This window comes from Lolium rigidum, chromosome 3 (genome assembly GCF_022539505.1).
Source record: "Lolium rigidum isolate FL_2022 chromosome 3, APGP_CSIRO_Lrig_0.1, whole genome shotgun sequence".
Taxonomy (NCBI): Eukaryota; Viridiplantae; Streptophyta; class Magnoliopsida; order Poales; family Poaceae; genus Lolium; species Lolium rigidum.
Genome location: NC_061510.1, coordinates 197,557,414 through 197,629,502, shown reverse-complemented (window position 1 = coordinate 197,629,502; position 72,089 = coordinate 197,557,414). Strand labels below are relative to the sequence as shown.

Genomic DNA, 72,089 nt, shown 5'->3' with positions numbered 1-72,089 from the left:
TTGTCCTAGAGAATAAGCGGGTCGAGTCGGTATAATGCCATGGAATCTTGTATCGGACTCTCTTAGCATGTCGACTGTTAAACCCATTGCTTTCATCGTGTTAGCGAATAATAGGTTCAAACCACTTCCTCCGTCCATGAATACTTTGCTCATATTGTACCCTCCGATCTGCGCCTCAAGGACAAGGGCTGCATGACCTGGTCTAGGAACGGCCTTCGGATGATCTGCCCTGCTGAAGGAGATGCTCTAATCTGACCAGTCGATGAATTCAGGTGTATCAACCATAGCGCCTTCCGCATATTTCACTTCTCGTGAGAATTTTTTGATTTCCCTCTTTGAAAAGTTGGTTTTATGGATCATGTTGACCTGCCCACATGGCTCCGGGAACACCTCGGTTGGTACATACTTTGTCTCCTTCTGCTGGCTCGTATGGTTCTGGTACATACGGTTCTGGTGGATAATTATAAGATCCTGCCCTTCTCTCCATTATGTGGACTCTTGACATGGCTTCGGCTCTGAGGTCGTCACAGAACTGCCGAATCTCCAGGAAGTGTCGACAGTTCCTTAGCAGGTGACTGCATTTTTCCCGACCATCCTTCGGATCAATGTAAGAGTGAAGGTAACATGGTGCCTCGAGCTGCTCCGTAGCCGATAGATACGGTGAGCGAGTGCGGCCCTGGATCGGTTGCGTGTCCTGGCATCCTCGTTCGAACTGATGAGGGCGAGTTGATGTACGTTCTTTCTCTTCACGGCGCGAGTCCCTTCGTCTTTTCCTTCGCCCCGTTGTGAGGTCGAAACTTCCTCGGTTGCCTTCTTGCATGTTCCTGGATGGAACTTCCAGGGTTGTTGCCGGAGTGACACCTGCCGAAGCTGAGGTCCTCGGGCCAGATGCACTTGTCCTAGGGAGGCGAAGGAAGCCTCCGGAGTCGATGATGAAGTGGACGACACCAAAAGTTGTGCTCATGCCGTCGCACGATTCTGCAGGGATCGGGTGCGGCGCTTCGGGATGTGGTACGAACTCGAAGGATCCGCAGCGCATCGAGTCTTTCGGATCTGATGGCGTTGGTGACTCGAGTAAGAACGCCGCAGATGTGACTGGTACTGCCGATGACCTGCCTTGTGCCGACAGGGTTCCCACAGATGGCGCCAATTGTCGAGGGTGCTTCTCGGCAATGCCCTCCGATAGGGGCTTAGGGTTGATGGAATCCTGTAAGCTGACACGAGACATCGGTTCACAGACAAGCGGGGAGAGCGATTTACCCAGGTTCGGGGCCCTCGATGAGGTAAAACCCTTACGTCCTGCCTGTCTGATCTTGATTATGAGAATATTGGGGTTACAATGGGGTGCCGAAGGGTTCGGCTGAGATCTCGTCGAGAGGCTAAGCGCTGCGGCGACCTAGCTCTAGACTTTTGGTGGCTAAGATTGCTAAGATTGTACGTGCCCCTCGGCAACCCCTCTCCTGGCCTTTATATAGGAGGCCAGGTCTCAAGAGATCTAACCGAGAACGACTAGGTTTATAGTAGTTCTATCTCTAAACTTTCCTTGCTCGACTCCTTCCCTATCTTGCATGTCAAGGAATCTTCCGCTGCGCCATCCAAGTGGCCCGTCTTGTCATCGAATACCTTCATGGGCCTCCAGCTAGATCGTATAGGGTAGGGCAATGTCGGTTACCCGAAGGGTAATACCCACGTCAACGTCCTTCTCCCCATTCCAGCGGGCAGCGGAAGTAGTAGATCCTCCTCGGAATCCCGACAGCACGACGGCGTGGTGGCGGTGGTGGTGGAGAACTCCGGCAGGGCTTCGCCTAAGCACTACTAGAGGTGTATGAGGAGGAGGGCGGCTAGGGTTTGGGGAGAGGGGGGCGCCGGCCTTGGTGCCTCTTTGGGGTGCGGCCAAGGTGTGGTTGAAGTGGCCGGCCCCCTCCCCTTGTCCCTCATTATATAGGTGGAACCCCAAGGGTTTGCCCAAAGTCTTCGAATAAGACCCCAATTCAAAACTGCCATATGGACGAATTTTACTTGGGGTGGGACTCTCCTCTTTCCCTTTGGTGGGGTGGCCGGCCCCCTTAGGTGGAGTCCACCTGGGACTCATCCTCCCTATGGCTGGCCGGCCAAGCTTGGTGGAGTCCCTCCGGGACTCCACCTTCCATGGTGATTTCTTCCAGACTTTTCTAGAACCTTCTAGAACCTTCCATAAATACACTGGATCATTTTCAAACTTAGAAAATGACTTCCTATATATGAATCTTATTCTCCGGACCATTTCGGACCTCCTCGTGATGTCCTGGATCCTATCCGAGACTCCGAACAAAACTTTGAACTCTATTCCATATTCCATATCTACTTAAAACGACATCAAACCTTAAGTGTGTCACCCTACGGTTCGTGAACTATGCAGACATGGTTGAGACTCTTCTCCGACCAATAACCAATAGCGGGATCTGGAGATCCATAATGGCTCCCACATATTCAACGATAACTTAGTGATCGATTGAACCATTTACATACGATACCGATTCCCTTTGTCACGCGATATTTTACTTGTCCGAGGTTTGATCATCGGTATCTCTATACCTTGTTCAACCTCGTCTCCAACAAGTACTCTTTACTCATACCGTGGCATATCATCTCTTGTGAACCATTCACATGCTTGCTAATCAGACGACATTCCACCGAGAGGGCCCAGAGTATATCTATCCGTCATCGGGATGGACAATATCCCACTCTTGATCCATATGCCTCAACTCATACTTTCCGAATACTTAATCACACCTTTATAACCACCCATTTACGCAGTGGCGTTTGATGTAATAAAAGTACCCTTCGGATATAAGTGATTTACAAGATCTCATGGTCGAAGGACTAGGTAACTATGTATCGAAAGCTTATAGCAAATTGAACTTAATGATGTGATATTATGCTACGCTTAATTGGGTGTGTCCATTACATCATTCATCTAATGATATAACCTTGTTATTAATAACATCCAATGTTCATGATCATGAAACTATGATCATCTATTAATCAACAAGCAGTTATACAAGAGGCTTACTAGGGACTCCATGTTATTTACATAACACACATGTATCAATGTTTCGGTTAATACAATTATAGCATGGTATGCAAACATTTATAATAAACATAAAGATATATAATAATGATACGTCTCAAACGTATCTATAATTTCTTATGTTCCATGCTAGTTTTATGACAATACTCACATGTTTTATACACACTTTACATCATTTATATGCATTTTCCGACACTAACCTATTAACGAGATGCCGAAGCGCCAGTTCCTGTTTTGTGCTGTTTTTGGTTTCAGAAATCCTACAAAGGAAATATTCTCGGAATTGGACGAAACACACGCCCAGGGTCTTATTTTTCCACGGAGTTTCCAGAAGACCGAAGGAGATACGAAGTGGGGCCACAAGGTGGCCACACCATAGGGCGGCGCGGCCACGGAGGGGCCCGCGCCGGCCTACTGTGTGGGCCCCTCGAGCCTCCCCCGACTCTGCCCTTCCGCCTACTTAAACTGTCCGTCGCGAAAACCCTATTACCGAGAGCCACGATACGGAAAAAGTTCCAGAGACGCCGCCGCCGCCAATCCCATCTCGGGGGATTCAGGAGATCGCCTCCGGCACCCTGCCGGAGAGGGGAACATCACCGGAGGGCTCTACATCACCATGCCCGCCTCCGGACTGATGCGTGAGTAGTTCATCCTTGGACTATGGGTCCATAGCAGTAGCTAGATGGTTGTCTTCTCCTCATTGTGCTATCATGTTAGATCTTGTGAGCTGCCTATCATGATCAAGATCATCTATTTGTAATGCTACATGTTGTGTTTGTTGGGATCCGATGAATATTGAATACTATGTCAAGTTGATTATCAATCTATCATATATGTGTTGTTTATGTTCTTGCATGCTCTCCGTTGCTAGTAGAGGCTCGGCCAAGTTGATACTTGTGACTCCAAGAGGGAGTATTTATGCTCGATAGTGGGTTCATGCCTCCATTGAATGCGGGACAGTGACAGAAAGTTCTAAGGTTGTGGATGTGCTGTTTCCACTAGGGATAAAACATAAATGCTTTGTCTAAGGATATTTGTGTTGATTACATTATGCACCATACTTAATGCAATTGTCTGTTGTTTGCAACTTAATACTGGAAGGGGTGCGGATGCTAACCCGAAGGTGGCCTTTTTAGGCATAGATGCATGCTGGATAGCGGTCTATATACTTTGTCGTAATGCCCTAATTAAATCTCATAGTAATCATCATGATATGTGTATGCATCTCTATTTGTCAATTGCCCAACTGTAATTTGTTCACCCAACATGCTATTTCTTATTGGAGAGACACCACTAGTGAACTATGGACCCCGGTCCATTCTTTTACATCTGAAATACAATCTACTGCAATCTCTGTTCTCTGTTGTTTTCTACAAGCAAACATCATTTTCCACACCATACGTTTAATCCTTTGTTTACAGCAAGCCGGTGAGATTGACAACCTCACTGTTAAGTTGGGGCAAAGTATTTTGGTTGTGTTGTGCAGGTTCCACGTTGGCGACGGAATCCCTGGTGTTGCGCCGCACTACACTCCTCCGCCAACAACCTTCACGTGGCCTTCATCTCCTATTGGTTCGATAACCTTGGTTTCTTACTGAGGGAAAACTTGCTGTTGTACGCATCACACCTTCCTCTTGGGGTTCCCAACGGACGTGTGCTTCACGCGTTATCAAGCTCTTATTCTGGCGCCGTTGCCGGGGAGATCAAGACACGCTACAAGGGGAGTCTCTCACATCCAATCTCTTTACTTTGTTATTGTCTTGCTTTACTTTATTTTCTTTTCTTTTTTGTTTATATCAAAAACACACAAAAATTAGTTGCTTTACTTTATTTCATTTGTCTTGTTTCCTTCTTATATCAAAAACACACAAAAAATAGTTACTTGCATTTACTTTATTTACCTTTTGTTTATTTCATCATGTTTCATCCTAAGTTCACTCTGAAAGATATACCGGTAGGGCAAGGGTCTATCATTGGAAGAGATAATATAGAAAAAAAATTCACCCATGTTAGTATGGTTGAAGAGTTTGAAGATAGACACTTGGTAAAAGTTGTGCCTACTTATGAAAGTGCTACTGCCTCTTTAGTACACATGTTGGAAACTAGATTCGTTAATCTTAATCCTATAATTCAACATATGTTTCTTACACTCTCTGATATGGAAAGGGGAGAAAAGAGAGATTTTGTTCTAGAGGTCCTTCTTAGAGAATTTGGTGATATAGCTAAAGAAGCTAGAAAAGTTTTTATTAAGCATAAAGAGGCTTGGCTTTTATACCGATTGTGCAAAAACACTTGAAAAAATGGACATGGATATATTAAAGTACACTAATAACGCCAATGGTGAGGGGGAGATTAAAGTACCAATACCTCATAAACTCATAGGGATGCATGAAGCTCTAGAAAATAACTATGCTTGGCTTGTTCCTGAAAATTTGTTTGATGAGGATAGTAAGCCTAAGAGCAACGAAAGAGGAGTTACTTACATAGACAAGATACAATGCATTGTTGAGAAAACTCCCAACTCTCCTGGTAATAATGTTGATGCTTCATCTCTCGATAATACTTGATTCACACTTTCTGCGCCTAGCTGAAAGGCGTTAAAAAAAAGCGCGTATGGGAGACAACCCATTATTTTACTTCTGCACTTTTGTTTTATATTTGAGTCTTGGAAGTTGTTACTACTGTAGCAACCTCTCCTTATATTTACTTTATTGCATTGTTGTGCCAAGTAAAGTCTCTAATAGTTAAGTTGATACTAGATTTGGATTGCTGCGCAGAAACAGATTTCTTTCTGTCACGAATTTAAGTAGATCTCTCTGTAGAAGATTCAAAAAAATATGCCAATTTACATGTGTGATCCTCAGATATGTACGCAACTTTCATTAGTTTTGAGCTTTTTCATCTGAGCCTGTTAAGTTCCTCTAAAAAATTCGTCTTTACGGACTGTTCTGTTTTGACAGATTCTGCCTTTTATTTCGCATTGCCTCTTTTGCTATGTTGAATGGATTTCTTTGTTCCATTAACTTTCAGTAGTTTTGGGCAATGTCCAGAAGTGTTAAGAATGATTATGTCACCTCTGAATATGTGAATTTTTGATTATGCACTAACCCTCTAATGAGTTTGTTTTAAGTTTTGTGTGGAGGAAGTTTTCAAGGATCAAGAGAGGAGGATGATACAATATGATCAAGAAGAGTGAAAAGTATAAGCTTGGGGATGCCCCCGTGGTTCATCCCTGCATATTTCAAGAAGACTCAAGCATCTAAGCTTGTGTATGCCCAAGGCATCCCCTTCTTCATCGACAACTTATCAGGTCACCTCTAGTGAAACTATATTTTTATTCCGTCACATCTTATGTGCTTTGCTTGGAGCGTCTGTTTGTTTTTATTTTGTTTTTGTTTGAATAAACTCGGATCCTAGCATTCTTTGTGTGGGAGAAAGACACGCTCCGCTGTTTCATATGAACACTGGTGTTCTTAGCGTTACTTTTAATGTTCATGGCGAATGTTGAAACTGCTTCGTTCATTGTTATTTGGTTGGAAACAGAAAATGCTTCATGTGGTAATTAGTATATTGTCTTGAATAATTTGATACTTGGCAATTGTTTTGCTCAAATCGATCATTTTTAAGCTCTTGCATCATGTACTTTGCACCTATTAATGAAGAACTACAATAGAGCTTGTTGAAATTTGGTTTGCATGATTGGTCTCTCTAAAGTCTAGATATTTTCTGGTGAAGTGTTTGAACAACAAGGAAGACAGTGTAGAGTCTTATAATGCTTGCAATATGTTCTTATGTAAGTTTTGCTATACCGGTTCATACTTGTGTTTGCTTCAAACAACCTTGCTAGCCAAAACCCTGTACTGAGAGGGAATACTTCTCGTGCATCCAAATCCTTGAGCCAAAACCTATGCCATTTGTGTCCACCATACCTACCTACTATGTGGTATTTCTATGCCATTCCAAAGTAAATTACTTGAGTGCTACCTTTAAAATTTCATTCCTTGTCTTTGCAATATATAGCTCATGGGAAAATAGCCTTAAAAACTATTGTGGTATTGAATATGTTGCTATGTATCTTATTTCTTATAAGTTGCTTGTTGAGCGGTAACCATGTTTCTGGGACGCCATCAACTATTACACCTTTGTTGAATATCATGTGAGTTGCTATGCATGTTCGTCTTGTCTGAAGTAAGGGCGATTTATCATGATCAAATGGTTTGAGTATGCATATTGTTAGAGAAGAACATTGGGCCGCTAACTAAAGCCATGTATCATGGTGGAAGTTTCAGTTTGGACACTAATCCTCAATCTCTTATGAGAATATTATCTGTTGTTGAATGCTTATGCATTAAAGAGGAGTCCATTATTTGTTTTCTATGTTATCCCGGTATGGATGTCCTTAGTTGAGATCTATCAAAAACGAGAAATCAAATGCGATTTATCTCCTTGGACCTTTGTACAGGCGGCATAGAGGTACCCCTTTGTGACACTTGGTTGAAACATATGTTATGCAATGATAATCCATGTAAATCCAAGCTAATTAGGACAAGGTGCGAGCACTATTGGTATTCCATGCATGAGGCTTGCAACTTATAAGATGTCTTATGCATAACACATATGAATTATTACTACCGTTGACAAAATTGTTTATATGTTTTCAAAATAAAAGCTCTAGCACAAAAATAGTAATCAATGCTTCCCTCTGCGAAGGGCCATTCTTTTACTTTATGTTGAGTCAGTTTACCTACTTCTTTCTATCTTAGAAGCAAACACTTGTGTCAACTGTGTGCATTGATTCCTACATACTTGCTTATTTGCATTCATCATATTACTTTGTGTTTACAATTATTCATGAGATATACATGTTGAAGTTGAAAGCAACCGCTGAAACTTATATCTTCCTTTGTGTTGCTTCAAAACTTTCTACTAAGAATTTATTGCTTTATGAGTTAACTCCTATGCAAGTCTTATTGATGCTTGTCTTGAAAGTACTATTCATGAAAAGTCTTTGCTATATGATTCAGTTGTTTAGTCATTGTCTTTACCATTGCTTCGAATCACTTCATTCATCTCATATGCTTTACAATAGTATTGATCAAGATTATGATAGCATGTCACTTCAGAAATTATCCTTGTTATCGTTTACCTACTCGAGGGTGAGTAGGAACTAAGCTTGGGGATGCTTGATACGTCTCAAACGTATCTATAATTTCTTATGTTCCATGCTATTTTTATGACAATACTCACATGTTTTATACACACTTCACATCATTTATATGCATTTTCCGGCACTAACCTATTAACGAGATGCCGAAGCGCCAGTTCCTGTTTTGTGCTGTTTGTGGTTTCAGAAATCCTACAAAGGAAATATTCTCGGAATTGGACGAAACAAACGCCCAGGGTCTTATTTTTCCACGGAGTTTCCAGAAGACCGAAGGAGATACGAAGTGGGGCCATGAGGTGGCCACACCATAGGGCGGCGCGGCCAAGGAGGGGCCCGCGCCGACCTACTGTGTGGGCCCCTCGAGCCTCCCCCGACTCTGCCCTTCCGCCTACTTAAACTCTCCGTCGCGAAAACCCTATTACCGAGAGCCACGATACGGGAAAAGTTCCAGAGACGCTGCCGCCGCCAATCCCATCTCGGGGGATTCAGGAGATCGCCTCCGGCACCCTGCCGGAGAGGGGAATCATCACCGGAGGGATCTACATCACCATGCCCGCCTCCGGACTGATGGTGAGTAGTTCATCCTTGGACTATGGGTCCATAGCAGTAGCTAGATGGTTGTCTTCTCCTCATTGTGCTATCATGTTAGATGTTGTGAGCTGCCTATCATGATCAAGATCATCTATTTGTAATGCTACATGTTGTGTTTGTTGGGATCCGATGAATATTGAATACTATGTCAAGTTGATTATCAATCTATCATATATGTGTTGTTTATGTTCTTGCATGCTCTCCGTTGCTAGTAGAGGCTCGGCCAAGTTGATACTTGTGACTCCAAGAGGGAGTATTTATGCTCGATAGTGGGTTCATGCCTCCATTGAATGCAGGACGATGACAGAAAGTTCTAAGGTTGTGGATGTGCTGTTTCCACTAGGGATAAAACATCAATGCTTTGTCTAAGGATATTTGTGTTGATTACATTACGCACCATACTTAATGCAATTGTCTGTTGTTTGCAACTTAATACTGGAAGGGGTGCGGATGCTAACCCAAAGGTGGACTTTTTAGGCATAGATGCATGCTGGATAGCGGTCTATGTACTTTGTCGTAATGCCCTAATTAAATCTCATAGTAATCATCATGATATGTGTATGCATCTCTATTTGTCAATTGCCCAACTGTAATTTGTTCACCCAACATGCTATTTCTTATTGGAGAGACACCACTAGTGAACTGTGGACCCCGGTCCATTCTTTTACATCTGAAATACAATCTATCGCAATCTCTGTTCTCTGTTGTTTTCTACAAGCAAACATCATTCTCCACACCATACGTTTAATCCTTTGTTTACAGCAAGCTGGTGAGATTGACAACCTCACTGTTAAGTTGGGGCAAAGTATTTTGGTTGTGTTGTGCAGGTTCCACGTTGGCGCCGGAATCCCTGGTGTTGCGTCGCACTACACTCCTCCGCCAACAACCTTCACGTGGCCTTCATCTCCTACTGGTTCGATAACCTTGGTTTCTTACTGAGGGAAAACTTGCTGCTGTACGCATCACACCTTCCTCTTGGGGTTCCCAACGGACGTGTGCTTCACGCGTTATCAAATAACCACTTTATTATTGCCTCTTGGGCATATCTCCAACATTAACATGGACAGATGGCAAATAATAAGCTGTGAGCTTCCTATTGATGTGTATAATCTATACCAACATAAAAAATGTGATGTTCTAATCATTAAGAAGCTGAGATAGTGCAAGATAAACAAGCAATCGAATTATTTTGTGGCTTATATAATCGAGAACGTCAGAATAAAATAACAGACTTACTACTGTCAAGTCCCATGCAACTCACCATGTTGATACACTCGTTGAAGATGTCCGATGTTGCCCTTATTTTTAAACGGAGTTTTTTGTTACTCTGCATCAAGAAACGATCAGTCATGCACATACGAGTTCCAGCATGATAAATAGTATGTATGTACTCCCTTCATCCCAGTGGTATTCATGCATTAAACACCAAAAATAGTGAGTGATGAGCTACATAATTACACTATATATGTGGCTGGAATCTCTCAAGAATGTTTGTTCATGCATATATACACACATGCCTATAGCAATACGAAAGGTACACGTACTTGAACCAGAGCAGCAGTTACTGGCCTGGCTTATGACAAACCAGATAGATACAATAGTTGTATCATTTGAAGTGCAACAAAAGCAGACCAACACGTTCTGTTACTTCCAAATTGACATGAACTACTATAATAGAAGGAACTTACTTTTGTAACAACTAATGAACCAGATAGTAGTTACAATGTCAACAACTATAGAGCAGTTAATGCAAACCAACATGCTCAATTACTTAAATTAGCCATGAACTAAATCATAGCAGCATTTTACTGCCATAGCTAGTAATAAACCGTAAAGGTATTATAATCTGAACTTTGTTGTGCAGGGAATGCTAATCAACGCGTTCAAGGACTTAAAATACGTAACATGCATCACATAGAGGGTAGTGAATGAACTGATAGCAGGCAGTTAATTTAGTAGCTCACGACGAACTAGGTACAAATAATAATGGTATTACTTGTACAGGGAATGCAGAGTAACATGTTCAGTGACTTCAATTTGGCACGAACTACGTAAAAGGAATGTGAATCAACATGTGCAATTACTTAAAATTGGCCATGAACTAAATAATTGTAGGATGTTATTGTAATAGATAGGAATGAACCAGATAGGAATTATAACACCACCATTCCTGAACTTGTAGTGAAGGGAATGAAAATAAATATGTTTCAGGACATAAATTTGTAATGAGCAACACGCAGAGGATAATTAATGTTGGAGCTAAGGATGGACCAGACACAAAATATAGTGGGATCACCTGTGAACTTGTAGAAGAGCTGAAGAGGGAATGCAAACCAATATGTTCAACATTCCATGTGTGAGTGCCATGCAAAGTAACAAAAGCGAGTTAATGTTGCAGCTTTTGAAGAACCCGATGGCACACAAATTTATTATCGAAGTAGCTAGTGTGATGAGTTTAAATAAATTTGTACTGCACGATAGCAGAGCGATAGCATGCATGAACTAATAGTAGTCAATTACTTTGTTAGCTTACGACGAAGTAGATAGAAATAACAATGGCATCACCTGTAGTACAGGGAATGCAACCCAACATGTTCAGGGAGTACAAAATTGGCATGAACAGAGTAGTAGCAGGCTATAATTTTTGTAACAACGACTGAGCAAGATAGAAGTTATAATGGCTACATCTACAGAGTAGGGAATGCAAACCAAAATGTTCAATCGCTTAAAGTTAGCAATGAACTAGAAAATAGCAGGGTGTTACTGTCATAGCTAGGAATAAACTTAAAGAGCTTTGAGACAAACAAGCATCTGAACCCAGAACATGGCGCTAAAAACAAGGGACTTACATTAGGAGAAGCACTTTGTGGGAGTCATTGCACATCTTCCTGGGGTTGATACATCCGGTGATGAAGTACACTACATGTGGTACTTGGGGTTGGAGAGACGACCATTACACTTCATGGTTACTCATCTCATCTGCAAAAACGTAACGACGCGTCATTAGCACAAACAGGTTCCCCCAATATTAAACAAGAACTTGCAGGAAACAATAGAAAGCGACAGTAGAAGAGTTTAGATAGGTGTGGATCATGCACGGTGCCGGTGAAGCAGATCTGGTTCATCCACAGCGGTGTTGGTGATCTAGATACGATGCGGTGGACAACGGATCCGGCGAAGCGGCTCCGGTGGGGTGGACGATACCACAGCTGAAGAGATTGCGGTAGACTGCTGGATGAGTATATGGTTTCGAGGTTCGGCGGGGATGATCCGGTCCGGTTGATGACGGCGTCGATGAAGCGGCTCCGGCAGACAACCGGATGAAGAGGATCGCGCGACCTCCGGTAGGCCAGGGAAGTCCAGCGGGGATGTTTCGGTGCGGTGGTCGTGGAGGTGGGAGAGAGAGGGACTTGGGAAGTTCCGGTGGGTGGTCTCAGAGCAGAGACTGAGGGAAATGAATTTTTTTCCGAGGGTTTCCGGGGCTAGGGAGGTGGTGATAAGGGATTAACTTATCAATGCCTACGGATTGTAGACTAGGGTTTAGTTGGAAGTAGAGGACAAGTAGATCTCGAAGGTTTCAGCCGGAAAAGTACTCGACTGCTATGAAAATTAGGGTTGCGTGAAAACAATGAGTCGATCCTTTATTTGTCCCTCGACTCCCCCTTATATAGGAGGCGGAGTCGAGGGTTTCGTGATGTACAAGTTACAGAGTCCGGGAGGGTTTCTGAACCGTCCCGTAATAATTACAAGTTGATATTCCTAATACAATTCTATCTTTCCAAACTATGTAAAACTTCGGGTCATGGGCCTCCCGTAAACCCCGGGTACCTTCTTCGGTAGGCCCATTGGGGATGCCTATGTCAGTAGCCCCCGAGATTTTGCTTGAATCGCAGAATCAGGGAAAATCTCCATCTTTACAATCTGCACATGATTTCTTCAACTCTACAAATAATATTTACAAAGGTATTATATATTGTACAGGGATAACGGTAATTGGGGCTGGTTCATCTGACAGATCAGGTACCAGTTAACTGCTTTTGTAGCAATCCGCCAAAACCTACTTCAAGATCACGTCCCTGGGCATGATCTCGGGATACTGGCATAATTCGACATGTCCCGCTTAAGGTCTTACCAGATGCCGAATTCCAGTCATGTTTTATCGGGTACCTAACGCGTCCGTTAGGATTTTTCTTCGTATCTGTTGATACGGAAAAAGTAGCAAAGCGCCGTCAGAGGCGGTGCCACGCCACACAGGACAGATCCCGGGGACTTACCTTCGCAGAGTTTTGCGGCATTCAGAGATTATTTCGCGACTGAGGCGCTCTGAGAATATATTGTCGAGTGCTTTTTCCGGCTGCTGGAGTAGCACATTTATTCGAGTCAACGGATGACTTATATTTTTTTTTACTTATCCTCTCGATGGGAGTATATGAAGAGTTATTTTAATAACTCGAAATATGCTCACCAGGACTTACTAAATTTCATCGGGCACGCGAACAGCGTTCCCGATGGAAGTAGCCCCCGAGGCTACAGCCAAGTGCCTGCACTTGGTTGTAGGCTCACCTTTTTAGCATCTTTGCCTCTATATTGTCATTTTTCATGCTCCTGTTCATATTTATCGGGTGCGCGAACAGCGCTCCCGATGGGAATAGCCCCCGAGGCTCCAGTCGAGGATTTATACTTGGCTGTAGACTCCAATTTTTCTCTGTCGCTATATTTTGAAATGTCCCCTTCCGAACCATCTCCATCAAACTTCCCGAAACTTTTTTATAAAGTAGCCCCCGAGCATTTGAACAAAAACTTGTATTTGGTCAAAGGCTCTCGAGATTACTAGTTGTCTTTCACTGTCGCTACTTTTCATAAAATCACAGCCGAGATTTTCATTGGTAAGGTGACATCAGTGCTGACGATAGCCACGACAACTATATCGGGAAGACGCGAGAGCTATCCCTTCACTGACCTGCGGGCCCGAAATCTGCGACCCTTTGACACGTTACGCAAGTGGGGGACACACGTCCTCCGCTTTTTCTGGCACGCGCGCTGTAGCGCCTGTCCAGTTCCATCATGGTAAAAATACCGTTTTACCCCTTGATCCACGTGTAAAGCATCAAGTCCATTCGTAGATCATCCAACAATGCGACGTTTTGACTGAACCCGCTATAAATAGCCATCGTCTTCCTCCGTCAATCCCCTTCGCTGCGCCGCACCGAAATCCTCTCTGCCAAAATCTCCTTAGCAACCACAAAAGCTCCAGCGCCCACGCAATCACCTACTTCCTCCACGCCATTGTTGATGCCACCGTGGCCAAGACTCACGAGGCACAGCACTCCCGAAGCAAGAATGGCGACGCCAGATCTGGCGAACACGGAGTGGGAGAGATCCCAGATCTCCGCGCAGGACATCAACCTGCTGAAGAAGCTCGGGCTAAGCAAGAAGAAGGATGCGCTGCGCTTCCCCAGCGAGGAGAGCTACCCCACGCCTCCCATGGAATATCGGGTTAGCTTTGTCGACCATCTTATTCGCGGCATCTCTGCTCCTATCCATGATTTTCTCCGTGGACTTCTTTTCGTGTACGGATTGCAGCTCCATCACCTTACTCCCAACTCTATTCCCCACGTTTCTATTTTCATCACTCTTTGCGAATGCTTCCTTGGAGTCCAACCGAATTGGGCTCTGTGGAAGCGCATCTTCTACCTCCGCCGTAATGGCTCCCCCAACATTACCTATAATATAGGTGGTGTTGTTATTTGCGTTCGCCCTGATGTCGAGTATTTTGACGTCAAATTCCCTGACTCGGTTCAAGGGTGGCGCAAAAAATGGTTGTATGTCCGCGAGGAATGCGCCGACTCGCTGGAATACAACATCCTTCCTTTTGACGGTAGCGCATCTATTCTTCGTCGCCGATCCTGGGACGCAGAAGCTACCGAAGAAGAAAAAACGTCGACAGAAGCACTGATGACCCGTATCCATGAGCTCCAAAATACCCGCGGTAAAGAACTGTCGGGTATCAAATCACAGGATACTTCCTTAGGATCAGGGTGCAGCCTCTGCAAGCCCGCAAGAATCCCCTCTGGATGTATGTTGGCGACGAAGACGTGGATCACCTCTCGAAAGATCTCTCAGTGAAGGACCTGGAAAGGCTTGTCCGAAAAATTTCCTCTCTGAGGAAAAAGGATGCCATTCCAACCTCATGTCGCGTGAAACCGTATAGCAGCACCAACACTCTCCCCAAGGTGAACTATTTTTGTCCTTTCGAAGTTTAGCATTTATCGACAACTATTTTGTGCTTAATTCCTTATTGTCGATATATCTTTTTTTTGTCTTGCAGAAACACCAATTCCTATCTTCTCTTCCTCCCCTTCCTGAAGGCGGGGAAGTCGAGGAACGGACCGTCGTCACTGACGACAATCAGGGTACTTCTCTCCCTGAGAGTGAAGTTGCGGGTTCCCACAAATCCGCGGCTTCCTCTGAAAAAGAAGTTGAAACCGAGGCTTCCGAGTCTTCGCGTTCGCTCCCTTCAGCTGCTTCCCCGAAGAATAAGAGGAAGAGGGAGGAGCTCCAAGATTCCAGCACCTCTAAAGCGGGGAAATCTCCTGTCGAGGAGACTTCTCCGGAGAAAGAGGGGAAAGCCTTCAACCCTTATGCAGATGCTCTTGTTAGCTCGTAAGTTCATGTCGCCTTTTTTGCTATATTTGCTTTTTCTGCTTATCCTCATACTATCTTTTGACACAATAGTGGCGACGAGGAAGAGGACCCCATTGTTAATGTAACTGCTCACACGAGCACGTCACATACCTTGGTGCTTTCCGATACTCGCCCTGCTACCGAAGAAACCTCGCCTCCCCAGCGAGATATAGGGGACTTGACTCCTCCCGGTAGCCCCCTTACCTCTTCTCCGAAGAGAGCAAGGACTGAACCTGTCGAAGGATCAAACCTTCTGCCCGGGAGTTCATCGACTTCTGCTCTGGATGATGTAAGTGTCTTTACCACCTATTTTTACTGTTGTCGAACTTCTCTTCTTCTGGCTTTCTTATCCCTTTTTTGTTTTCTCAGCCTCTGATGCAACAGTTTATTCGTCTTGGTACTCAATTTGTTGGGTACCGCGACCATGCGAATAGTTTGAAAGGTACTTCTCTTATCTCTTTCTTGTCGAATAATTTTTTCTTCATTACCTTGCTGTAACTTTTGTTACCATATTTTACCAGAGGCTCTCACCAAAGCCAATAAGAGTGCCGATGATCTTGCTCTTGAGCTGGCCAAGAGCGAAAAAGCCCGTGAGAAAGCGGAGCTAGAATCTGCTTCAGCTGAGAGTCTTCGAAAGAGACTCCATGACGCTGAAAATGCTTTGAGTGAGCACACATCCCAACAGCTCGCTCGTGAAGCTGGTATCGCCGCTCGCTTGGAGTCGCAAAATCGACGCTTTGTCAGTAAGTACTCATCACTTTCCTCGCATTCCCTTTAATTTTTTGCGTATGCTCGTCAGTAATCTGGAACTTGCTTCAGCAGGGAAAGCGAGCCAAGAATATCAACTTGAAAAGCCCGAAGATGATCGCCTCCTCGACGCCCTTTCTCTCCTCGAAATTTATGGGGACGAAGTGCGCCAGAGCGTCTCTGATGCCAAGACAACATTTTCGCGGCTTTTCCCCTACTTCTTCCCGAAGACATATGAGCCCAACACTTTTGCTGCGCTTGCTAAGCGCTTCATTCCGAAGGAAGATCTTGGGCTAGCTCTTCGGCAAGAAAACCTCAAGATTGGCGTTGAAGGCACCATTGCATTGGTTGCCGAGAGCCAACAGAGCGTCGACTGGGCGAAGGTTGGTGACGTGAAGAATATGGAGACGAAGAAGTGGCAGTCAATGATCAAGGCTGCCAAGCCAAGCTCGAAGATAATCCTCTCCTTCCTCGGATACAAACCAACACCTTCCTCCAGTTCCGCCAAACCGGAGGTCAAGTAGATCGCCATGCCTATCTTTTTTCTCTTTTTTCTTTCTTTTGACGACTGTCGCCATAGATGTACCTTGCGACAGCGTATGGTTGGTTCACTAGGACCCAACCTTTTGTAAGAACCATGTAAATATATTGAAAATCAATGGAAGTCTATTTTATGTGATGATTGATGTCGAAATTTTCTTTCCAGTTGGTATTTGACAACTATACTTCAACTCCTCGTCCCTCCGATGCTTTGCCTGCTTCTTCCTTCTCGAAGAAATCTTCCGCTGATAATGTCAACAAGGATTCTTCGAGTGCTGACCCAGGTCAAGATTTGAATGACCTACGGCAACAGCTTCAGGCGATGAAGAAACAAACACTTATAGTAATGGAGCAGTCGCGAAAGTCATCCGAGAAAGAGAAACAAGCACTCCAGCAAGCCCAGGAAGCCATAACTTTAAAAGAAGCTGTTGTCGCTGAAGCTACCCAACCTACCTCTCGAGAAAATTTTATGCTTGAATTGATGACTGAAGCAAGCCTGGAAATGGCGGGTATACTTCTCAAGCTTAAACTTCCTCTGTTGTTTGCTTGTTTTCTGTCTCTAATTGGTGTGCTGTCGTCAAATAGGTCCCTTTTTGGACGCCGCTTCCGAAGATCAACGGGTTGACACAAGATCAAATTTCCTTGTTAATCTGGCACTAGACCATGGCTCCCTTTTTTGGGCTACACCTGAGCGTACCCGGCACATCGTCAGGTTTCAAGATCATGCGTGTCAGGTTCGTGAGTTCCTTGAGTTTTGTACCAAAACGTTGTCCATGGTCTACAACTCCATGTTCCCTCGAAATATTCAGCCTAAGACCCTTCCTGAGCTGATGACCAAGTTTAAGGACTCGCACCGAATCCATGGTTTTGTAAGGGATCAACTAGTAGCTGGTGCCAGATTTGCCCTTATCATGCTTCAGATCTGCCACTCAAAACTGGATATGACCAAGGTGGTTGAAACTGTCCATACCAAGCTGAGGCTACGGCGGAGAGGTGTCGACAAAATCGATGCGGTGGTTACACCAGTGGCTGAAGAAATAATTGGTGACCTTCTTCGAATGGATCCCGACTTTTTTGCAGATGGCCATTATGCCGATTTTCTGGGTGCTTCTGCCGAAGAAGACAGAATAAACATTGATGATCTGTTAGGTTGGGACTAAATCTATTTCTTCGGTAGACAGCTTATTTTGTCGAAAGAACCTGTAACTTGCTATATATATATATTGTGAGACAAAGATATGTATTTTTCTTTTCCCTAGCCCCCGAGTGTTTCGGTGGCTAATGTCTTTATTTTTATTGTGTTTGCGAGGTTTGTTAAACCAAGGCAAATAATTTTTATTGAGTGTATATTGTATTTGCGGGTACGAGCCCCCGAGCCTGTCGAAGAAAAAAGATGTATATCTCCAATATCTTTATTATATTGCAGCACCGCGAGTCCGCCTCATTAAAAACCTTCCAGCCCCACTCGGTGCCCTGAAAGGAAAAGAGTGCGTCTGAAAACTCGCGGGCGTTTCAGTACATTGTATGTTTACATATATGTCTCGACTTAGGCATAGAAACGCCTAAGTTGCGCCACGTTCCAGGGATTTGGCTCGGCAAACCCGGTCTTCTTGTCCATTATCCTGTATGCTCCTCCCTCGATCACCTCGGTGACGATGTAAGGGCCTAGCCATGGCGACTCGAGCTTTTCATGGCTGTCTTGCGTGAGCCGAAGAACTAAATCGCCAACCTGGAAAGATCTTGGCCGCAATCGTCGACTGTGATAATTTTTCATATCTTGTTGATATTTGGCGACTCTTGACAATACTTTGTCTCGAGCTTCGTCGAGTGCATCCATATCATCTTCCAGTGCCTTTCTTGAGGTTTCTTCATCAAATTCCGCCATTCTTGGAGAATTGTGTTCTATTTCAATCAGCAGCACCGCCTCAGCTCCATGAACCAGGAGAAACGGGGTTTCCTGTGTTGCTGTGTTGGGTGTTGTTCGTATGCTCCGTAGCACGCTAGGTAATTCCTCTAGCCAAGTGTGCCGAGCTTTTTCAAATGGTCCTAACAGGCGCTTCTTGATGCCGTTGCAGATGACACCGTTTGCTTTCTCGACTTGACCATTGGTTTGCGGATGCGCAACTGACGCAAAATGTAGCTTGATACCTACTTCTGCACAATAAGCCTTAAATTCCTTGCTCTTGATGAACTTGACCGCTGATGTTGCATCTGGCGAATTTATTGGTTTTGCTTCGACCCACTTGGTGAACTTGTCGACAGCTACAAGCATATACTCGTATCCTCCTGGCCACGCCTTGTGCAATTTACCCACCATATCAAGACCCCACTGGGCAAAGGGCCACGACAAAGGTATTGGCATCAGTTCTGGTACCGGAGAATGAGGTTTTGCGGCAAACCTTTGACACGCATCACAGGTACGCACTATGTCCTTTGCATCCTCAATGGCTGTTAGCCAATAAAACCCTGCTCTGAAAACTTTTGCCGCAATAACTCGACTGCTTGCATGATGTGCGCATACTCCCTCGTGCACATATTTTAAAAGCACTCGACCTTCTTCAGCTGTGATGCACCGCTGCAAGACTCCCGATATACTTTTCTTATAAAGCTCGCCCTTAACCATAGTAAAAGCTTTGGACCGTCGAATAATTCGCCTTGCTTTCACTGGATCTTCGGGTATTTGCTGCCTTGAGATATATGCAATATAAGCCTGCATCCACGGTACTTTTACTACCATTACCTCGTGTGATTCTTCCTCATCTCCAGATGCACCTGCCTCGAGGGCTGTCGAAGCCCCGAACCTTTCTCGACCTTTTCTTTTTTCTTTTGGCTTTTTCCTTGCCTTAGTCGACCTTTCACTTATCTCTTCCCAAAATACTCCGGGTGGTATTGCTAGACACTATGACCCGATATTTGCCAGAACATCGGCTTCGTCATTACTGAGCCTACTAACATGATTTACTTCACACCCGTCGAAAAGCTTCTCGAGTTCATCGTATAACTCCTTGTATGCTATCATGCTATCATTGACTGTGTCGCATTGATTCATCACTTGTTGAGCCACCAGCTGGGAGTCGCCGTATATTTTTAATCGGGTCGCACCACAAGCCTTCGCCATCTTCATCCCATGTATTAGCGCTTCATACTCTTCCACATTGTTAGATGCGTTGGGAAACATCATCCGTAGTACATACTTTAACTTATCTCCTTGGGGTGAAACCAGTATCACGCCTGCTCCCGCTCCTTCTAACCTCTTGGACCCGTCGAAATTCATGGTCCAGGTTCTCGATAAATAAGGAGGTCCCGTGTTTTGCGGTTCCATCCACTCTGCAACAAAGTCTAGTAAGATCTGCGACTTGATCGCTTTTCTTTTTTCATATGTGATGTCCCGAGGGGAAAGCTCTATTCCCCAAAGGGAGACACGACCCGTAGCTTCCGGGTTATTCAGTATATTTGACAATGGTGCCTCGTTGACCACTATTATCGGATGTGCCGAAAAATAGTGTCGTAACTTTCTTGCTGTTGTAAATACTCCGTATGCTAAATTCTGATAATGCGGGTACCTCTGTTTTGAAGGCGATAAAACTTCGCTAATGAAATATACCGGCCTTTGTACTCCATGGAGCTTCCCTTCTTCCTCTCGCTCAACCACGAGTGTCGTGCTGACCACCTGAGGTGTGGCCGCAATGTATAACAGGAGAGGTTCCTTTTCCTTGGGTGCCACCAGTATTGGAGGTGTCGAGATTGTGCGCTTGAGATCCTCGAAAGCTCTGTCTGCTTCTTCATTCCACTCGAACTTTTCTCCTTGCTTGATCAAGGCGTAAAATGGCAATGCCCTTTCGCCTAGCCTGGCGACGAATCTGCTCAAAGCTGCGACTCGTCCAGTTAGTTGTTGTATCTCTTTTAACTTTGTTGGCTTCCGCATCGTCACGATAGCCTGAATTTTCTCCGGGTTAGCCTTGATGACCCACAAGTATAAGGGATCGCAACAGTCTTCGCGGGAAGTAAAACCCAATTTATTGATTCGACACAAGGGGAGACAAAGAATACTTGAAAGCCTTAACAGCGGAGTTGTCAATTCAGCTGCAACTGGAAACAGACTTGCTCGCAAGAGTTTATCAGTAGTAACAGTTTTATAGCAGTAGCAGTAGTGAAATAACAGCAGCAGAGTAACAAAGACAGCAGTAGTGATTATAGTAAATAGCAGGATTAAAATACTGTAGACACAGGGATAGATGAACGGGCGTTGCATGGATGAGAGAAACTCATGTAACAATCAAAGCAGGGGCATTTGCAGATAATAATAAAATGGTATCCAAGTACTAATCAATCAATAGGCATGTGTTCCATATTTAGTCGTACGTGCTCGCAATGAGAAACTTGCACAACATCTTTTGTCCTACCAGCCGGTGGCAGCCGGGCCTCTAGGGAATCTATCGGATATTAAGGTACTCCTTTTAATAGAGTACCGGAGCAAAGCATTAACACTCCGTGAACACATGTGATCCTCACATCACCGCCTTCCCCTCCGGTTGTCCCAATTTCGTCACTTTGGGGCCTCGGGTTCCGGACAGCAACATGTGTATACAACTTGCGAGTAAGATCATAAACAACGAATATCTTCATGAATCAATAACATGTTCAGATCTGAGATCATGGCACTCGGGCCCTAGTGACAAGCATTAAGCATAACAAGTTGCAACAATATCATAAAAGTAACATCTACGGATACTAGGCACCATGCCCTAACAATCTTATGACTATTACATGACCAATCTCATCCAATCCCTACCATCCCCTTCAGCCTACAGCGGGAGAATTACTCACACATGGATGGGGGAAACATGGCTGGTCGATGGAGAGGCGTCGGTGATGATGGCGGTGATGATCTCCTCCAATTCCCCATCCCGGCGAGGTGCCAGAACGGAGTTTCTGGTCCCGAGACGGAGTTTCGCGATGGTGGCGGCGTACTGGATGGTTTCTGGCGACTTCGACTCTCCCCCGTGCGTTTTTAGGTCGAAGGCAATAAGTAGTCCGAAGGAGGGCGTCGGGGGCCAGCCGAGGCCGCCACACACTAGGGCCGCGCGCCCCCCTCCTGGGCCGCGCCGGCCTAGCGTGTGGGGCCCTCGGGCCCCCACCCGGCTTGCCCTTCTGGCTCCGCCAATATTCTGGGAAAATAGGACCTTCTGCATAAATTCCGAGGATTTTCCCGAAAGTTGGATTTCTGCACAAAAACGAGACACCAGAGCAGTTCTGCTGAAAACAGCGTTAGTCCGTGTTAGTTGTATCCAAAATACACAAATTAGAGGCAAAACAATAGCAAAAGTGTTCGGGAAAGTGGATACGTTTTGGACGTATCAACTCCCCCAAGCTTAGCTTATTGCTTGTCCTCAAGCAATTCAGTTAACAACTGAGTGCGATAAAAGAACTTTCACGAACACATTTGCTCATATGATGTAAATATTCTCATGATATGGCAAGTACTTAAGCAATTCACAATAAGATACATGCAAATAAAATCATCTAATAGTTATATCAAATCATGGAAAAGGTACCAACAAATTAATAATAAGCATCATGAATCATGTCTATTAGCAGGATTGCAATGTTCATCAAAGGATATGATAAAGTGGTATCTCGCTTGCCCGTATTTGTACAGAAAAACATAAATGCTTGGGCACCTTTGAGGTTCATGAGAAGACTGGAAGTAAATATTATCAAAGATAAAAGCATCAAAGTTATACCACAATTAATCACATTTTGGGACAAGCATATTATACTAAGAATGACAGTTGTGCTCTCAAGAAAGTGCTCAAAGAAAGGATGGAGACTCAATGTAAAAGTAAAAGATTGTCCCTTCGCAGAGGGAAGCAGGGATTAACATGTGCTAGAGCTTTTCATTTTTCTAAAGACAGGAGTAAAACTATTTTGAGAGGTGTTGGTTGTTGTCAACGAATGGTAATGGGTACTCTAACTACCTCATCAACCGGACTTCCAAGAGCGGCTCCCATGAAATTTTATTTTTGGGTGGCACTCCTTCCAACCTTGCTTTCACAAACCATGGCTAACCGAATCCTCGGGTGCCTGCCAACAATCTCATACCATGGAGGAGTGTCTATTTATAAATTTATGAAGGTTAATTAATTGGGGCTGGGAACCCCGTTGCCAGCTCTTTTTGCAAAATTATTAGATAAGCGGATGTGCCACTAGTCCATTGATGAAAGTCCGTCCGGAGTAAATGACAAGATTGAAAGATAAACACCACGTACTTCCTCATGAGCTATAAAACATTAACACAAATTGAGAAGCTTTTTGAAGGTTTTAAAGGTAGCACATGAGAATTTACTTGGAATGGTTTGAAATGCCATGCGTAGGTATTTATGGTGGACACTCTGGAATAACTTGGTTTTCAGGGGTTTGGAAGCACGAGCAGTGTTCCCGCTCAGTACAAATGAAGGCTAGCAATAGACTGGGAAGCGACAATCAAGAGAGCAGTAACTGTCATAAGCATGCTTGCGGCAAAATAAATTAACAGAGGCATAAAAGTGATACAAGAACTCTGAGGAAAAATAAATCATCGAGGATTAATTGACTTTTGGTCAGTCATATGCATGCGTGAGCATGTGCCAAGTCGATTCAAGTGAATTATTCAGAGGAGGATACCACAATATCATACCTATCTATGAATAAAACAATGCAAGCAAATATTTATGACATACTACTCATATTAATAAATTGGAACTAGTCATGAGAGAAAATGAACTACTAGACTTTCTTAAATGACATATACCTCGCATGAACCAACTAAGCATGCTCACATGCATGAGTATATGTACAAAAATGAAAACAAATAGAGTTCATACCAGCCTCTCACCACAGTCGGATTGTTGTAGATCGTCATTATTGATTTTTCACTTGTGTAGCTTGAATAATATGGAATGGAAGCACGCTCCAGCCACCGAAAACCATTGAACTCCATAATGAACTTTACAAAACCAAAGAAGAACAGCAAATATTTTTGGTGTTTTCGAATTAGAAACAAGAACCAAAGGAAACAAGCAAACAAAGCAAAATCTTTTTGGATTTTCTTATAGCAAACCAACGATAGCAAATAAAGCAAGATGAAAGCAAGAAACTGTTGCGGCGGGCAGCGACTGGCAACACCGTAGAGCCGGGAACAACTCAGGGCTGCGGCTGGCCCCAGTCCCTCAGAGCGACGGCCCGCAAAGCCTTCTGGTCACACGTCCGATGTTGTCGCAAGGGCGTGCCACCTGACCTATACCTGGTCAGGAAGGTGTTGGATGATGCCTCGCTTAGTTTCCTGCATGGCATACACGTAAACATTAAATACGAGCCTCGATCGGCTCTCAGGTTATCCTGTGAATCGGCTCAAAGAGCCGATCCACCCATGATTCGTACAAGGTGTCCGAATATATGGTGGTCCTGCTTGATCAAGATAAAGCTAATGCGATCTACGACGATTTAGGGTTTTCACCGCATAATCGGATCATCCTACTCACGATTGGGCCTCGCGCTCGCGTACGGTGATCGTGAGCCGATCCTAGACGAGGGCCTAAAAACCAACACGAGGTTGATCCCCGGAACATCCTGTCTAGGGCTAGCAAACTACACCCTACATGCCGCTGGATCCTCCAACCCTTTGTAAGGCCTAACTATTGCGGATATTAAACTAATCCTTGAAGAACAAGGAGCAACCGTAACGGATCGGATCTACTAAACAATGATCAAGCGGGTGCCGCCCCTACACCTAAGATAGGTGTAAGGGCGGCTAGATGTATAAGGGTTGCACTACGACGAGCATATGATACGAAGAACAATGCTAACCCTAACACATCTAAGATAACTACGTTGCTCGCCATCAAAAAGGCTTCGGACACGAGCAACGCATGAACAACGTAAATAAGCTTATGCTGCCTAGATCGCAAGATGCGATCTAGGCAGCATGGTGCTTACCGGAAGAAACCCTCGAGACGAAGGAGTTGGCGATGCGCCGAGATTGGTTTGTGTTGAACGTTGGTTGTTTATTCCATAAACCCTAGATACATTTTTATAGTCCAGGGGACTTTCTAATTCAGGCGTGCACCTAACCGTGCACGGGTAAAACTCTAACTCCTAACCGACACGTATCCTACTATGGTACAGATACACGGGCAAACTAGCCCAAACTTGGTACACAAGGCCGATTCATGTATTTCTTCTATGTATATAATCTTCAAGCCCATCTTGATCGCGGCCCACCTCTGACTCGGTCAAATTCTGGTGATAACACATGCCCCCCTGGTTTTGGAAATGACATTTCCAAAATCATTACGCTTTTCTTTCGTCGGGTCATGTCGTGGCAGAGCAGAACCGCTGCAGTATCCTTCATCACGATGCCTTGCCTCTTCCACTTCTCCGCGTGGCCTGCGAATAAGTTTTTTTTTTAGGCACCACTTCCTCGGAAACTGCTGTGGCATTGAATCTCCACCATATCCCCTTTTATTTAACTGTTCCAAACAGTTTGCTTCTCCTTCATCCTCCTCGCATTAGCACCCAAAAAACCCTCCTGCGCCACCATGTCTTCCTCCTCCTCTTCCTCTTCCGGTCTCTCCTATGGGTCTTCCTCCTCCCGCGAGACGCCGGAAGACATCCGCGCACCAGAAGAATGGGACCAGGAGGACCACGCCTCCTCCATCTGGTCCGAGGACGACCGAGTCCTTGACCAGCGGGGATGAAGATCTCCGAGTTCCTCGCCGACGGGGAGCTGGAATCGAAAGCGAGGATGACCGAGTTCCCCGGGACGGCTGCCCCTCCTCCGAAGAAGAGGAAGAAGAAGACGATGACGACGACTCCCTCGAGGGCTACCCGCCGGCGAAACGCCTCCGCATGTGGTGGGACGACGACAGCATCGATGATGAAGAGGAGGATGAAGCTCCCGTAGAGGGCTACGGGAGCAGCGACGAGGAGCTCATCGGCAGCAGTGCTGATGAGCGCTCCGAGGATGACGACGAGGGCAGCGACGGCCCGTAGACTAGGATCTACTAGTGTAGGCCTAGTAATAGTAGATTGGTCAACAGACCCTTCTTTTGTTCTTCATTCTTTGAGCAATCGGCTCTTTCTTTGGAAGAAATCCCGTTCGTTAATGAAGAAGTTTCCCAAATTTGATTTTGCCGACTTCTTTTAAGCCGATTCTCAATGAGCCGATGGCAACGCATCGGTTTCTCATAATCCGTCCTTCATCTCTTTGACGTCAGAGTGGTCGTGAACTTGGTCAATGTTCAATAAGCCGATGTCAGCGCACCAGGCCCTCATGATCTATCCTTCATCCTTTCGATCAATGAGTTTGAGTTCTGCCGGATCACCACCCTTGACGAAAATCGCGACGTAGGACTAGCCGATGGCCACCCAATCGGCTTTCAAAAACAGAGCATCCACCAGGCTAGCTGCCCCCCGAGTCTCAATCAAGGCGAAACAGAGACGAGGGCACGCCATTCAGACAAATGGACCTGGGCTCGATCATGTCCGAGAGAACTACCATGCAGAGCCAGCCAGAGCCGATCACCCCTTTATCCTTGTGTTTGTAGATCCTGTGTCATTGTGCTAGAGTCGATGGCCATGCATCGGCTTTGTCCCTCAGCTCTAAAGTCGATGCCTGTGCATCGGCTGTACATTTGCGAGAAACTGTGTGAATTTTTTTTTTACAGGCCGATTTTTCTATCGGCCCCCAATGTTTCACTGCACATGTATCGCACATGTTCATCTGATTAGGTGCCCCCCGAGCCGATTCTGCCAGGTAACTGCTGAAATCGGCTCTTTGATCAGCCAAGGCACTCTATGCGAACGTCGGCTTGATTAGGACCAGTGTGGACTTCTTCTAGCTCATTAGCCGACGTAACCCCATTGCCCATTAGATTGGAGTTGAACCCAAGCAGAATGGATGGTGAGGATAATTTTTTGGCCGATCGCTGGAATCGGCCTCCCTGTTGCTTGCTCGATGAAGGTTTTTGCAACGTTCCTCCATACATCCTTGGGGCCGATCTCCTGGATCGGCATCGCCACGTTCGTCCATCGATGTTGTGTTTGCTACACGGTCAGGCCGGTGGATAAAACCAGCCTAACCCCGTTCTTTGTCACGTCGATGCGCTCGCGATCGTCCAAATTGATGCCCGAGAGTGGCTCTTGGCCCGATGTCTCCCAAACGTTCATGCCGGCCGTCGAAATCTCGGCTGAATCATCCGCGTGGACGACTTCTACTTCATCTCCATCCCATCGTATTAGGCACTGGTGCATTGTGGATGGAATGCAACGATTGGCGTGGATCCAATCTCTCCCTAGTAGGACAGCATAGGAGCTCTTGCTTGTCGACGATAAAGAACGTCGTAGGGACGGTTTTCCTTCCTACGGTCGGATCCACATTCAGAACACCTTGTGCGTCAGATGCTTGGCCGTTGAAATCGCTCAGTGTCACATTGGTCTTGATCAGATCCGAGCTAGAGCGTCCCAACCGACGTAGCATGGAGTATGGCATAATGTTAACTGCCGCTCCGGTGTCCACCAACATTTTGCTGACAGGCTGCCCATTGATGTAACCTCGCAAGTACAGGGCCTTCAGATGCCTGTAGCTTCTCTCTCGTGGCTTCTCAAAGATGACCGGCCGTGGGCCGCAGTCCAGTTGTGCCACAGGTGCTTCGTCTAATCCTGGAGCGCAAAACTCCGTCGGAAGGATGAAGACCATGTTTGTGCCAGCCGATGTCTCATCATCGGCTTTCTTTTGTCTGGGGCGCCACTCTTTCCTTTGTGGCCGACCTTCTTCGTCCAGGGTTCGCTGAATTTTGGCGGCCAGATCAGGCCGTGCCTTCCTCAACGTGTGCAGGTATAACCTTTCAGCTTCTTCCAACCCACGTAGATGCTGAACCCTTCGTTTCTGGGAACGGCTGAGCCCATCGGGGCACCACCTTGGCCGATGATACTTGTCTTCTTCTTCATCATCGTCCTCTAGTTCCTCGAGATCTTCCACCCGAGCGGACTCAGCATGCTTGTTCCGAGGCGGGAGAGGCCCTAGACGTTTGAACACGGACACGTTAGCTGCATCCTTCTTCTTTTGTTTGCATTACGGGCGGTTGCCGATTGTAGGCAATCGGCTCATTCCTGAATCCCAGCGAGTGTACGAAGAAGGGGCAGTCCCAGTGCCTATCCACATCGTCTTGCTCCCTCGACTTTTCCTTGGCGTGGCGCTCATATCGCTCCTCGTCGTGATCATGCCGACGACGTCTCCTGTCGCCCCTAGCCAGACGATCTTTTTCATCATCGTCATTGTATCGTCGGTGTTGGTCATACTGACTCACATACTTGTTGAGGAGGTGATCAGAGAGAGGTCGCTGATATCTTACGTTCTTCACTTCTCCCTCTGTGATGTAGCGCTTGCCGTCGTGGCGGAGCCGATCGCGTGGAGCGGCTTCCTCTGTGTCTTTGCTATGAGAGCAGCTGCCCTCATCTCCGTCCTTACCGCAGTGGTGCCCGGGTCCCACCATGTTGATATTGCACGAGAAATCTGGCTGGCACCCTCCATGGTAAGTATACTCCACCATGTTAACGGCGGGGAAGGGGTGTGTGTCGACCTTCATGGCGTACTTGGTTGAAAATTAGCCGCCCTTTTTCTATCGCCATTTGGATCTGCTGACGCCACACCCTGCAGTCGTTAGTGGTGTGGGTGAACGTGTTATGCCACTTGCAGTATGGCTTTCCGTTCAGCTCCTGCACCGTGTGGATCTTGTGGCCTTCGGGTACTTTTAGCTGCTTCTCCGTGAGTAAGAGGTCGAAAATCTGCTCAGCTTTGGTCATGTCGAAGTCGAACCCTTTTGGAGGGCCTTGTGGCTTAACCCACTTGCAGGACACGGGGCCTGCCGCCCGAGTCCATTCAGCCACTGCTACCTCTCGATCTCCCGCAGCACCTTCATCCTCGTCCGCCTCAACCAGGACCACCGCACGCTTGAATTTGTCCCGGTAAACATCCGGGTGGCGCTGTTCATATGCCGACAGCTTCGCACCATGTGCGCCAATGAAGGGTAGTCCGCTTGGGAGGCCACGTCCTTGATCGATGATGAGAGACCCACCACCGCCAACTCGACCGCTTCTTTTTCACTTACGTGAACCGAATAGCATCGGTTCCTAATGGTCCTGAAGCGCTGGATGTATTCTGACACTGTTTCCCCGCGCTTCTGTCGTACCTGTGCTAGATCGGCAATACCAGCCTCGGAAGCCTCTGAGTGATACTGTATGTGGAATTGCTCTTCCAACTGCTTCCAAGTCCGGATCGGGTTCGGTGGCAGCGATGTGTACCACCCGAAAGCCGATCCTGTGAGGGACTCGTGCGAAGAACCTCACACGCAGCTCGTCCGATGCTGAGATCGTGCCCAGCTGTGCCAAATATCGGCTCACATGCTCGATGGAGTTGGAACCATCTCGATCCACTAAACTTTGTAAAGTCGGGGAGCCGATATTTGGGTGGTAGCGGGATCAATTCGTACTCGTTGGGGTACGGCTTGGTATAGCCGAATGTCTTCCTTTTCGGCATCATGCCGAACCGATCTTTCAGAATTGTACAAATCTGATCCGCGGTGATGGCTGAAGGTGTCGAACCCTGAAGATTCGCCGGGGTGGCATACTTAGCCAGCCATGCTTGCTTTTCCAGTTCCGAGCCAAGCCGTAGGAGCTGAGCTGCGGAGGTTTGTCGGAGTGGCGTATTTAGCTAGCCACGTCTGCTTCTCAAGATCTGCTCCTGACGTTCCTCCTGCTGTTCCAGAAGTCCCTGCCGTCGCAACCTGGCTCGAGAGTGCCCAGTTGCTGAAGTCTGGCACGTATGCGCACGCGTATCCGTGCGGGATCTCCTTGGGCGCCTCATGTAGGAATTGGTAGTCACTAGGGTCACCACCAATCTTGTAGACGACGTATGCCGATGAGTTCGGCACTTCCGGTGCTGCCAATGCGCATGGCAACGGTGGACGGGACTGGAGCGGCACCTCTCCTTGATAGGTCCCGAGAGCTGGTCCTGGCAGAGGGTACTGATGGCTCATGATTTCCTGGATCACGCGCAGAGCGACACGCTCCAAAGTGTTCACCAGGCTCTCAGAGTGGCGGTGCAGCGAATGAGCCACCATGAAGTTGATCTCCTGACGCAGCGACCTGGTGCGTTCTTCTGACGGGGCGGACGGGTCCACTCCATCAAGCGCGCCTTCAGGTGAGAACCCCTTCCACCTGATGCCGTGGGAGCGGGTTCTCTGGAAAGAGCCGATGAGGTCGGCTTCGAGGACTGCTTTGATCTCATCATGCTTCTTCTTGAGCTCGTCAGTCAGATCCTCGTACTTGACCGTAGTGCTTTCCGCCATCTCGGATGTAGATGGCGATGCGGTGGATGTCGAAGATTGTCCCACCGAGCGTGCCAGAATGTGTTGCGGTCAGAAACCCACCGGCGGGCAGCGACTAGCAACACCGTAGAGCCGGGAACAACTCAGGGCTGCGGATGGCCCCAGTCCCTCAGAGCGACGGCCCGCAAAGCCTTCTGGTCACACGTCCGATGCTGTCGCAAGGGCGTGCCACCTGACCTATACCCGGTCGGGAAGGTGTTGGATGATGCCTCGCTTAGTTTCCTGCATGGCATACACGTAAACATTAAATACGAGCCTCGATCGGCTCTCGGGTTATCTCGTGAATCGGCTCAAAGAGCCGATCCACCCATGATTCGTACAAGGTGTCCGAATATATGGTGGTCCTGCTTGATCAAGATAAAGCTAATGCGATCTACGACGATTTAGGGTTTTCACCGCATAATCGGATCATCCTACTCACGATTGGGCCTCGCGCTCGCGTACGGTGATCGTGAGCCGATCCTAGACAGGGCCTAAAAACCAACACGAGGTTGATCCCCGGAACATCCTGTCTAGGGCTAGCAAACTACACCCTACACGCCGCTGGATCCTCCAACCCTTTGTAAGGCCTAACTATTGCGGATATTAAACTAATCCTTGAAGAACAAGGAGCAACCGTAACGGATCGGATCTACTAAACAATGATCAAGCGGGTGCCGCCCCTACACCTAAGATAGGTGTAAGGGCGGCTAGATGTATAAGGGTTGCACTACGATAGCATATGATACGAAGAACAATGCTAACCCTAACACATCTAAGATAACTACGTTGCTCGCCATCAAAAAGGCTTCAGCACGAGCAACGCATGAACAACGTAAATAAGCTTATGCTGCCTAGATCGCAAGATGCGATCTAGGCAGCATGGTGCTTACCGGAAGAAACCCTCGAGACGAAGGAGTTGGCGATGCGCCGAGATTGGTTTGTGTTGAACGTTGGTTGTTTATTCCATAAACCCTAGATACATTTTTATAGTCCAGGGGACTTTCTAATTCAGGCGTGCACCTAACCGTGCACGGGTAAAACTCTAACTCCTAACCGACACGTATCCTACTATGGTACAGATACACGGGCAAACTAGCCCAAACTTGGTACACAAGGCCGATTCATGTATTTCTTCTATGTATATAATCTTCAAGCCCATCTTGATCGCGGCCCACCTCTGACTCGGTCAAATTCTGGTGATAACAGAAACCAAGATAACAAACGGTAAAGAGAAACAACAGAAATATTTTTGGTCTTTTTATGTTTTAGGAAAGAAACAAAGCAAAACAAAAGAATGAAAACTAGAAGAAACACAGAAAAGCAGGATGGCAGAAATCTGCCAAAACCTGATAGTAGTACAGAAATCGATTTTTACAAAAATCTTCCGTTGCTCAGTTCGAAAAGTGTTCAACTAATGAAAGTTAGATAACAACCTGGGGAACATGCACAAAAATTTGCAACTCAAAATAACGTTCTGGCTGTGCGCACGAATTTTTTTAGTAACAGTCCAGAATCTGTTTTCAGGCAGCACTTCCCCAAATATCATCTCCCTCTCATTAGAAAACCACTCAAAGAAACTAAACAAGTATATACAAGTATCCAGCAACCATAATATGCAAAGAATGAGTGATGCCGGTATACCTCCCCCAAGCTTAGGCTTTTGGCCTAAGTGGAGATCAATCCAATGGTGCCCATGAAGTAGCACCTTCGTAGTACGACGAAGATGGATCATATTCCGGGTATGTGCTGGAAGAAGCACCCGGATACATGACGGTGTAGTCATAAGAGGGCTCGGCGTCCCTCGGAGTCATGCTGCTGGTGGAAGCCTTGTATCTTCAATTGCTCATCCACCTCCTCCTTAGAGCGCGACCATGGTTTCCTGTCAATACTGAACAAATCTGGCTGCGGCAAAAGGATTTCCCTCTCTTCCCCGTCAGCAAACAATATTCTATAGACAATATTATCTAAACTAGAGTCGGCCGTAACAAATTGGTGACTCTTCATAGCAGCAATATCGAGCCTCATAGGAGTTATTTTTACATCAGTAGGGTCAAGAGGAAGCTCTAAATATGTTAAAACGCGTGAAGCAATAATTCCTCCAAATATAGGCCCCTTGTTAGACAAGCGGCGAGCAACAAGAGCACCAAGATGATAAGGCGTGTCCCCAGTGAGTGCAGCAATTAAGAAACCAAGGTGATATCTAGATATGTTACTGGTGTTCTCCCTACCAAGAATGCTAGTACCGATGTAATAAGCAAAATACTTAATGGCGGGGAGTTGAATGTTTCTTATCTTGCCACGCTGAATGGTGCGACAATCATCATTGGTGATCCCTCCATAGAGCTCCAGCAATTCCTTGGGGTTATCCTCGATCTTCCTTGTGGTACCTACAGGGGCAATACCCAGTGCAGCACAAAAAATTTCCAACTTCATAGTAATAGGTTTACCATAGATCTTGAATGAAACTGTCGGGCGAAAGTGCTTATTGTTGAACTTGAAGCTCCCCACAAAGATTTTAGTGAGCGTGTAGTATTGATCACTCTCATCTCCCACATAGGCGGTTAAGCCTGCCTTACCGACAAGGGTCAAGAAATCATCCAACAAACCTGCATTTCTCAAAAAGTCATAACATGGGAAGGATGAAGCATTAGGGACTCCATTGTCCTCTTCGGGTGCGAAGCTTGGTGCGATGAGGTCCTCATTATAGGATTGCCTGAATCAGGTGGATGACCTCGAGGGCCTCCCCGTGCTTGTTGTCTCTATTTCAAACACATCTCCAAAGTTACAATTATCCATCTTCCTTTTCTGAAATTTTTCAACAAACATTATAAAATTTGATTTGGTGACATATAATTGAGGGAAACTACAATAGGAACTTGCTAGAGTACTAATCATGCATCAAAACTAGTTTCTACCACTTAGAACAAGCATGCAAGCTCACTAAACATGTTACCTACAGCAGCAAAATATTCAAGATATACTCCACTAAACAAAATTCTATTTGGATAATCGGAGGAGTCACATACCGGAGAGCAAATGTGCCAAATTTCAGACAGAAATCTGGGCTGAGCAAAGAGATCGAGAAATCTGGAACTCTTGAGCAAAAACGCGAGTGAGAGGAACCTGGTGCGAGTTTTTTCGGGAGAGAGAAGAGAGTGGGAGGAAGAGATGATGAAGTGGGGCAAGGAGGGGCCCACATGCCATGGTGGCGCGCCCCCCTTGCTGGCCGCGCCGGCCTGTGGGGTGCCACCCTGGGGTGCCCCACTGGTCATCCCCAGGTGTTCCCAGGTGCCTCGTCGAAAAATAGGACCAATGGTATAATTTTTGTGAATTTTTGAAAACTTTGAAAAATGCACATTTCTAGGTGTTAAATTTATTATTACTGGACAGAAAAAGATTTTTAAATCTCTAATTAACTAAAGAACTTTGCAAAACAAAAGTGCTACAGCAAGTAGATCAAGTGGAGGAAGAAAGAAATGTTGTTTAGCTCTTCTATGCATATAAAATGTACTTGTTAACAAGGTTGATCAAGTCTTGCCACCAGATAATTTTACATGTCATAAGAAGAAATAAACCTCAAATCAATCATATTACCTTATATTGTATTGATATGGATCCAATCATAATAGTTTGATATCCTTCTTTGGGATCATATATAGGACAATCAATAACTCCCACTTTGACGGTTCTTGAACTGGAAATTGTATTAACTCCACATATTTTACCAGTCTTCTTGGGAAAATAGACAGTATGTTCCTTGTCATCAACATTAAAAGTGACTTTTCCTTTATTGCAATCAATAACAGCCCCTGCGGTGTTGAGAAAAGGTCTCCCAAGAATAATGGACATATTATCATCTTCAGGCATTTCCAACACAACAAAATCAGTTAATATCAAGCAGTTATTAGTAACTTGAACAGGAACATCCTCACATATACCAACAGAATAGCAGTAGATTTATCAGCCATTTGCAAAGATATATCAGTTGGTATCAACTTATCTAAATAAAGTCTCTTATAAAGAGAAAAAGGCATCACACTAACTCCCGCTCCCAAATCACATAGAGCAGTTCTAACATAATTATTCTTAATTGAACAAGGAATAGTTGGAATACCTGGGTCGCCAAGCTTCTTTGGAACCTTACCATTAAAAGAGTAATTAGCAAGCATAGTGGAAATCTCCTCATTAGGAATTTTCCTTTTGTTAGACACAATATCTTTCATATACTTTGAATAAGGAGGCAATTTAATAGCATCAGTCAAAGGGATTTGCAAGAATAAAGGTTTCATCCAATCACAGAATTTATTATAGTGCTCTTCTTCCTTTGATTTTAGTTTCTTAGCAGGAAAAGGCATTTGCTTTTGAACCCAAGGTTCCCTTTCACTACCATGTTTCTTAGCAATAAAATCTTCTTTAGTATACTTCTTATTTTTAGCACGCTTTTCAGGTTCTTCTTCAACCTCTTCTTTATCAGAAGCATCATTCTTATCATTATCTTTATCATGTTCATTACCACTTTCAGTTTCAGCATCAGAAATAGAAATACTATTAGGATCATTAACATGCTTAGAGGATTCTACAACAGTTTTATGTTTCTTTTTCTTTTTCTTAGATGGAGCACTAGTTTCAGTTCGTTGAGAATCTTGTTCAACTCTTTTGGGATGCCCTTCAGGATATAGAGGATCCTGGGTAGAAACACCGCCTCTAGTTGTTACTTCATAAGCATGTTTTTCTTTAGAATTATTTTCCAACAAGTCATTTTGCACTTTAGTGAGTTGATCAATTTGAGTTTGAACCATATGAAAGTGTTTAACAAGCATCTTAACATCATTGGAGGTTCTCTCCACAATACCATGCAATTCACTAATAGCTTGAGAATTTTCCATTAAATGATTCTCTATTCTCATATTGAAATTTTCTTGCTTAACAATATAATTATCAAATTCATCTAAGCATTGTGCAGGAGGTTTTGAATACGGAATATCTTCTCTAGTAAAGGGTTCAAGAGAGTGTACCTCAATCATGGATGAAGGGGGAGTGATCTTACATGAATCTTCTATGGGAGGTAAATTCTTCACATCTTCAGATTTAATACCCTTCTCCTTAAGAGACTTCTTAGCTTCCCTCATATCTTCATCATTTAATTTAATCATACCCCTCTTCTTCAGTATCGGTGTTGGGGTTGGTTCAGGTGTAGTCCAATCATCATGATTCCGGCCTATTTTAGCCAATAATTCTTCAGCGTCGTCTGGGGTTGGCACAGGGATGGATGAACGGGCGTTGCATGGATGAGAGAAACTCATGTAACAATCAAAGCAGGGGCATTTGCAGATAATAATAAAACGGTATCCAAGTACTAATCAATCAATAGGCATGTGTTCCATATTTAGTCGTACGTGCTCGCAATGAGAAACTTGCACAACATCTTTTGTCCTACCAGCCGGTGGCAGCCGGGCCTCTAGGGAATCTATCGGATATTAAGGTACTCCTTTTAATAGAGTACCGGAGCAAAGCATTAACACTCCGTGAACACATGTGATCCTCACATCACCGCCTTCCCCTCCGGTTGTCCCAATTTCTGTCACTTTGGGGCCTCGAGTTCCGGACAGCAACATGTGTATACAACTTGCAGGTAAGATCATAAACAACGAATATCTTCATGAATCAATAACATGTTCAGATCTGAGATCATGGCACTCGGGCCCTAGTGACAAGCATTAAGCATAACAAGTTGCAACAATATCATAAAAGTAACATCTACGGATACTAGGCACCATGCCCTAACAATCTTATGACTATTACATGACCAATCTCATCCAATCCCTACCATCCCCTTCAGCCTACAGCGGGGGAATTACTCACACATGGATGGGGGAAACATGGCTGGTCGATGGAGAGGCGTCGGTGATGATGGCGGTGATGATCTCCTCCAATTCCCCGTCCCGGCGAGGTGCCAGAACGGAGTTTCTGGTCCCGAGACGGAGTTTCGCGATGGTGGCGGCGTACTGGATGGTTTCGGCGACTTCGACTCTCCCCCGTGCGTTTTTAGGTCGAAGGCAATAAGTAGTCCAAAGGAGGGCGTCGGGGGCCAGCCGAGGCCGCCACACAATAGGGCCGCGCGCCCCCCTCCTGGGCCGCGCCGGCCTAGCGTGTGGGGCCCTCGGCCCCCCACCTAGCTTGCCCTTCTGGCTCCGCCAATATTCTGGGAAAATAGGACCTTCCGCATAAATTCCGAGGATTTTCCTGAAAGTTGGATTTCTGCACAAAAACGAGACACTAGAGCAGTTCTGCTGAAAACAGCGTTAGTCCCTGTTAGTTGTATCCAAAATACACAAATTAGAGGCAAAACAATAGCAAAAGTGTTCGGGAAAGTGGATACGTTTTGGACGTATCAAGCCTCGATTCCTCTTGCTGACACCAGGAACCCGAGAAGTTCTCCTGTCGGGACGCCGAAAGAGCACTTTGTCGGGTTTAGCTTGAGGCAGAATTTGTCGAGGTTATCGAAAGTTTCTCTGAGATCGTCGATCAATGTTGATCCTTCCTTTGTCGTTATGACGACATCGTCAATGTATACTTGAACGTTTTTGCCAATCTGCGTGGCCAAGCACTTCTGCATCATCCGTTGGTATGTTGCACCCGTGTTTTTCAACCCGAAAGGCATTGTTCTGTAACAGAATACGCCATAGGGGGTAATGAAAGCTGTTTTGACTTCATCTTCTTCCTTCAGTCGAATCTGGTTGTAACCAGAATATGCGTCCGAGAAGGAAAGACGTTCACAACCTGCCGTGGAGTAGATAATTTGATCGATCCTTGGGAGGGGAAAGTGATCCTTTGGACAATGTTTATTTAGACACGTGAAGTCGACGCACATGCGAAGGACCTATGTGTTTTTCTTCGGGACCAGCACTGGGTTCGCTACCCAGGTGGCTTCTGTGTATCTCTTTAATGAACCCAGCTTCTCCGAGTCGATTGATTTCCGACGACGATAGCTTTGCGGTTTGGTTCCGAAAAATGGCGCGGAGGTTGTCCGATTGGCCTAGCCAATGGATCCAAATTTAGGGGTGCTCGGCAAGTTCCCCGGGTACTCCCGGCATGTCGACTGGACACCATGCGAAGATTTCCCGGCGCTCACGGAGGAACTCGACGAGCGCGCTTTCCTATGCGAGGTCCATGTTTGTGGCGATAGCTGTCGTCTTTTTGGGATCTGTCGGGTGTATCTGCACTTCCTTCGAGTTCTTGGTAGTATCAAAGGTTGGTTCCTTAAGCGGCCTCCCGACGTCTGGCAACACGTCGTAGTCTGTTGTCAGCTTTGACGCCATATACTCTGCTTGCATCCCGAAAGTTTCCGATAGGCGATGGAAATCCTTGTTGCACTTATCCGCTAGCGCAAAACTGCCTTTCACCGTAATTGGTCCCTTGCGTCCAGGGAGCCTCCACAACAAATATGTGTAGTGGGGTACTGCCATGAATCTGACATACGCGGGTCGTCCCAATAAAGCATGTTACTGAGATGGAAAATCCACGACTTCAAATTCCAGCCTCTCGATCCTGTAATTCTCTCGGGTTCCAAACTGAACGTCGAGATTGATCTTCCCTAATGGGTAACTTGGCTTGTCTGGTGTGATACCATGGAAACGTGTATCCGTTGGTTTTAAGTTCGCCAAGGATATATTCATCTTCCTCAATGTATCTGCGTACATAAGGTTTAGACTGCTGCCGCCATCTATAAATACTCTCGACACGTCGAATCCTGCGATCACTGCTGGTAAGATTAAGGCTGATTGCCCTGGTCGAGGAACTTGCTGCGGGTGATCCGCTATGGTGAAGCCAATATCCTGTCCCGACCAATTTAGATATTCTATTGTTGGTGGAGGCATCTTCTCTGCCATAAAAACTTGTCGCGAAATCACTTTCTGAGCTCTGTTGGATGGCCTGGCCTTCTGAATCATCGAGACCGCGTCGTTGGTGTCGATATATGGAGGCGGGTGTAGTGCTTCCGCTATTCTAAGCTGGTGCCGATTTTCGTCCTTAATTGCGGGAGGAGGCGGAAGGTGAACCTCGCTCCTTGGTCCCTGAGGGTATCTATTTGCTGCATGTGCGTTGGCATGCCCTGCAAATCTGTTTAACGCCTGAAAAGTTCGGCAATCTTTCTGCAAGTGCCATGACTGCCTCTTTCCATTGTTGTCGAGGTAAAAGTGCATTTGGCATGGCCCGTTCATCATATCTTCGGGAGATATGTACGGCCTCTGGAACCTTGGACCATTATTTTTCCTATTTGGACGGGGACCATCTCGCTGCTCGCCGCTCTCTTGATAATCATCTCGATTGTTTCCTTCATTAGTTCCGCAGAAGCCGGCCGATATTTGGCCGGGACCGTTTTGATCTGAATACTGGCGAGAAAAACGTCGTCTATTTTGGAAGTTTCTGTTACGATCCTCCTCGGGCGACCTATGTCGCTTGTTGTTGATAGCATCCTCTCAATCTACCCAACGATTAGCTATCTCCATGAGTGCCGCTATTGTCTTTGGATTAGTCCTTCCGAGGTCCTCGATGAAGTCCTTCCTTCGGATCCCACCAACAAAACAATCTATCGCTCTCTCGTCGGATACATTTCTGCCGAGTTTTTGATAATATTCCACCTCTGTATGTACGCCCTCATCAACTCGTCATACTTCTGTCGACAGGCTCTCAACTCTTCTATTGACGCAAGTTTCTTGCACATGGACAAGAAATTCTTTACGAACAGGTCCTCGAAGGTTTCCCAACTGTCGATAGATCCAGGTGGTAACTTCTTGATCCATGATCGAGCTGCGCCACTTAGATACACCTGGATGCTTTGCATAGTTGTCGCCTTAGTTCCACCCGTCAGCTTTACTGTCTCCAGGTAATCAATCAACCAATCCTCGGGATCTTGCAATCCGTCGAACTTTTTATAACTATCAGGCAACTTGAAATCTGACGGTACTCTTTGCGGACTCGTCGAGTGAAACAGGGGAGTCCACACAGATCTTCGTCATCTACTTCAGGTGATTTCCGATGTTCTCTCCTTTCTTGTCGCGCCATGTCAACCCGTGTCTGCGCCACTGTGTCTCTAGCCGACGTTCTTGGGGGTGGTTGGACTGCCCCTGCAGGTCGTGGACTATTTTTCCTTGCGGCACCTTCAGGAGGTGTGCTTGTACTTGCAAACGCCGTCCCCATGACTCCGACTCCTGCCAAAGCCATGTTATACAATGCCTCTCTTGGATCTCCTGCAGGTGGCCTGTTCGCCAGTATAAAGGCCTGTGTCACCATATATCCTGCTTCCGGGGTTTTTGGGATAATGTTCCCTCTTGTGTCGATCGACATGAAGGACATGTCGAGGTTTTGGATTAAATTCTCCATGTCGGCCTCAGGTATATTTTGCAACCGAGATCTTGCTCTATTTCGAGCTGCTCTATGACTATCTCCTGAAGTACCTGATTGTCGGCTCAACTCCGCCCTTCGCCTGCTTGACTCGGCAGCTGTCTCCCTTCTTCTATTCAGGTCAGCTGTCTGTTTTTCTAATTCTCGTCCAACACGGGCGAGTTTGTATTGGTATGCTTGCAATTCTTCCGCTGTAGCAGTTGTGCTCATTGGTTCCGTACCGTCCATGGCTCTTGCGGCTCTATCCCATGCTGCTTGTTGGAGTTGAATCCTTAGGCGCGGTGTAGGCCCGACATATTTAGTTCCTAAACCTCGTCTGTGATCAGCGGGATCGACATATGGATTTCCCGCATCGTCGAAAGCCTCTGATGTCTCTGGCTCTGCTCGGCTTGCCTCCTCAATGGCATATACTTGGTGATGTGTGGAAGCTTGATTGTCGTTGATATTGGTGACACTGCCATATAGATCGGCGAAAACCTCACGAATAGAAGTAGATCTGTCGATGAAATCGAAAGCGTCGACGCTATCGGAGTCTCTGCTTATATTTGGGTCCGCAGACGACCCGACGGATATGTTGCTGAAGATCTTGATGAGTTCACCGCTTGATGCAAGCTTGGTTGAGATTGCCGACGAAATCTCTTCATCGCCAGACTCGAACGATGAAACCGATCCCGATGAAGCGGAACCAGCTGCATCCGATCTCGCCGAATCCGATCTCGCGAGACGATGAGATCCTTCCCTCCCGACGCGGAAGTGGAACTTTCCGAACGCCATGTCCATGGGCTCCTCCAGATACGCATATGCATCCATACGGGAGGGTGGGTGAGGAACAAAATCGACTAGAGTGGTTTCGATCTGTTTACCTCGATCCATCGCGTTGCTTGCTACCGAAGATGTTGATGATGTCGAACGTGTCATCGAGATCAGAACCTTGTCGCCTCTAATTCCCACAGACGGCGCCAATTGATAAGGGATTAACTTATCAATGCCTACGGATTGTAGACTAGGGTTTAGTTGGAAGTAGAGGACAAGTAGATCTCGAAGGTTTCAGCTGGAAAAGTACTCGACTGCTATGAAAATTAGGGTTGCGTGAAAACAATGAGTCGATCCTTTCTTTGTCCCTCGACTCCCCCTTATATAGGAGGCGGAGTCGAGGCTTTCGTGATGTAGAAGTTACAGAGTCCGGGAGGGTTTCTGAACCGTCCCGTAATAATTACAAGTTGATATTCCTAATACAATTCTATCTTTCCAAACTATGTAAAACTTCGGGTCGTGGGCCTCCAGTAAACCCCGGGTACCTTCTTCGGCAGGCCCATTGGGGATGCCTATGTCAGGTGCTGATCAAAAAAATGATGGGCAGACCCCAACACCAACCGACTTTGCTGTCATCTCCACAAGGGTAGAATGGAAATTTGAAAGCGTGTGAAACATTTGTATTTTGTGGGCGGGAAGTTTTGCCGCTATGAGATTTTGAATTTGGCTAAGGGTCCAAGTATAATGATAAAAAATTGTGAGACCGTACTAGTATCTCTGTTCAAGGCCGAGTGCAAAATCAAATCATCATCACGTTAAATATCGGTTACTATCATCATGATCTATCTTCTTATCCCATTGAAAAACACGTCTAAAATATTTTAGGATTGGTAGGAGATTTTGCCGCCCGACTGAGATTTAATTTTGAATATGGCTATGGTCCAAGTAATATAATATAATACTAATATAAAGACGATACACCTGGTTAAGTACTAATTTCTCTACTCCGGCAGTTAAGGCCAGCAGTCACATCAAGCCATCATCATTATAAACAAAATCAGTTACTCCCATGTTGTCCAAACTACAATTCAAAAACTCTTCTGAAATATATGGGATTTAATTGGCTGAAGGTTTTGCTATTGCCGCTGGGTACGAGCGGCAGTGCCGCTGGGGATGAGTGACACTTCTGCTGCCTAGGGCGGCAGTGCCATTGGGTTGCGACGGCAGTGCCGCTGGGACCTTCCTCCTCGCTTGCCTCCCTCTCCTCCCTCGCGCATCCGTGGAATGTCTTCATGTCCACCATCTTGTGTAGCTCCTCTTTTTCCCGTGCAATGCTTAAATCTCCCTCATACCTGACCATACATAGATTCAATGACTTAGGTAGTATAAAGTTCTCAACATGTATATCAACGGTATCATTTAGGAGTGAATTCACATGTTGTTCTAGTAGCTTCGCCGGAGCCCTTTTAATGGGTTCAATCCTGATTTGGTTGGACTTGACCTTTACAGCAACATCTTGATTATCATGTAATGACGGAGGATGTAGTTCATTAGGGATGTCCTCATCAGGCATTATCTTAGTATATAATTTTGTGGAAGAGATGTTCTCTTAGTATTTTCTTTTGTAGGATGACTGGAAGAGATGATCTCTTACGGTCTTAGCGTATAGCTGTGTCAGATGATCTCCTAATAGGAGACGTCAAGAGAATATGACATAGCTGTCGTTTGAATGAACTGAGGAGCTTATTTGCTATTTTTGAGAATTTTATCTTTAAACATCTCAACGAGGACCCCCATGCAATACTTGACTCACTCACATCTTAAATCTTCACTTGACACCAAGGGTTTGATTGGGAGACACCTGGCCCAGCTGTGTGTAGATTTTGTTGAATAACGTGTGTTTCAGTTGTAACCTCTACCTCCTATTCTGTCGGTAGGACTGCTTCCACCTCCCTGTAATGCGCCACTCTCTCTGTTCTGCAATGACTGTACATAGGCTCCAGAGCCCTTTGTGCTCCATACGACAATACAACAACGACTCTTGTCTGTCTTCTTGGTATGAGGGCCTTGCGCTCATGGCCTTCCCTTCTTCTTCCTCGTCTCCGGTAGAAAACCTTGACACCGACCCACACACATCCCAGCCCTTCTCCACCATGCCCCGCGCTCCACCCACGCCTCTCCATGGCGATCCCCTAACCCAAGATCCCCTCAATCTCAACGGCCTCTCCCAATCCCTTCCCATCTACCCAACTGCCGCCATGGCCACAACCCACCAAAACCTCCCGGCGATCCAATTCCCCTCAACCCTCAACCCACCCTCCCACCCGATCCTTGGGCTACACATTCACAACCACATAAAATTTCAAGTCAACGCCGCCGCGCAGAACTTCACCAAATGGCGCCAGATCATGGTCCTCCTGCTCACCATGTACAAGTGCCTAGACCACATCACCGAGGGTGCCGCCCCTCCCGTGCCGAACGACGACTGGACGGCCATTGATATACATCTCTCTGGTTCATGGCGACGCTCACCGATGACCTGTACCGCCTGGTCCAGGGCACCGATGGCCGCGCCTGCTCCACCTGGACGCGCCTCAACCGCTTCTTCCTCAACAACATGACAGTGCGGTACACCTACCTCAGCAAGGCCTTCCGGAACACACCTCAAGGTGATATGCCCATCTTCACCTATGCCACGAAGCTACAGGCCGTTGCTGATGACCTGGCCGCCAATGGCCGCCCGGTCGACGACGCCGACCTCACGATGCAGTTCCTCGACGGTGTCGGTAAAAAGTTCCGCCTCCAAGATGAGATCTTGAAAGGATCGGAGACGCCGCTCTCCTTCTCCGACGCCTGCTCGCGCATCCAACTCGCCGAGATCGACGACGCATCCAAACAAGTCACTGAAAAGCGCGCAGGACCTGGCTGTTCACGGTGGTGGCCGTGGCCAGCCCAGCGGTCACACCACGCCACCGCGTCCCGCCGGCGTCGACCCAACCTACATCAGCCACAACTACAAAGCGAAGAACCTCATCCCAGGGTTCGTGCACGCCAACCAAGCCTTTGGGCTGGGTGCCTCCTCTTCGAGCGGCACCTCCTGGCGTGGGCGTGGTCGTGGCGCTCCCGGTGGTCTCGATGATCCATCTGGCGGGCACGGCGGTGGCCAAACCCCTTGGCTAGGTTACTTCGCTCCCATGGGCACCGAGTACACTCCCCCACGCCACCTGTGGATGCCGGCCAACTCCAACAGCGTGCTCGGACCGCGCCCAGGCCCCCAGACACAGGCATACCCGGTGCTGCAATCACCGGCCCCATCGGCGCCACTGTAATAGTTCTCCAACGCCCTTGCCACACCATGCGCCCTCGTGGGACCAGCAGGCCATGTTCAACCACGGCGCCAACTACGGTTCAGCGTTCCCTGCATATGGTGGCGATTGGATCATGGACTCGGGCGCCACCTCGCATGTCACCGGCAACCTAGGTACTCTCACCACCTCTCATTCCCCATTAGAGCATGATTCTCAACATATCATTGTGGGCAATGTTTCTCTTCTTCCTGTTGTAGCTACCGGTACAGCTCATCTCGCACCCCACCCTTTCCACCTCAACAATGTCCTTGTGTCACCCAACATAGTCACAAATCTCATCAGCACTCGTTCTTTTGTTCGAGATAATTTTTGTAGTGTTGAATTTTACCCGTTTGGCTTCTCTGTGAAGGATCTAGCAACTCGGGAACCAATCATGAGGTCCAATAGCTTGGGGGACCTTTACCCCTTCCACGGCGACCAAGACGGCTCGGCACCTTCGGCTCTCTCCGTCACCTCCGACCTGTGGCACAAACGCCTTGGTCACCCAAGCTCATCTGCCATGTCTTATGTTCCCTTAGATTTCCTTTCTTCATGTAATAAGAGTTCTAGATCCAACCCCATTTGTGATGCGTGCCAATTGGGCAAGAATACTAAACTGCCGTTTTTCATTTCTCACTCTCGTGCGACTATGCCTTTCGATTTAATTCACTGTGTCTTATGGACCTCACCCATTGTTAGTTGCTCCGGCTACAAATACTACCTCATAGTTCTCGATGATTTCTCACACTACTCATGGGCCTTCCCTCTCCATGCAAAATCAGAAACATGCGATACCTTACTTTGATTCATCACTTTTGTCGCTACCCAATTCTGCACCATGATCCGCTGCATGCAATGCGACAATGGCAGTGAATTCTTAACCACAACACTCCGCGGGTTCTTTTCCTCCCATGGCATTTCCCTCCGCCTCTTATGTCCGTATACCTCTCCCCAGAACGGTCGCATTGAACACATGATCCGCACCACAAACGATGTCGTTCGCACACTTTTGTTCCAAGCCAAACTTCCGCTTTCCTTTTGGGTTGAGGCATTACATATAGCAAAAACCATCTACTCAACATCAGACCATCTCGAGCCATCACCAACCTCACCCCACACTTCCTCCTGTTTGGTGTTCAGCCCACGTACGACCATCTACGAATGTTCGGATGCCTTTGCTATCCCAACCTATCCTCCACCACCGATCATAAACTCTCACCACGCACCACCAAATGTGTCCTTGGTCTCCCTCGTGAGCACAAAGGGTACCGCTCTTTCGACTTGTCCACTCGCAAAGTCATCCTTTCACGCCATGTCGTTTTTGATGAAAATTCGTTCCCCTACCACTCCGGTTCGTCCCCTGGCACACCTGACCTTGCACCAGCCACAGCCGCATCTGATCCAGCACCTACCACCCATATCCCACTCGGATCCTATCCCCAATCATTGGACCGGTCCCCCGCCCCACCTCCACCCACTCCCATCTCGCCACCTCGCTCCCTGACCCCACCACTACCGGCTCGCCCGCACGCGGAACGGTCCCTGACCGCACCCCCCTCGGCTGACGCGCCTGGCTCCACCTGCCCGCCCACTCTGCGCGGTCCCGCGGGATCTACCTCGCCTGCCGCGCCCGATTATTCCCCCTGCCCCGCCAGATCTCCCTCGTCTGCCGGGCCAGGACATTCTCTCTGCCCCGGACCCGCCTGCATGCACACGCCCACCCAATCCCACCGCGCCAGCACGCCACGCTCTCCCGCCCAAATTGATTTCGGTAGATGCACCCAATAATACACACAACATGTTAACTAGAGGAAAATCAGGATTTTTCATGCCCAAGCAACAGTTTGGTCTCTCCACCTCACATACCATTTCTCCACTCCCCTCCTCCTACCGTGCAGCTCTCAAAGACACCAATTGGCACAATGCTATGTTAGAAGAATATAATGCTCTTATTCGGAATGACACATGGTGTTTAGTGCCTTGCCATGCAGGTGTCAATGTGGTGACCGGGAAATGGATCTTTCGCCACAAGCTGAACCCTGATGGATCTCTCGCTCGTTATAAAGCAAGATGGGTGGTCCGTGGTTTTACTCAGCAAGCTGGCGTGGATTATGGCGAAACTTTTAGCCCTGTGGTGAAACCAGCTACTATACGGGTGGTTCTCAGCATTGCAACGTCCAAGTCCTAGCCCATACATCAACTTGACGTAAAAAATGCATTTCTTCATGGAGAATTGGCTGAGACAGTGTACTGCAATTAACCTTCAGGCTTTGCGGATTCCACACATCCCACTCATGTTTGTCGCCTCAAGAAGTCCCTCTATGGCCTCAAACAGGCCCCCCGCACCTGGTTTCTCCGGTTCACCACATTTCTTCACACACTTGGATTTGTTCCCTCCAAATGTGACACCTCCCTCTTCATATTGTGCACACCCACCTCCACTGCATACCTCCTTCTATATGTCGATGACATCATCCTTACTGCCAGCACCACCACCCTCCTTCGCTCACTCATCACCTCACTGCATCAGGAGTTTGCCATGAGCGACCTTGGGGATATCCACCATTTCTTGGGTGTTACTATACATCGCACATCTCATGGCCTTTTCCTGTCACAACATCCTTGGAATTGCTTGAACGAGCCAACATGATCAACTGCCATCCCATTGCAACACCTGTGGACACCAAGTCCAAACTCTCTGCGCAAGATGGCCGTAAAGTTGCAGACCCTTCTCATTATAGGAGCATTGCTGGCGCTCTCCAATACCTCACCTTGACACGCCCGGATCTCTCCTATGCGGTTCAGCAGATTTGTCTCTTCATGCATGATCCCCGAGAATCCCATTTGCAGCTGGTTAAAAGGATATTGCGGTATGTCAAAGGTTCAGCTCATCTTGGCCTTCAGTTGCATGTACATTCATCCCGTGAGCTTGTTGGCTACTATGACGCCGATTGGGCGGGGTGCCCCGACACCAGAAAGTCCACTTCTGGCTTTGGCGTGTTCTTGAGCTCCAATCTTGTGTCATGGTCCTCCAAACGGCAGCATACCGTGTCGCGCTCCAGTGCCGAAGCCGAGTATCGCGCCGTCGCCAACTGTGTTGCAGAAACGGAGTGGCTCTGTCAGCTTCTGATCGAGCTTCAACAACCACCTCCTTCATCGACGGTGGTGTACTATGATAACATATCCGCCACTTACCTGTCCAGCAACCCGGTGCAGCACCACAGAACCAAGCACGTCGAGATTGACCTACATTTTGTGCGGGACAGGGTCGCCCTTGGTGAGGCACGCGTGCTCCATGTACCTACGCCCCGTTTCGACTTGGGGGGGGGGGGGGGGGTTGAATAACGTGTGTTTCAGTTGTAACCTCTACCTCCTATTCTGTCGGTAGGACTACTTCCACCTCCCTGTAATGCGCCACTCTCTCTGTTCTGCATAGACTGTACTTAGGCTCCAGAGCCCTTTGTGCTCCATACGACAATACAACGACTCTTGTCTGTCTTCTGATTTGTCTTCAGAAGTGTTTTCGCCATATAATAATTTTGTTGGCTTGCATTTATTACATGATCTAGTTTCACTTTGAGCCGGCTATTTGGTACCATATGACACTTTGGAGTGGATGATCGCATGAGAACAAATCGTGCGACGCAGGGATTCAATGGAAAATGGGCTGAAAACTTCACCACATTGTGCGTAAGGTTACCACTCGTGCAACTATATTATAGTACAAATTTACAGGAATCGGCTCTTAATCTCTGAGCGGAACCAAATACTGGGCAATTTGGGAGCAAACAAAGGCAATGATGTCCCCGAAAAAAAAGGACCACAGTATTCTCCGACCTTCTCAATCTGTAGCGAGCGGTAGTTCATTCTTCATAACTGACTCAGCAGGATTCTGCTCAGCCCATACCGCTGCATCCTGGTACCCAAGCTCGTACAATTTGTCCAGAACTTCATCTTCAGCAGGTTCCAGAGCCCAGTTGAACAGCTGGAATTCGCTCAAGAGCATTATAATGGTTAGTTTTAGACCATACCCCATGGGCAGTTGCAAGAACTTGCACTAATGTGAATTTCTGCTACCTGTCGGGGAGTAGCTCTGTTCTCTGGATTGCAGTCTGGACTAATACCAATGCCTTGCAGTCCTAGTCTGCTAGCTGGGAAAGCACAGATGCGAACCTACAGCAATAGATATACCGGTCAATAATGAGCATCTTAAAACAAACAGTCAGCACTGCACTTGGTACAGATCATGTGCAATGAAACTAGACTATGTGGGCGGAGTGCTACATTATACTGGTTGCGCCATTGGACATTGCATTGCGCTAAGAGTAATGGACAAAAGCCCCGGCTCGCAAGTCAGGAAGAATATCAGGCCAACTTATGCCTTGCTCTGTCATATGTCGAAGGAGAAGCGCTTGGTTAAGCACAAAATATAGATACTATTTCAGTGAAGTATATGGGTATGTTCAGTACAAACAAAGCATAAACAAGTGTACTTCAGAATGAATATGCAAAGAACCATTGGCATGGAAGACACATGTTGCAGAATCATTTTGAATGGCAAATTATCAAACGGTAGCAGAGATGCCTTCATCCTTGGGAGATGCACATCTCATGGCCTTTTCCTTGCAGCATAATCAAAAAGCCTCTAGATGACTCCACGGGCGATCCTTCCGAGCCACCCGACGCGGAGGACCTCGCGCTGCCGGCCCACCCTGACTTCATGGATGTGTACATGCCGCCGGTTGACATGGAGAACTTTGCGCACTATAGTTTCGCCTTCGTCGACCCAGAGAGCCCGAACAATGGCGCGCTGGTGCGTGGTGCCCTCCTCACCTACGTCCACCGCGAGCATGAAGCGCGCATGGCCACCTCCGCATATGGTGCCCACCTGATCGCCTTCCGCACTCCTCAGAGCCGCCTCCGTGCGACCCTGGAGGGACCGTTCCCCTTCCAGGAGCATACGGTCTGGTTTGAGCACCACGAACACGCGGAGAATCGCTCGCGTTTTGAGCACCGAGGGTTCGTCTCGCTGTCGTTGGTGGGCTACCCCATCGAGAACTGGAACCGGAGGCACATTCAGTGCGCCGTCAGCGGGTCCTCCAACCCATCGCAAATCGAAGAATTCTGCCTCACCGGCGCCGAGTTTACTGCGGTGTTCATCATGGGGAAGTACGATGACTACCACGCCATTCCCGACGAGCTCCACGTGAAGAGGCACGACGGTGTGATCACCTTTGTCGATGTGTTCCGCGTTCGATGCTGGGACATTGGCAAAACTTCCGACGACGACCCGCCTCACTCGCCGCAGTACAGTGGTGGCGCTTGGGGCCTTGGCGCCGGCGCCGGCGGCGGAGGAGGCCCTGGAGGCGGCCCCGGCGGCAATGGGGCTGGACCTGCAAGTGGTGGCAGGTCAGCTGGCGCGGGACCAAGCAGAGGCACTCCCTTCGAGCCGGGGTCCCTCTCCAGGTCGGCTCGCCAACGCGGTGCCCGTCGTGCGCCGGGATCCTTCGCGGCCCTAGTGCCTGCTCGCGGATCCGACGCCGCCCCCGCTGCCAACGGCGACGAGCTCCCCTGCGACCTCGCAGACGCACCCGGCACCACGCCGTTCGCGATGATCACGCCGGTTCCGTCTGCGATGGAGGCGGAGTAGAAGACATCTACAATTGTGAAGTTAACTAACTTAGTCGGAACTACTGCTATACACTAGTCATCCCTACCGGCACCACGCCGTTCGCGATGATCACGCCGGGAGGCATCACCAAACCAGCCCAGCTGCATGTCGCGGTCTCTCCAGGTTTCTTCCACCTCTTGGTTGTGGGCCCTGCTGGTGAGCTGGGCTTCTTCCGTATCCGGCGGAACTATGGGCCGCAAGGGATGGTCGTTGGGCCGCAAGGCCTGCTGCACGTGAACCTGCTAACAAGCTCGATGGGACTCATCGCCACGGCGATGAAAATCGCGGGGCGCCCAACCGCGCTCTCCACGAACTTCTTCGCCGAGGCAGTGATCACACTCTCGTGGGCTCGTCCTCGCCAAGCATCTGCCCCCGTACCTCAAGGAGCGCTGCCCCATGGTCTTGCCGCCGGCGCCTCGCATGCCCATCGGCGGTCCCATCCGCCGTGGCCGCCGCACTGCGGCTACCCGCTTCGGCCCTCTCCAGGCTCCCCAAGACGAAGCTGACGACGAGACGGGGCCAAGGCGCAGCAGAAGGATCAGGGACGGAGCCGTTGGCGGATACCAGGACATGACGACCAAAGCGCGTAGGCTGGAAGGAGCTCCCCCGGCGAAGGGGATGAGCGACACGCCTGTGCCGTTCCTGCCCGCTGAAATGCTTCGAAGCCTGGCCCGTGGTTGCAACCTGCCTGAAGACGCGCTGAGCCGCCTGGCGGCGGCCTCCCCGGTGATCGCGGACGTGGACTGATGTAGCCTCCTCGGCTACTGCAACCGCTCCGGGCGCCCGCTCGGCGTTCACGCCGACATTTTTGCTCCACCGGTGCCTGGATCATTACCGCCACTCGCCTCTATGTCGTGTGCTCTACGACTACCCCGCTTATATGTGTGCTGTGTTTGCGTAGGCAGTGTCGTCTTGGGGGACGACGATAAGTGCACCGTAGTTTAGCCCTCTATTTTAGATATGTCTCCCTCGGTGTTGTGCCTGCAAGAAACCAAGCTGACGGCGCCCTCTAGTTTCAAACTTCGCTCCTTCCTGCCGCGCTCGCTCTGCCCACGAGCTCGTGGACGCCGTCGGCGCCTCGGGCGGAATCCTGACCGCATGGGATAGCTCTCGCTGGACCCTCGTCTCGCGTCACGCTGGCTGGTTCTGTCTCACCACAGAGCAGCGGTCCGCTGCCGATGATCGCCAGTTCTTCGTCACCAACGTCTACGGCCCCTGCGACGACACCGCGTGAGACGACTTCTTCCTCGAGCTGCGCGGCCTCGTGACCGTGTGTCGCGGTCCCTGGATGATCGCGGGCGACTTCAACATTGTGCGATGGCCTGACGACCGCAGCAATGCGGCCTTCGACGCCGGCCTCGCCTCAGCCTTCAACTCCATCATCGACGAGCTGCTGCTGCAGGAGCTCCCGCTCCTCGACCGCAGATTTACCTAGTCCAACATGCGCGACCAGCCCACCCTTGTGCGGCTGGACCGAGCCTTCATCAACCTGGAGTGGTCTGCTATGCTTTGCAACACCACCCTTGGCTCCACGGTGCGCGCAACCTCTGATCATGTCCCGCTCGTCGTGTCGGCGACGTCGAAAATCCCTATACCATCGGTCTTGCGATACGACAAAGGCTGGGCGCTCGGTGCAGGGTATTGTTCCCTGGTTGCCCACGTTTGGGGCCGCCGCTGCAACCAATTGGCCGACCCCGCCGCACGTCTGGCCAAGAAGCTCAAGTGGGTAATCAAAAAAGTGGGCGCGCGTGCAGAAGAAACCCAATGATGTCATTGCTGCATGTCGTGCGGCCATCCAACTCCTGGATCGGCTCGAGGAGTGCCGTTGGCTGTCGGCGGCCGAAACGCTGTTGTGATCGTTGGTGAAAGAACAACTCTCGCGTCACCTAAAGTCCAAGTCCCTCTACTGGTGTCAGCGATACTCCATCCGATACTGCCGGCTGGGTGACGAAAACACTCGGTTTTTCCATGCATGTGCCTCCGCTCGCCTCCACAAAGACACCATTCACGTCCTCCACGATCGGGGCCTGCCTGTCTACAACCATCAGCAGAAAGAGCCCGTCCTCACCGGGTACTACTCCGTGCTCATGGGCTCGCACGTGCAGACATCCTTCGACTTTGACGTCAAGTCCATGTACACGCCCATGCCAGCCTTGGCGGCACTGGAGCTGCCTTTCTCCATTGATGAAGCGCACGCACGGACGGACGCCTCCCCTGGGCAGACGGTTTCAGCCCTAGTTTCTTCAAACGTTTCTGGCCAGTTATCAGACAGGACATGTGTGATCTGCTTGCAACCTTTCATTCTGGAGCCACCAACCTACAACCCCTCAACCAGGCGTACATGGCTCTGCTGCCCAAACGGGATGATGTGGTTACTGCTGATGGTTTTAGGCCGATCTCGCTGCAAGGAACAGCTGTGAAAATTCTCTGTAAGATGCTCACTCGAAGGATCCAACCACTGATTCCCTCGCTGGTGTCCATTGATCAGTCTGCCTTCATCCGCAGAAGGAACATTACTGATAACTTCGCGTATGCTGCGGAGCTGGTCCAGTGCTGCCACAAACGCCGTGCGCCAACGATTGTCTTGAAGCTGGATTTCCGGAAGGCGTTCGATTCTGTGGACTGGGGAGCCCTTGATCGCATTCTTAGGGCTCAAGGTTTCGGCGATTTATGGTGCAGCTGGATACGCGCTATTTTGGAATCTGGCCGCACCGCTATCCTCCTGAACGGCGTGCCGGGGCGGTGGTTCGACTGCAAGCAGGACTGCACCAGGGCGACGCCCTGTCGCCATATCTGTTCATCATCGTGGCCGACATCCTCCAGGAGCTCATTGGGGGGACACCTGTCCCTGCCGGCTGCTCCACCCGCTCGTTGATGACCTATCTTGTCCGGTAATCCAGTACGCTGACGGCACCCTCCTGCTCTGCGCGCGTATGAAGACCAAATTATCCGTGCCAAGGAGCTCCTCGACTCTTTCTCGGGTGCAACCGGCTTACAGATAAACTTCCCAGAAGTCCGCCTTCGTGCCTATCCATGTCCCTGATGGCCGCGCCGCCACGATGCTTGCGTCCTTGATTGGGTGCTCACCTGCGGCCTTCCCTCAAACCTACCTTGGCTTGCCACTCATGACGCGCAAGCTTCGTGTTCAGAATCTCCAGCATCTTGTTGTGAAGATTGAGAAACGAGCGCCGGGCTGGAAGAGCTCCCACCTGAACCTTGGATCTCGCTTAACCCTTACCGACGCCATCCTGTCTGCCCTGCCCACTTTTGCCATGAGTGTTATCCCGATGCCGGTGACAACAATTGACCACATGGACAGGCCGCGGCGAGGCATGCTGTGGAAGGGGAAATCGTCGTGCTCGGGCGGTGACTGTCAAGTGGCTTGGCACGATGTTTGCCGCTTTCGTGCTGAGAGTGGGCTGGGTGTACGTGACCTCCACTGTCACAATGTCAGCCTCCTTCTAAAATTTATCGACAAGCTGATCCGTGACGACGACACGCCCTGGACACGGTGGGTTCGCCGCTGGTATGGCGTGAGCGGCATCTCCAACCCGCCATCGCCGACAGACACTCCAGCTTGGCATGGGTTCAAGCGGTTGTTCGCCGTTTACCGTGGGCTCACCAACGTCAGGGTGCGCAATGGCGTGACCACCTCGTTCTGGTTCGACAAATGGCACGCCGCGGGCCCCTATTCTCTTGCGTCCCCGCCCTGTTGACCCACTGCACGGACCCGGCGCTCACCGTCGCCGACGCCCTCCGTCATGCTCGACTCGCTCTCCCTCTGCAGGACCGGCTCACCGTCACGGCGCAAAGACAGTTGGGCGCCCTGGAGGCCTCCCTCCGGCATGCTGCCCTGGCCGAGGAGGCAGACTCGAGCCTGCTCCCGGGGGAAACCAACTTCACCGCGGCAACTGCATATCACGTCATCCACTCCTCGGGCGTGGGCATGCCGCTGACGGAAACCAACTGGGAGAATTTCGCTCCTCTGAAAGTCCGGATGTTTTTCTGGATTGCTCGGCACGGGAACACCAGGACGCGCTCGCTCCTTCATCGACATGGGTGCCTGCCCTCCCCCCGCTGTCCCTTCTGCAACAAGGACGAAGACCAGCTCCACCTCTTCTCCAGGTGTGCACGCTTGTCGCCGCTGTTCGCCGCCGTCGGAGCACCTGCCGTGGCCGTGGCGGACGACCTGGAGGGCGTATGCGCTGCGATCGCCGGCCCGCTCGAAGCTCACGCCCCCCTCGTCCGAAATTCGCTGGTGCTCTTGCTGCTCTGGATTATTTGGAAGAGTAGAACTCTATGGTCTTCGATGGTGTCCAGATGCGCACTCGGTGCATGCTCGCCATGCTGGCGGAACACTGCGAACTCTGGCTTCTGCAGCTGCGTGGTAATGCCCTGTGACACTCTGTAGATGAGTGGCTGCTGCAGCTGCGGGGTAATGCCCTGTGACGCGTGTGTGTTTGTTAACCTCTCTTCCCACCCCTTTTGTACCTCCTGCTCAGTTACCCTGTACCCCCCAGCGGCCTAGCCGTTTTCACGATGAATAAAAGTGAGAAAGGACTTCAGGTGGGGGCTTTTGCCTCCCAACGTTGAGTTGTCAAAAAAAAAGCCTCTAGATAATTATATATCATGCAGAACTCTAGATTCCAAATTTATAGCATGCAAGCCACTCTAATAGTGCTTGTGATCACAATAATGTTGCAGGAACAGAAAAAAGTAGTTGTGGATATACTGTTTCGGAAGCAGAAGTGGGTGGCATAAACAATGTAAGCCCCCCATCAATGCACAGCCTGTTACGGAAGAAAGTTGCAGGCCTGGGAGCTAAATATCTGAAACAAGAACAAACAAAGCATCCCTTTATTAAGAAAAATATAACAAAATACGTAAGTACAGTGTTAGGAAAGGTTAGCATGGGTCTTACCCAGGAATAAAAGAGGATGTAATAACTGCATTAATCACATCTTCTTTGGAGTCAAATTGGTCAACCAGTAAGCCCGTAGGCCTCCAGGACAACTGAGTAATAGCAACTGTACGAGAAGAATATCAGTTTCCTTAAAATGCCAAAGTTACAAATGGTAAAAAATGCACATAGGAAGTATGGAGATGCGACACTAGTATAATATGAAGCTTTACCACGGATCCTTCCGTTGCACCTGATGTGCAGGTCATCTGGGAGAAACTTCTCCAGAACATTCTTGAGTACAGCCTGCACACACACAGGATTACATGGTGAAACATGTCAAATTCAACCAGCTAATTCAGGTAAGAACTAGTGCTCAGATGTCAGATCCTTTGAACATTAACATATTTTTCTAAGGACGTATAACAAGATAGCAGGTTAGAGGTTACTCATCACCATTTTGTGTCACTACTTTACTTGAAGAGGAAAACATGAATTTAATCTTGAATTATTATAGTAAAACACCAACTGACTGGCATTCAATAAAATGCAACGACCTATAATAGTACAGCACATCCCCAACGGAGTTGGAAAATTAGTCATGAATAAACCATCACTCACATAGTGTTGGTATAATTAACCCATTCAGGGACTCAAGAGTAGGCATTTGGCACCCAATGATAAATGACAAATATAATTTGAAGAGCGAAAAAATTTAATAGCTAAGTACTCCCTCCGTCCCAAAATATAAGGCGCCCAAGGATCAGTCAAAAGTCAAATCTTACTAACTTTGACTAAATATTTAGAAAAAATATCTACATCTATAATATTGAATGGGCACATTAAAAAATATTTTATGGTGAATCTATAGATATTGATTCAGTGTTATAATTGTTCATGTTTTTGTCTATAAAACTTGGTCAAACTTAGAAAAGGTTGACTTTTGACTAATCCTTAGACGCCTTATATTTTAAGGACGGAGGGAGTACAATTTTTATATTAATTATTTTTTATAAATCAGCAACCCAAGGAAATACTTAAAGGTTAAAGGAATGCACGCAGCAAACAGATGCACCACAATAGATATGCCCCAAGCATGTCGTTTGTGCCACATTCCATAGAAGTCACCAAAATACATGATAACTCATGGTCATACCCTACACTGCTGATGCTTATGAATCTAATTTGACAGTATCTTAATATTTTTAATATTTTAATATCTAATTCCTATTGTTGCATTTAGCAGATAAAAATCATAAAACAGAACAATGGAAGAGTTTCAGTTTGTTAAGAAAAATGCGCAAATCACTAATTTGGAGGAAATAATTCAGTATGAGCATTCTTCTGGATCATTTGCTTCCTTACCTTACCTTAACCACACAAGATTCAGTATACTATACATACATTTTGCAAAAAAATATAATAAACAGAAAACATACCTCAAGGCGAAATGCAGTCCCTTTACTCCGGCAGTTCTCAGCTAGAATCTTGGTCACCTGCAGAGCCTCTTGCATTGTGTTCCCGGATGCAATCACTGCACAGATTATGGCACCAGCTGATGAGCCAGCTAACGGAGTTCTTTCCTAATGCATGTGCGGAAAAGGTGGAAAAAATTATAAGAAGGTTTCTACAATAAAGACACAAACACATAAGTGATGAATCACACAAATATATGACTTGCCATCCAGAAATATGGCATGCCCTACCACCAAGGTTTTTAGTATCAAGATACTAAGTGGTATCGTTTTTCCATCAACAGATCCGTATCATAGAATCATATCATAGTATCACGATACAATGAGATATCTATTTTTCCAAAATATAATCGACTTGTGTATTAAATAAAATAGTTACCTAGCACATTTTTCTAGGAAAACATAGTGGCATGTCATATTGTTCTTGTAAGGGAGTGGTATATCATATTCTAGACTTGGAGCATGCATTCCAACACCACAAGATGGATGGATAGGTGGAAAATAATATGTTTAGTCTACAACAGGAAACCACTGAAGTGATTACCTGCTTATAAGGTACAATGATGTCAGCATGTTAAGTAATTCTTTGATTAGTTTTAACTGATGTGTGGTATCGCTTGTTGTAGAAGTATCAGGATACAATCGATTCAAGGCATGGTATTGCACCAACCGGATTGGGATACACAGTGTGATATGTATTGTTTCAATTCGGTAAGATCTTAGTTTCGTAAGATACAAGAATCTGTATCACGATACTAACAACCATGCCTACCACCTCGTACTACAAAGCAGGATGAGATCAAGAAACAAGCAAGGCAGTCTGTAACCAATAAAGGCGCTCAATTTCGTGTAGACTAGGTACAGTGGCAGAAATCACAATTCTGCCGAGCAATCTAGCAATACATGATGATGTATGCTGGTGAGGTGGGGATAAGGATGCATACTGTGATGTAGCCTTTCTCGAGGAGGTACTGCGCGGCGCCGATGTGGTAAGGGAAGAGAAGCCCGGCGGCTGAGAAGCTGAACCCGGGGCTCGCCGTCGCCAGCTCCCGCCTCTGCCTCTGCCGCTCTGCCTCCACGTCCTCCGGTCGCTGCTCCCATATCACCCCCTCTCTGTCCTCCACCTCCTCCACCGGCGCCGTCCCCCTGCCCGCGCGGACGAACATCGCAGTCATACCCAAGAACAGCTCTCCGGTTCTCACTGCGAACGACTTCTTATCCTCCGGGGCCGGCGGAGGCGGCGATGGTTCGGGGTCGCGGCGCGCGGCGGCGCGGGCGAGGAGGAGGCGGAAGCGCGACGCCCGTGCGGAGGCGCAGGCGGAGGCCGATGGAAGAGATGGAGATGTAGAGGGTGGCGAGGGTTTGGGCGTGGGCCCAGAGGCGGAGGAGGAGGAGGAGGAGGAGAGGAGGGCAGCCATGAGGTCTCGTCGCCGGCCGACGAGAAGGCCGCGTGCTCTCGCCCGGAGCATACGGTGCTGCGTAAGCTCGGATTCTACTACTACTACTATGTCGTTTTGTGCGGTGGAAATCCTAGCACGGAGTAGATTTTTCTTAGATGAGATTTGTTTTTGTTTTCACGTAGGAAAACGCTTTGGAACCCCCGGGGGATAGCGCGCTTCGCTTCCTCCGGCTCCTACAGTCGACGCGTGTCCCTCCACACGTATGGAGGCAGCGGGTGGGCGCACGAAGGCCTTATCTCTTCCTAGCAATTCTCATCTTCCTCCTCCGTTCGTTCCCCTTTTTCTTTCTTTCGCGTCTGCATATCCTCCTCTCCAACAAAGTCCACCTGCCACCGCCTCATCCCGAAGCTCGCCTGCCTCGCCGACCGTCTCCTGGTCGGAGCTCGCCCGGAGCTCGCCCGCATCCCCGCAAGGTAGCTGTTGCCTCTCCCACACTCAGGGTCTGCGTGCTCCATGTCCGATCTTACCAGGCGTCGTGACAGCTTCTCGAGGTCGTCGCCACCATGAAATCTGCTCCAGAGGCAGGCGCAGGTATTGGCGTTGCTGCCAGGGGTGGGCAGTGCTGCTAGAAGGGGCAGTCGGCCTTGCTACATGAGGCGGCCAGACTTGCTGCAAGTTGGCCGCTGGCGTGGCGCGGCGGCGTTGCTACAGTAGCCTGCCGGTGTTGCTACAATGGCGCGGCGGCGTTGCTACTAGCGGCCGCCGGCCTTTCTACACTGGCACGTCGGCGTTGCTCCAATGGCCCGCCGGTGTTGCTACAATGTCGCGGCAGCGTTGCTGCTAGCGGACGCCGGCCTTGCTACAATGGCGCGGCGGCGTTGCTACCAGCAGATGCCGGCCTTGCTACAACCGCCACACGCTGCTGTTGCATCGACGACGCACGCCGGCTTCTCCGGCGGCGGCCGTGGACGACGGAGGAGCAAAACCGGTGTGCCCGGATGGGGGAGGTGGAGCAGCAAGGAGGGTTGCTGCATCAATGACGGCACCACGTGCTTCTCCGGCGACGGCACGGCGGGGTTCTACGGCGACGCTATAGAGCGCTGGTAGGGGTGCCGCCGATGCAGGCGACAGGAGTCTCCGGGGGATGACGCTGTCAGCCGTTCTTTCTTTTATTTTCTTGGTTAGTGCGGGGAACGTTGACCCGAGTGGATGGCTGATCACCCCATCGAACGGCTGCGGACCTGGGGGATCGGGCGATTTGATCCCCCGGGGGACGCTCAGCACGCTCCTTTCACGTATAGTCTCAGTTAATTCGGAAACCACGATATATGTTGGTTACGGGGCATAAAAGAACTGCTCGGACATACCCATAGCCATACGCCATACGGCGTGGGATTCAAGGACCATCTTTGCACCATGGTGCACAAGAGCTATGATTTCAAGTGGGATGGGATATTCCATCAATCCCGTGTCCCATCCCACCCCGTTAATCCCATTCATCCCTTTAACAAATCTCGTTAGTCCCGTACGGGCTGAGTGGGACGAGCCCAACTGGCCCAGCGACAGCCCACACCTCCCTCTCAGACCACCACTGTGGTTGACGCCTTGACAACACGAATCTCCCGAAGTCTCGAGGAAACCCTCCACTGCCGCCGATATCCAGGTCTGCGCGCCGCCGCCGCCGTATCCAGGTCTGAGCGCCGCCGCCGCCGTATCCAGGTCTGCGCCGCCGTCGTCTGCGAATTTGCCGGCGCCGCCGCCACCCCGGGCCCGTCCTCCTCCGCCGCCAGAATCTGGGGATCCCGCCCCTGGAGCTCTTCCCCCTTCCCCCTTCCCCACGGTCCAGGCCGACGGCCCGTCCTCGCCTGAACTCGCCCCTGCTCCCTCCAAAGCGCTCGTTGTATGATTGTCTTTCCCGATCAGTTTTCTATTGGGACAAGTGGGATATGCCATAGGAGCCCTATTGGTTTTTACGTTGATGGGATAACAGGGAGGTGGGGCAGCGGGATAACAGGGATGTGAGAGAGTGGGAGGCGGGCGTCCCATACCCATCCCACCTGAAATCCTAACAAGAGCACATCACCCATTTCATTATGGCGCGCGCTGAGCGTTCTCGGCGGATCTGATTTCAGATCCCCGAATCGGTAGCCGTTGGATGGAAGCTTTAACAGCCGTTGGATGCGCGAAGCCGTACCCGTCCCCGCTTTTGCTACTATGCATGCACGTGTAGCAAAAACTTATCCGATTGTAGCAACAAATCGAATCAGCACGTCCTTCGATCGGAGAGAGGGTGGAGCTCCCGCGACGCCGCCGTCGCCGGTGCATGACAAGCCGACGCCAAGCAAAGCAAAGCAGAGCGCGTCGATGGCGCACCTGCTGAGATCCGTCCTCTACCCAAACGGAGAACCTAATCGTGTTTCACAGGTTGGATCGACCTCCTCATCAAATCCAGATATGTGTTGTCGTTTTCCGGCAGGATCCTCGAGCGGTGGCGCCGAAGTTCCGTTGGCACAACCAAATCGAGCAACCTACAAAAATCCTCCTGTGTTTTCAGTCATGACCCGGAGATTGAAGAACCAGCTCCATCGGTGAGTGAAAGCAATTTCTGCGAATTTTTTCAATCTAGTTGCTACTTTGATTTGATTTGCTATGACACTCAGATGCTCATATGCAGTGTTAGATTTGCTACAACTGATAGTTTTGCTAATTCTAGTGCTACATTTCCTAATGCTAGCGATAGAAGATGGTGTTGCTCCTGGATTGTTGAGAAATTGTGCTGCAGTTTGCTAACAATCGCTATAGATGGTGCTGCTTTAGGACAAACTGTGATTAGACTTGAATGTTGCTACACTTGCTACACATAGTATTAGAGATGAAAAAAGTTTAGCATTGTACAATCCATTGCAGTGTGCATGAATCAGTTGCTGCTCATAGAATCAGTTGGTGCTACATTTTAGTATGCATGAATAAGTTGATGCTACATTGTGTAGCAAAACTAGGGTTAGCTTAAATACCGTGAATCAGTTGATACTACATTGTAGTAAGCATTTGCTACATAAGTAATTTTTTTGATTCAAATACATTTTTACTCCATTGCGTAGACAAATAACTTGAACAACATTTTCACACATGCAGGGTTTTGTTGCTGACAGCATCTTGATGGGTTTTGATCTGAACAATGCTGCACCAGAAACAAATTCTGCACCAAAAATCAGTGCTGCTGGAAAATTTGTACCAGGATCTCAAAGTGCGGCAACTGGTTCTGCTACAAGTGTAGCTCAGGAATATGAAAAAGAGATATTGTCCAGCCTATGGTGCCATATGTTGGCCTAACTTTTGATGATATTGAAGAAGCAAGAGAAGTGTACAATAATTATGCATACAAACTAGGTTTTGGTACACACATTGGCAATACAAAGGACAGCACAGCGCGACAAGCGCCAAAAGGTACAATTCCGAGCACAGTGTTTGAATGTGTTCATGCTGGCAAACCTTCTGATGGAAGAGCTAAAACTACTAGAAGCAAGTTAGAAGGTTCTGTGTAGCAATGGATATGAGCAGCTTCAGTGCACATAAATTAAAAGGGGAAGCCAGCAACGGAGCAGATGGATGTAAAAGACACAAGGCAGCGAAACATAGTGCTGCGACATGACTGCAAGGCACACATGGTAGTTGGGATGCGTGGAGGATTTGGGACAGTCACGGTTTTCCATGCAGAGCACACACCCCATGGTGTCAACGGTTGGGAGAAGATGGTTCTACCGATCACACAGGAAGGTCCCATAAGAAGATTTCTAGTTGCTGCAAACACTTCACAACCAAAACATTCCTACATCAAAAATAATGGGAGCCCTAGCAGATGTATGTGGTGGTGATGTGAGAGGGCTGCCATATGTCAACAGGGATGTATCAAACATCCGCACAATGCTACGAGAAGCTGTGATGCTGCGAGATGTTAGCCTGACAGTTGAGTACTTTGAGAGTTGAGTACTTTGAGAGTTGTACTGCGAAATGGTCATTCAGGAAAGCATGTCGCGAGCAACTCGCTGGCATTGCCTCCACGGGCAACGCATACAGTGCTAGCACTACCAGTAAACGTGCTCCCACTGTCTCACGAAAGAAGTCGCAAAATATGTCCAGATAAATACGAATTTTGACAAAATTAAGATATCACTTAAGGAACAAAGAAAATACAAAATTTAAGGTGCAAAATTCGAACAGTATATTCATAAAGTGAAAAGCACGTGAAGCTGACTCGTATATATGATAAGGCGCAACGACATGGAGGAACTAGGACCTTAGATGTCAATATATCTGGTGAGGGCTGAAGCTTCTGGCCATATGAGGGATCTAGAACATCATCTTCGTCATGGGGCACATATGCCGATATCCTTTTGCGGCCCAGTGGAACGTTGGTGCCACCTGTTGGTGTGCTTTCGAACCTCAAACACTTCAAAGAAACACACCAATGCATTGGTCAAACAAGCTAGCTTTATTATAATTAAAATGCAATCGGAATCAAACAAAATATTTTTAAGGCACGTAAATATGGAGTACTCCACCAGTACGTTTCTTGGATGGAATGTTGTAATGTTTGGTACTGCTGGGCTAGTAAGAAGTGCTCTGAAGTGTATAATTGGATTGTACTAGACCTTTCCATCAGTTCGAACTTTCGGTTGCCTTTGCTAGTACTATTAGTAGATACATCCATTTTTTGTCAAATCTCAGACAACTTTCATGGGACACAGCGAATAGATGAAGATTGACATGAAGAACATCACAGCACATACAAATATATAACGAGGAACGACAAGATGGAGGAACTTTGACCTAAGCTACTCTGCTAGCAACCAACTCCAGTGGACGAGAATGTACAAGTTCGCTAGGACCGCTACAGCTCAGGGTGTTCTTTAATAAGTTGAGATCTAAGATAATAACCACAAACGCGACAATGCATAGGATGTGTGTGAGTGCGTGATTAACAAAATGAAGGAAACAATGAAATGCAAGTAATGAACCAACGTCGTGAGATCCATCACATAGTTTAGCGACCAACTAGCTAATTCATATCAGTCGACCAAACAAATGCGATATCAATAAATAATCGAATAGAATTTCAGCGAAAGGGGAACTATACCAATGGTGGACCGCTGGGCGTCGTCATCGCCAGCTAAAAATATAACGTGTGCGAAGGGAGAAGGGATTGTAGTAGGCCGGTAGGCGGAGGCGCCGAGGGAAACAATGTTTCCGGCGAACGGGAGCGAGAAGAAGCATACGAGCGCTGGTGGATGTCCGGATCTAGGGTTCGTAGAACTGGGGAAACTGGTCGGGTTTACAAGTCACTACAGTACCCTCGACTCAGGCAGAAGAGGCATTTCAAAATTCGAAATTTTGACCAGGCGGAAAATTGGGCTACTCAAACAAGACTCGTGGGCAGAAGGGGCATTTCGATATTCGAAATTTCACCAGGCGGCAATTTAGGCTACCCAAATTTTGGAAATTTTCGGATAGGTGGGTAGCTGGGTCTGCAATCAGCGGGGTCTGGGCCTGAGATAAGTGGGCCCATAGTAAGTTGGGCCTCGCCTCCAAAAGCTCCTCCGCCTCTTTAATTTTTTGACATCTGCAGAGACCTCGAAGGGCTTGTATTCCGGATTCCACATGACATCCTCGCCAGCGCCGGTGACGAAGCCACTTGGAACTGAAAGGAAGGTCAGCGCCGCCGCAAGCTTGTCTAAACTTTGCTTCTGCAAGTTAGAGGATCCGGTTCCACCAGTGTAACGTACAAGCTGCCATAGCTTTGTTCTACCACTTTATGTTTCGGGGGCAAAAAACTACCACATTTTGCTGAGATTTTCGCAAAATGCACTAAACAGGTTCTAAATAGGAATTCTGCAAGCAAGTCCCTGAACCAAAATTATGTTGCAACGCACATATCTGAACCAAACTTGAATGATTCTGAGAATTGAGCAAAGAAGAGTGCGGTTCAGTTTAGCAAAGACAACAAACAAGATGCAGAGCACGTACCTTTGGACCACCAACACCACCGTCGACCATCTATCAGCCTCCTTCCAGTAGTACTCACCAGTAACAGTAGCCTAGGTGTCGCCCTCCTTCTAGATGGCACCATCTGTCGGTGGTTCGAGGAAGACGGTGCAGCCGGGGACGGCTGAGGCAACGACGGTGTTGCGCGTCCACCTGCGCCTAGAGGATGCGCACGTGCTCCTCCATGATCACGTTGGGATCCAGCACTTGCCGCCAGCCGATTGGCTCCGCCATTGCTGCTCTCTCCTCCTCCGATGCCAGGATGCAGTACAGTACACAGCCGCCATCGAACTCCGACGAGGTGGGCTATCGGTCCTCCTCCCCTAGCCAACCCACGTACACGTTGCCTCGCCATGGATGCCGGCCATCCTTCCCGCGGCCACGCCACAGTCGTCTGGTCCCCCTCCTCTCCGCTGCCCGAAGGTCGAGGGCCTGGCCTCCCTCGACCACCAGCCCCGTCACCATGCTCCGACCATCGATCTCGCCGGCCTGGAGGACAACGCCGACGTGGGACTCTGCCGTCACCACGGGCGCCACCGAAGGTAGCCGCCGCATTCCCCCGCCGCTGGCCTACTGCTCTACTCGTACGCGTGGGTAGCTGCTCTGTCCTCCTCTCCCTGCAGACCTTCTTGCTTGGCGGCTACGAGACCGCACCCACGCCGTCCAGGAGAGGCGCGAAAACAGCGTCTGCCACGTCGTACGATTCCGAGACTCCAGCTGAGAGACCAGAACCACGCCGTCGCCATTACGAGGGGCAACGCAGGCAAGGGAGCCCGGTGGCGCCGGCGGTGGGGGCATCTGGCGACGGCGGTGCCAGGCCAAGGACAGAGACGTGGGATGGAGGTGGGGAAGAGGAAGAGAGCTTTTCAAAAAATCCCAAAATTTACAACCTACTGTTCAATTTTGAATTACTTTCAATAAATCAGCATAAAATCATTTAAATGCGCGAAACTAGCTACAAGTCATTAAAATTCTTAATAGTTTGCAATTGCCACTGAAATGTGGCCTACTTTACGTAAAAATGTAGAGGTACCATTTGGAACAGTATTTTCTGTATCTCATTCACAAAATAAACCTACTTCGTCATTTAGAAAATGAAAATTGATTTTATTTATACCAAAAAGTTGAAAATTCTAGTTTGCAACATTGTTGGGAATGTCAAGATGCAGCACCATGCGCAATTCAGGCACGTTATAGCAAGCTATGCCACAAATATGGTCATAACTATGTCATTTGGCTTGAAAGCTATGAATCTTCGTACACGATAGTCCGTTTAGTGAGTAAATATGTTTCTTATTACCCTAATAGAGGTTTCTTATTTTCACTATCAACTAGTACACATATTAGCACTCCATGCGAAAGAATTTCATTTTTTTCAGGTTTTCTTCATTTTTTTAATTATTTCAAAACGGGGTCAAAATGGTCGACATGATTATTCATAGAAAGAGGTTGAATATTTCAGCACTATCATCGGTTTCTCTATGTAATAAGTAATATGTATCTAAATAAAAAAAATCGGGACTTGTAGGACCAAGTTATAACACACCTATAGTGCTAATTTGAATTACTTTCAATAAATCGGCAAAAAGTCAATTAAATGCGCGAAACTAGCTACGAATCATTAAAATTCGTAATAGTTGGCAATTGTCACTGAAATGTGGCCTACTTTACATGAAAATGTAGAGGTGCCTTTTGGAACCACATTTTTTGTATCTCATTCACAAAATAAACCTACTCCGTCATTTAGAAAATGAAAAATGATTTTCTTTATACCAAAAAGTTGAAAATTCTAGTTTGCAACATTGTTGGGAATGTCAAGATGCACCACCATGCGCAATTCGGGCACGTTATAGCAAGCTATGCCACAAATATGGCAATAACTATGTCATTTGGCTTGAAAGCTATGAATCTTCGTACACGATAGTCCGTTCAGTGAGTAAAATATGTTTCTTGTTACCCTATTAGAGGTTTCTTATTTTCACTGTCAACTAGTACACATATTAGCACACCATGCGAAAGGATTTTATTTTTTCAGGTTTTCTTCATTTTCTTTTAATTATTTCAAAACCGGGTCAAAATGGTCGACATGATTATTCATAGAAAGGGGTTGAATATTTCAGCACTATCATCGGTTTCTCTATGTAATAAGTAATATGTATCTAAATAAGATTTTTCGGGACTTGTAGGACCAAGTTATAACACACCTATAGTTGTATTTTGAATTACTTTCAATAAATCGGCATAAAGTCATTTAAATGCGCGAAACTAGCTACGAATCATTAAAATCCGTGATAGTTGGCAATTGCCACTGAAATGTGGCCTACTTTACCTGAAAATTGTAGAGGTGCCTTTTGGAACTGTATTTTTGTATCTCATTCACAAAATAAACCTACTCCGTCATTTAGAAAATAAAAATTGATTTTTTATACCAAAAAGTTGAAAATTCTAGTTTGCAACATTGTTGGGAATATCAAGATGCACCACCATGCGCAATTCGGGCACATTATAGCAAGCTATGCCACAAATATTGATGGGGCCTAAGGCCACGTGGGTTGCCCGATCTCACGAATTGACCAAGAACAAGAGGGGGTGAGGGATGAACACGAAGAACACGGCGAAGAACACGACGAACGCACGCAACACAACCCGATACAATTCCGGTTTACTCCCGATAGCCCGAACCACTATCACGATAGAATCCCTCAAGGAGAGACACGAGGTAGAATCCCGGAGAGAAAGACCGATATATGATCTATGGAGTCACACGTGTGAGAGACCGCGGTAGAATCACAAGTGCGAAAGATAAATCATATAAGGAGTGCCTTGATACAACTCATAGATTTGTGTCTAAGAGAGGAGGGGGTTTCCCTAATCCCGGAGGGATGGTGGAGGCATAAGCCAAGTTCTCACTCAAGTTATGTCTAACCTCATGAAGGGGGAGGTGGGAGCCTATATAGGGAGCCCATAAGGAGGGGTAGTTTAGGGAAACAAGGGGGTACATGGGCCTTGGCCCGAATTGACTTGTGGCAGGCGCCTTCTCCTCTTGGCGACCTCGGACGCTCTTCTTCCTTCTTCTCTTCCATGCCTCCGTGACCTCGGCCTTGAGTGTGGTTCTTGACGTTGATGCACATGATGAAGCGAAGACCGTAGGTCGGTGACATAGGCTTCCCCAATGGGCCTGCCGAAGATGGTACCCGGGGTTGACTGAAGGCCCATAACCCGAAGAGCAAGAAGATTCGGAAGCCCAAGATACTATTAAGGAAAGCTAGAGTTGTAATAGGAAGCATTACTTGTAATCTTGCGGGACGGGTCGAAACCCTCCCGGACTACCGTAAACTTGTGTATTACGAAACCCTCGGCTCCACCTCCTATATAAGGGGAGTCCGAGGGACAAAGAAAGGATCGAATTTACTCGTCAACACAACCCTAGTTTCATATTCGTCGAGTACTTTTCGGCTGAAACCTTCGAGATCTACTTCCCCTCTACATCCAACGAAACCCTAGTCTACAATCCGTAGGTATTGACAAGTTAATACCTTGTCAATTGGCGCCGTGTGTGGGATCTAGAGGCGACAAGGAGCTGATCTCGATGGCACGTTCAAGATCGTCGACTTCATCGGTAGCAAGCAATGCGTTGGATCGAGGTAAACAGATCGAAACGGGTCTAGTTGATTTTGTACCTCACCCGCCCTCCCGTTTGGATGCATGTGCGTATCTGGAGGAGCCCATAGAGATGACGTTGGGAAAGATGGGTCGTATCGTATCGAAGTTCCGATTTCGTCGGGATCATCAGCGATCGACTCCGATTTCTCATCATGCGAAGAGGTGATTTCGTCGCCACGCTTCATCAGCGCCATGGCAAGTGAAAAACTCGCCAAGATCTTCGGCGACATGTCCTTCGAGTCGTCTGCGGACTCTGATATAAGCAGCGATTCAGATAGCGTCGACAGATTCAACTTCATCGACAGATCTGTTGCTCTCGAAAAGGTCTTCACCAATCTATACGATGGTGTCACCAATCCTGACAAAAATCAAAATTCAAAATATCATCAGATCTACGCAATTGAAGAAACAAACCGAGCAGAGCCGGAGACATCAGAGGCTTTCGACAATGCGGGAAACCCATATGTTGATCCCGCTGATCTTAGGCGAGGTTTAGGCACTAAATATGTCGGGCCTACACCACGTGTGAGGGTTCAACTCCCGCAAGAAGCATGGGATAGAGCCGCAAGAGCCATGGATGGTACGGAGCCAATGACCACAACTGCGACAGCAGAAGAATTGCAAGCTTATCAATATAGACTCGCTCGTGTTAGCAGGGAGCTAGAAAAACAGACAGCTGCATTAAATAGAAGGCAGGAGGCAACCTCCGCGTCAAGCAGGCGAAGAGCAGATCTAAGTCGACAATCAGGAAATTCGGGAGATAGTCACAGAGAAGCTCGAAGGAGAGCAAGATCTCGGCTACAAAATATACCCGAAGCAGAGAGGGAGAATTTAATTCAAAACCTCGACATGTCGTTCATGTCAATCGACACGAGGGGAAATATTATCCCTAAAACACCGGAAGCTGGATACATGGCAACGCAAGATTTCATCCTTGCGTCTAGACCACCTCCCGGAGATCCAAGAGAAGCACTGTATAACATGGCCATGGCAGGATGTGGAGCCATGGGAGCAGCATTCGCGGCTACACCTCCTGAAGGAATCGCAAGGCAAAATAGTCCGCGACCTACTGCAGCAGTGCAAGATCCACCGAGAGCAAGTGGAGTCAGAGATACAGTGACTCAAGCCAGGGTAGATAGATCGCGACAAGAGAGAAGGGAACATCGGCAGTCACCAGACCTTGCTGAAGAAGATATGTGCGGTCTCCCGTGTTTTACGTGACGGGTTCGAAAAACTCGAGTCCCGTCAGGATTCAAGTTGCCAGATGGTTTCAAAAAATTTGATGGCCTGCAAGATCCCGAAGATTGGCTTGTCGATTACCTCGAGACGGTGAAACTGATAGGTGGCACCAGAGCAACAGCAATGCAAAGTATTCAAATACACCTGAGCGGAGCCGCAAGATCTTGGATCAAGAAACTTCCTCCAGGATCCATTGACAGCTGGGATAGTTTCGAGGATGTGTTTGTGAAAAACTTCCGATCAACCTGCAAAAAACCGGCATCACTAGAAGAGTTGAGGTCGTGTCGACAAAAGCATGATGAATCAATGAGAAAATATATCCAACGGTGGAACATCATCAAAAACGTGCCAGAGAATATATCTGACGAGAGAGCAATAGATGCGTTCGTGGCAGAAATTCGACGAGGAGATTTTGTCGAAGACTTGGGGAGAACCAACCCAAGGACAGTATCAGCATTGATGGAGATCGCAAACAGATGGGAAGACGGAGAAGATGCTGTTCATAATAAGCGGCACAGGTCACCAGAAGAGGACCGTAGCCGAAATTTTCAAAATAGAAGACGGTTTTCTCGACAATTCTCGAACTACGATGCTCCTGGCAAAATATCGGCTGGTTTTCGGGGAAACACTGGAGGAAACAATAGAGATGAATATCAGAGGAGTAACGAACAGCGAGGCGACAATAGAGATGATTCTCGAAACAACAGGCAAAATAGTGGATCAAGGTTTCAGAGAACTTTTGTAACTCCCGAAGATATGATGAACGGGCCATGCCAGATGCATTTCTATCTTGATAACAATGGGAAGAGGCAGTCAGGACATCTGCAGAAGGACTGTCGCAATTTTCAAGCAATGTTGCGAGTTGCAGGGCTAGCCAATGCTCAAGCAGCAACTAGAAACCCCCAGGGACCCAGGAGTGAGATCCACCTCCCACCTCCTCTCGCGATCACGGACGAAAATCGACACCAGCTCAGAATAGCGGCAGCACCACACCCACCTCCGTATGTTGATCCTAACTCTAATGGCGCAGTCTTGATGATCCAGAAAGCTAGGCCATCTAATAGGGCGCAGAAAGTAATCTCGCGGCAAGTATTCATGGCAGAGAAGATGCCTCCACCAACGATTGAGTATTTAAATTGGTCGGGACAGGACATTGGCTTCACAATTGCGGATCATCCGCAGCAAGTTCCTCGACCATGACAGTCAGCACTTATCTTACCGGTGGTGATTGCAGGATTCGACGTATCTCGAGTTTTCATAGATGGAGGCAGCAGTTTAAACCTCATGTACGCGGATACACTAAGGAAGATGAACATATCCTTGGCAAATCTAAAACCAACCGACACACGCTTCCATGGAATCACACCAGAGAAGCCGAGTTATCCGTTGGGAAGAATCAATCTCGACGTTCAGTTTGGGACCCGAGAAAACTACAGGATAGAAAGACTGGAGTTCGAAGTCGTGGATTTCCCATCACAATATCATGCTTTGTTGGGACGACCAGCATATGCCAGGTTTATGGCGGTACCACATGATACGTCCAAAACGTATCCACTTTCCCGAACACTTTTGCTATTGTTTTGCCTCTAATTTGTGTATTTTGGATACAACTAACACGGACTAACGCTGTTTTCAGCAGAACTGCTCTGGTGTCTCGTTTTCGTGCGTAAATCCAACTTTCAGGAAAATCCTCGAATTTATGCAGAAGGTCCTATTTTCCCAGAATATTGGCGGAGCCGTAAGGGCAAGCCGGTGGGGGCCCGAGGGCCCCACACGCTAGGCCGGCGCGGCCCAGGAGGGGGGCGCGCGACCCTAGTGTGTGGCGGCCTCGGCTGGCCCCCGACGCCCTCCTTCGGACTACTTATTGCCTTCGACCTAAAAACGCACGGGAGAGAGTCGAAGTCGCCAGAAACCATCCAGTACGCCGCCACCATCGCGAAACTCCGTCTCGGGACCAGAAACTCCGTTCTGGCACCTCGCCGGGACGGGGAATTGGAGGAGATCATCACCGCCATCATCACCGACGCCTCTCCATCGACCAGCCATGTTTCCCCCATCCATGTGTGAGTAATTCCCCCGCTGTAGGCTGAAGGGGATGGTAGGGATTGGATGAGATTGGTCATGTAATAGTCATAAGATTGTTAGGGCATAGTGCCTAGTGTCCGTAATTGGTACTTTGATGATATTGTTGCAACTTGTTATGCTTAATGCTTGTCACTAGGGCCCGAGTGCCATGATCTCAGATCTGAACATGTTATTATTTCATCATGATATTCATTGTTTATGGTCTTACCCGCAAGTTGTATACACATGTCGCTGTCCGGAATCAATGGCCCCGAAGTGACGAAATCGGGACAACCGGAGGGGATGGTAGTGATGTGAGGATCACATGTTTTCACGGAGTGTTAATGCTTTGCTCCGGTACTCTATTAAAAGGAGTACCTTAATATCCGAGTAGTTTCCCTAGAGGCCCGGCTGCCACCTGGCTGGTAGGACAAAAGATGTTGTGCAAGTTTCTCATTGCGAGCACGTACGACTAAATATGGAACACATGCCTATTGATTGATTAGTACTTGGATACCGTTTTATTATTATCTGCAAATGCCCCTGCTTTGATTGTTACATGAGTTTCTCTCATCCATGCAACGCCCGTTCATCCATCCCTATGCCTACAGTATTTTAATCCTGCTGTTTACTATAATCACTACTGCTGTCCTTTTTACTCTGCTGCTGTTATTTCACTACTGCTACTGCTATAAAACTTTTACTACTGATAAACTCTTGCGAGCAAGTCTGTTTCCAGGTGCAGCTGAATTGACAACTCCGCTGTTAAGGCTTTCAAGTATTCTTTGTCTCCCCTTGTGTCGAATCAATAAATTGGGTTTTACTTCCCGCGAAGACTGTTGCGATCCCCTATACTTGTGGGTCATCAAGATTATTTTCTGGCGCCGTTGCTGGGGAGGTTAGCTTTATTTGGAAGTTCACTTGGATTGATATTGTTCGCTGCAAATTCTTCATCATGGGTAAACCTCGTGATACTAAGGTCGCCATATTACCATCCACTACAAGAAAAGGTACAACTCTAAGTACCTCTGCTGCTCTTGATTCACCATCTGTGATAAGTAAACTTGTTTCACCTCCACAAGCTTCAAATGCTGGTACTTCTGCTGAATCTGAAAACTCCTCTTATAATTTTGATGATGCTTCCGCTGTTCTTGATAATGATGGTTCGTTAGGATCTTTTCTAGATGCTACAATTGCTAGGTCTAGACAAATTGAAAATACCGAAACTCCTAATGAAAATGCTGCTACACCTGTTAATTCACCTGAGTCTGTTGAATACTCTAGTGATGATCTTGATGAAGATTATGTGGAACTTGATGATGATTTTATTGAAAAATGCAATGCTACTACTGATGCAAGAAAAATTAAAAAGTTGTTTGCAGAACATACTCGTTAGATATAAACTGTCTCCCGATCCTAAATTTGCCACATCTCCTATAAACATTAAGGATAAGGATTATGATTTTTCTCTTGATCTATCTCATATAGCTATTGTTGAGAAAACACCCTTTTGTGGTACTGAAAAAGAAAGTGCTGTAGAACACATGATTGAGTTATCTACTCTGAGTAGCTTGTTTTCTGATGATGTTAAGAAGCGTACTTACTTTGTTGCTAAAATCTTTCCATTCTCATTAAAGGATGACGGTAAAACTTGGTATAATAGTTTGCCACCTGATTCTATTAATAGTCCAAAAGAATTGCTTGATGTTTTCTTCAGGAAATACTTTCCTGCTAGTGCTCAACATATTGCTTTGCAGAGAATTTATAATTTTGACCAGGAAGATGGAGAGAAATTGCCTGAGGCTTGGGCGAGATATTGCTCTCTTATTAGAGCTCGGCCTGAACATGATTTGGAAAAGCATGATTTACTTGATATATTTTATAGTGGACTAACCATTGAGTCTAGGGCGTACCTAGATAGCTGTGTCTGG

The 72,089-nt window shown here is 47.6% G+C and overlaps 2 protein-coding genes across 2 annotated transcripts; one reads left to right on the top strand and one right to left on the bottom strand.

Moving 5' to 3' along the window:
* Positions 1–47,355: 47,355 nt before the first annotated feature.
* LOC124702872 (patatin-like phospholipase domain-containing protein 4) lies at positions 47,356–57,269 on the bottom strand. The gene is made up of 7 exons (XM_047235046.1): positions 56,695–57,269; positions 55,715–55,858; positions 54,509–54,581; positions 54,297–54,402; positions 54,108–54,204; positions 47,782–47,877; positions 47,356–47,689 (listed from the first exon to the last, which is right to left on the bottom strand). The coding sequence occupies exons 1-7, from the start codon at positions 57,217–57,219 to the stop codon at positions 47,546–47,548; spliced, it is 1,185 nt and encodes a 394-aa protein (XP_047091002.1). The 5' UTR covers positions 57,220–57,269; the 3' UTR covers positions 47,356–47,545.
* On the top strand, positions 57,257–61,264 carry LOC124695958. The gene is made up of 4 exons (XM_047228754.1): positions 57,257–57,271; positions 57,457–57,623; positions 59,603–59,738; positions 60,286–61,264. Exons 1-4 carry the CDS (start codon positions 57,257–57,259, stop codon positions 60,481–60,483), a joined length of 516 nt encoding a protein of 171 aa, XP_047084710.1. The 3' UTR covers positions 60,484–61,264.
* Positions 61,265–72,089: the final 10,825 nt, after the last annotated feature.

What these genes read in the sequence shown, in the direction of transcription:
- LOC124702872 (XM_047235046.1), bottom strand. Translation starts at nt 57,219, where the DNA reads ATGCTCCGGGCGAGAGCACGCGGCCTTCTCGTCGGCCGGCGACGAGAC. An exon ending in ACATCCTCTTTTATTCCTGG is followed by an intron (nt 54,205 to 54,296) that starts GTAAGACCCATG and finishes TTCTTGTTTCAG; the next exon opens with ATATTTAGCTCCCAGGCCTG. An exon ending in ACAGAGCTACTCCCCGACAG is followed by an intron (nt 47,690 to 47,781) that starts GTAGCAGAAATT and finishes AGCGAATTCCAG; the next exon opens with CTGTTCAACTGGGCTCTGGA.
- LOC124695958 (XM_047228754.1), top strand. An exon ending in CTCGCCCGCATCCCCGCAAG is followed by an intron (nt 57,624 to 59,602) that starts GTAGCTGTTGCC and finishes CATCAAATCCAG; the next exon opens with ATATGTGTTGTCGTTTTCCG. An exon ending in TTGAAGAACCAGCTCCATCG is followed by an intron (nt 59,739 to 60,285) that starts GTGAGTGAAAGC and finishes TCACACATGCAG; the next exon opens with GGTTTTGTTGCTGACAGCAT.